This window comes from the organism of the source record quoted next, unplaced genomic scaffold, assembly GCF_019419815.1.
Source record: "Pyrus x bretschneideri cultivar Hongxiangsu unplaced genomic scaffold, Pyrus_bretschneideri_v1 Contig37, whole genome shotgun sequence".
NCBI classification, from domain to species: domain Eukaryota; kingdom Viridiplantae; phylum Streptophyta; class Magnoliopsida; order Rosales; family Rosaceae; genus Pyrus; species Pyrus x bretschneideri.
This window is the reverse complement of record NW_025999690.1, coordinates 1,197,007-1,269,095: the sequence shown is the minus strand read 5'-3', so window position 1 is coordinate 1,269,095 and position 72,089 is coordinate 1,197,007. Positions and strand designations below refer to the sequence as shown.

The window sequence follows — 72,089 nt, the reverse complement described above, 5'->3', positions numbered from 1 at the left end:
ATATTATCCACCGCCATCAGCTCTCGCCACCAGAGCCATTACCACCTCCACCATTGCACCACTACGGCCACCATCATCGCCACCTCTCACTACCATATCCTTCACCATCAGAATCGCATTCTCCATCCCATTTTCTCACCATTGCCACCACTAACTCTACCATCATCCCATTGTCTTCACAAATACCACCACCGCTCCAACCACCATTCTTATTGACACCACTCCAACCACCATTCTTATTGACACCACTCATGTCTCAACTGTCACATCTACCACCACCACCATCATAATTATCAAACACAATTTTTTGTTTTCGACATTTTTGATACTAGAATCTAAGGGTGGGTGCGGCTTGGGTCTGGTTGGTTTTGGACCAAAACTGAAACCAAACCGACATATTCAATTAAGTCAAAATTGTACACCAAAACCGATCAAGTCGGATCTAAAACCGATCATGTCGATTAATTGACAATGGCGGGTTGGTTTGGGTCAGTTTTCGATTTGTGTGAACACTAGTTAAATTCAAAGTTTAACATTCATACATTCTCAAAGTTACAAAAAAGAAATTCATCAAAGCTCCAATTTTTCAAAATTTTACAATCCAAAAGTTCCAAAAGATCAAAAGTTCCAAAGTTCAAAAGATCTACAGGAGAAGGTAGTAAATGTAGATACTTAAATATTACATTCAGACATTTTTAAAGTTCAAAAGTTCTACTGGAGAAAGCATTACATATAGATAATTAAGAATTGAAGACCCAAAAGTTCCAAAAGATCAAAATGTTTCAAAAGTTCCATACTTCCAAGCCTCAAGTGACTTTCCCAACACTTCATACACTCAAACAATCTACCTATGTAATAATTATGTAAACACAGAAGCATAAGCTTTGCACAAGAGTTCGCAAAACTACCACGTTTTGTTTTGTTGTGGTGGGTGATAGGAGCATATTTATGCGCCTTAGTTAGCTAGTTCTTATGCATTTTTGTTATGTTTTATTCGTTAAAGAAGTCTTTTAAGCTACTTTCATGTGTTTTCAGGTTTAAAGGACATATTACATGAAATGATGCAATTGGGAGCTTTTGGAGCAAAACTGAGCTGGAATGTGGTGTATGCAAATGGAGCACGAGGAATGAACGAGGTTGAAGGTCAAAGGAGCTTAAGAAATGAAGAAATGAAAGTGAAGAGCAAGGAAGTCGGAATTGGTAACCAAAGTTTCTAAAGTTGGAAGTTTCTATTCTTGGAGGTTTCCATTGTCGTGAGTTTCTATTCTTGGCTTTGGGCTTTTAGATGACCTAAACCCTAACCTTAGCCCATTTTAGAGCCATTGCCATGGGCTTTAGCCCAAGTCCTTTCCCTTGCCATGCAAGGGGAGGCATTTTAGGCCCAAATCCATGCATTAAGCCCTTCACCCTAATTGGCCCAAATCCATGCATTAAGCCCTTCACCCTAATTCTTCCTCCTAATTAGTGCATCCCACCATTCCATTCCATAATTTCCATTAGTGCATCCCACCATTCCATTCCATAATTTCCATTAGTGCATCCCACCATTCCATTCACACTTAAATGCCCATTATCCCATTTTTTTAGTTTTTAAATTCCACACCATCCCATTATCCTTTACATCCACTAAATCATGCATCCACATTCACCTAAATAAACCCTAAATTACATCCACTAAACCATCCATCCACCATAATTCCCACCATCCACACCTTTTCCCATCCACCAAATACCTTAAACAAACATCCATTAACACCCATTCTCTTCCTATAAATACCCATTCATTCCATTCACCAAATCATCTCATTTTCCATTGTAATACACAAACACTTCCCCTTCTCCATCTTCTCCATTTCCACTCCATTCCACACTTCCCTCCCCCCAACCAACCTATCCTTAAACCTTGTGCTACAACAACGAGGAAGAGAAGAGTGCCTAAACGTTCATACAATTCAAGTTTGAGTTGTTGGAATGTTTAGGTGTTTCTTTGATTTCAAAGTTTCATTTTAATTCTCTTTGTTTTGTACGTATAAGGAATGGAAGAAAAGAGTGCTTAAACGTTCATACAATTCAAGTTTTGAGTTGTTGGAATGTTTAGGTGTTTCTTTGATTTCAAAGGTATGAGGAACTAAACCCCCTTTAGCTAGGGGGTGATTCGAAACTATGTTTATATTTGCAATATGAATTGATTAACTTTCGTTGGAATTTCATAAGTTGTGGATTCAATTTGTTTAACCGTTTGATTGATAACTTATTTATGAATGTTTATTAAGAATGCGCGCTTAATTTTCATGCATAAATATGACGCTAGAATATAAGTGATTTTCACCTAATCGTTATGAACTTATATTCACAAGTAGTGGAGGTTGCTTATAAACAATCGCGTTAAATGAATTCTTGGCACGAGTTTCATGCTCATCATAGTAACGAATGCCTCGTCAACACTTATAGTTTTCATAATACTTAATGATCTTTGATTGTATCTTTATTGTGCTGTTCACGTAAAGGACTTTTGGAGAATGTTGTGAATTGCGTTGCGCAAACCCATCCAATTCATTAACTTAAGGAAAACTTGACGGTTAATTTAAGCGGACCTAATTAATCCGGAGTGTTGAGTTTCATAATTTATCGAAAGACCAACTGAGAATCAATCTTGTATGCAAGTATAACATGTGTGGAGAAGAACCCCTTAGCTAGCATTCATTCCATATTTCATCACATTCATATTTAAATTCTACCTTTAAATTACAATTTGTGCATTTAATTTATTTTCGTCAAAATCTCAATCCCCCTTTACTTTAGTGTCCAATTTAGTTAGAAAGTGTCTTAGTTTGTGTTTATAAGTGTTTTGTATTCTTTGAGTCTTTTGATTTGTTTTAGTGTTTTAATGTTTGTTTTACATTTTTGAGTCAGTTTCCAAGTGATTTAGTAATCCCTCCTAATCCCCGGTTTAGAACGATCCCTACTTATACTTATACTACAATTGACAAAAAGAGGGTTTAATTTGTGTGCGTATAAATCTCGCATCAGTGGGTACATGGTATGTCTATTATGATTAAAACAAATAAAAGCAAACACACGGGTCGGTTTGATTAACCGATGCCTAAGAATTATAAGAACCGCTCGTCAAACCAACCTCAGTTGGTGTAATTCATTCGGTTTACTCATCGAACAAAAAAAAAAAAAAAAAACCAAACCAAACCAAGCCATTTGTGCAATTTGGTCGGTTTAGTCGGTTTTTTTTTTGGTTAATTTTCCACCCTTACTAGAATCAAACGCATATCAATTTTATATTTTTCAAAAATCATTACTGGATTGAACTACCAGACACATTCTCAAATCATAAAATTACAAAATTCTATTTGTCATTTTCGTTTATAAAACAGTCCTTCAAAATTCGTTTTGCAAAACGTTACTACACTAACCCTAAATTTCTTAATACCAAAGTCAATTGTCTATCAAATAGGGTGGTGCTATCCATAACACATCCCAACTCGAATATCCAAGTGGACATCGAAATCGAGGCATATGTTGGTTAACACCTGGAAGGTAACAAAGCATAACATACAAGTGATGTAGTATCCCACATCGCCCGTGAGGGCATGGTCTTTGGGCCTTATATATCCATTGCCAGCATGTACTGTCACATCCCAGCCTTCCCTCGCAGTGATATTGTCCGCTTTGGCATTCCCCCTCTGGACTAAGTCGCAGCAGAGGGCTACCTCACGGTTTTGTTTTTGCAAGCCGCAGCTCCAAAAGGCCTCACTGAAAGGTACATGCTGGCAATGGATATATAAGGCCCAAAGACCACGCCCTCACGGGCGATGTGGGATACTACAATCCACCCCCCTTAGGGAGCCCGACGTCCTCGTCGGCACATCACAACCGTGAGTCTGGCTCTGATACCAAATTGTCACATCCCAGCCTTCCCTCGCAGTGATATTGTCCGCTTTGGCATTCCCCCTCTGGACTAGGTCGCAGCAGAGGGCTACCTCACGGTTTTGTTTTTGCAAGCCGCAGCTCCAAAAGGCCTCACTGAAAGGTACATGCTGGCAATGAATATATAAGGCCCAAAGACCACGCCCTCACGGGCGATGTGGGATACTACATATACCTTTCAATGAGGCCTTTTGGAGCTGCGGCTTGCAAAAACAAAACCGTGAGGTAGCCCTCTACTGCGACCTAGTCCAGAGGGGGAATGCCAAAGCGGACAATATCACTGCGAGGGAAGGCTGGGATGTGACAATTTGGTATCAGAGCCAGACTCACGGTTGTGATGTGCCGACGAGGACGTCGGGCTCCCTAAGGGGGGTGGATTGTAGTATCCCACATCGCCCGTGAGGGCGTGGTCTTTGGGCCTTATATATCCATTGCCAGCATGTACCTTTCAGTGAGGCATTTTGGAGCTGCGGCTTGCAAAAACAAAACCGTGAGGTAGCCCTCTGCTGCGACCTAGTCCAGAGGGGGAATGCCAAAGCGGACAATATCACTGCGAGGGAAGGCTGGGATGTGACAAGTGATGTGTAAAAGTACGGATAAATTAAAACTAAAGTCTAAAATTAAATTACAATAGTGAGAGTGCATTGTATAGGAATGACCCTTATTACAATGCATGAAGCATCAAAGCATAGATAAAATTACAAAAAATGTAAGAATATTCTCATCCAGGGTAGGATGGATATTACATAACTAACAAGAAATAAATTTCCTGCATTAGCTGAAGCGGATGTTAGAACCACCAGTGGTCCCTTGCTTGCCATAGAGCTACTAAGACCTAGAGGGGCGCCAAACAGAAAGTGTGAGTGCAAAATAATGATTTTCTAAACCCTTTGCTTTTCGTAACATAGTAACCTCTCGTAGTAAACTCTTATAGTTTCAAAATCATATCACATATAAGTATGAAAACTAAAGCGAACAATATAGAAGCACTTATGGCAAAGATATAGGTAAATCACATATATCCCAACAATGTAACATAATATGCACATAATAAATCCAGATACACCAGTCTGTGCAGAAAGTAGCTACATGAAAAGGCTACATACATGTAAAACTGGTGCTAAGCTCGTTATATACGAGTCACAGACGCAAAAGCAACTAGTACAGGCTGACACCTACAATCGATCCAATGTGAGTATAATGGTACGATGTGAACATACCTGTGAAGCTAGTCCTAGCCCACAAAAAACCGGTATAAACATGGACGATGAACAGATAAAATATGTATGATCATGTCATCATAATTTCACAAATCTCAACATCATCAAATATGCTTGTATCTATAAGTAAAAGCATATTATGAGGTAAAAAGTTATGTCATCGCAGTAGTTATGGAAACTTTAAATATAATATACACTAGAAAACAAATTTCACTCATTGATAAGTCATTGGGTTGAAGCTGCCATGTCGCTTGGCCTCTAAAATCCTCAGGATAAATCTTTCCTATACAAAAAACAATTATAATAATTATTAAACAACTAAAAACTTGTAAATATCAAGAAAAAGCCCTGAAATTTGCTTGTTTGTTCAAAACAGGGATCGAAAATGCTTAAAACTGAGCTTACGCGCCGTCATGTGCCGGCATGCGCATGCAGGTAACCGTCACACGCCCTCACGAGCTGGTATTGGTGTTGGTCGCCGGCAATGGAATACTATGTCGCCTTTGGCCAGAATCTTCCATTCCAATCACTTGATGAATATTTTGCCCGAATCAAAGAATAGTCAATGAAAGAACATTCAATGAAAGAACATGCCTTTGGAATATTCCTGTTCAATTGCTTAAGCTGGATATGAGCCAGGTTTTAACCGGGCTTAGACCAGTCTGCCGCTGCATGTTTCACCAATTTTTGCAAAATTTGGCCAAGATTCTTCAGTCGTCACCTTGCCCAGTGGCGATGCCAGGAATTGTCGGGAGAGGGGTGAACTTAAAAGAGTGCAAGGTTAAAAAAAAGTGGCATGGTGTGGTCTTTAGGTTGACAAGGATTATTTTGGAGATAGTATCTAATGGAAAAAATATTTGAAGGAGGATCTAAGTCCAGTGTGTGCAGGAAAATTAGTCAATATTTCATCTAACTCAGCGGCCTTACATTGTTGTAAACTATCCGGAATATTCGAAGGAGGACTACTTGGAATATTTGAAGGAGGAGGAGGACTACCCAAAAATATTTGAATGAGGATTTAATCATTATTTCTTATAGTCTCATTCCATTACGTAACTATATAATGAAATAAAAAACTCTTAGACTCTTAGACTACATTAATATTACTAATAACTAATCAAACCAACAATTCAATTATTCAATACTAATAATCATACAAATTATTCCATAAACAAAAATTCAATTCAACTAATCAATATGAATAATCGTATACATTATTCAATAATTTAATTAGTCAATCAATAATCAAGAATTCAATTTTACCCTAAAAAATAATTTCATTCATCAATAATATTCAAATCAATAATCAATAGGGAATTGTTATTAGCATTCAAAAAATCTCATTTTACACTTCTCACAAGTATATTTTTCTTTCTACTTATAGAAATTTGGAGTGCCAAATGAGATTTTTGGAGTACTAATAACAATTCCCTAATCAATAACCATATTAATGTATTAAACTGTGATTCTATACTAATTAAACAAAAATTGTACTAAATAATCAATTAGGATTTGAAATAATATAAATTTAGAAAGAAAAAAAAAATTTACCTAAAATTGAGAAGGATGGCGTGGCGGTTGGGTAGTGACTAAAATGGAAGCTGGTATGGCGGCTGGAATGGAAGGGTGTTCAGGCTTTTGCCGTGGCTTTTGGTGATTGGTGGGAATTAGGGCACTAAGAGCAAGTCCAGCCCTACACATTTGGACCGGCACCAAGTGAAAAAAATAGACTGGCACCCTGTCCATCACCTCCAGCCCGCAAAAGTGACTGGCACCCAGCCCGTGCCAGTCAACAGCCTAGCCCAAAATGGACATACCCAGAGGCCGGTCTGTTTCTTGGCGCGTGCACAACACGCGGGTTTGTAGGCGAGTAGCCGACAGGCTTTGCAGGCGGTGGGGCCCGCGTGGAGGCCAACTTGCAGTCATCCGGCTGAGGGCTACGTGGCCCTCCTCAGAGCCGTTGGATTTCCAACGGCTAGTTTTTGTAGGCCGTTGGATTTCCAACGGTAAAAAAAATTTAAATTTAAATTTTAAATTGGACCGTCCGATCACAGATCAACGGTCCACGTTTATTTCACCAAAAATTAAAAATAAAAAAAAGGCCCAACGGTTAGAAATTTGACCGTTGGCCACGTGGCAGCGTGTTGGCTATTGGATTTGATTATTTTTCAAATCCAACGGTTCAGATTAATTACAACATTAAAATTTATTAAAAATTAATTAAAAAATGTCAAAATTTTTTTAAAAAATACAAAAAAATTTAAAAAAATTAATTTTTTTTTTCTATAAATACCTAACCCTCATCTTCCACCTTACACCACATTTCAATATTTTCTACACTTTCTACACTTTCTACACTTTCTACATTTGAATATTTTGTACACTTTGAGAGAAAAAAATGACTACATGGAAGCTCAGTGAAGATGTTACGTTGTGTGAATGTTGGGTTCGCACTACTCATGACCCGATTACGGGTAATGAGATGGATAAGCGAGAAATGTGGAGTAAAATTACGAAATCGTTCAACGATGTACATGGAAAAGATGCAAGATCTAGTCAAGGTCTTCAAGGTCGTTGGAAAAAACTCAACGCATCCTTTACTTGTTGGAAAAACGCCCTCTCTCATGCTTCTAGTAATTTGCGTAGTGGGACAAGTTTAGCGGATGAGGTAACAATATTTTTATTTATTTATATGCATTCCACCCACATCAATATTTTAATTTATTTAATTTCTTATGTAATTTTTATGTAATATGCATTCCACAATACTTATGTAATTTTTATGTAATTTTTATAGACACTACAAGCACAAGCATTCTACAATGCAAAGAACCATAACAAATCATTCAACAAATGGGAATGTTGGCAAATTGTCAAAGATTGCCCTAGATACAAAATTGTGGCAACCGGTCCAGAAGTTGTCATGCACGGTATGGGTCTACACAGTTCGCCAGAAGCAGACACAGCCGAACAAGAAGTGACACGTGGGTTGTCGGGATTGGTTGAAAATCTTAGCGGAAATCTATTAAAAAAATAGTACGTTCGGATAATGACATGTGGCGTGACGAGATTGGTTAAAAATCCTATCCGAAATTAAAACTATTTTTTTTTATTATTTTATAAAAAAATTATTTAATATTTTAAATGGACTGGGTGCCAGCGCATTTTGTAGGGGTGGAGATCGTTTGTGCCAGCGCATTTTTAGACTAGGTGCCAGCGCATTTTTTTTGGGGTGGAGATGCTTTGACCTATTACTGTTCATTGGGTCTATTACTGTTCAATTAAGTGGATAAATGGGCTGGGTGCTGGCGCAAAGTGGATAGGGGTGGAGTTGCTCTAATGGAAATCGTGTTTAGTAAAGTGGAAGAGATGGGAAACTGGACGAGGTAATGGCTAAATATTTTTTTATTTTCTTTTAGGGAAATGTTATTAATATTCCAAAAATCTCATTCTACATTCCTCAAAAGTGTATTATTTTTTCTAAATATAGAATGTTCGGACTGTAGAATGAAAAATTTGGAGTGCCAATAACAATTTTCTTCTCTTAATGAAGCAATAAAAAATGATTTCGTTTAACTTACATAAATATTTTTTTTATAAAAACAAACATGCAGCATAGCAGCAAAGGCCAAAAAACCACTATACTTTCCAATTTCCGGCCGAACAAAAAGGGCACTCCTGGGCTTGTTTTCCGATGAGCGAAAGGGTGGCGGCCCCCCTCGCCCTTATGTAGCTTTACCATTGACCGTGCCACATTTGTTGGTCTAATGTCTGATTTGAGACCAAATCTAGATTCCTGGGAGTGAGACGAACCTAATGGTTGAGGTCCCAAGGGTTGATTCCTTGCCGTTTGGATGGAATCCCCTCATCAGTATTCAATTTTCTCACCAAGAACTAATAAGGACTTCCTCTTGTTCGATATGCTTCAAAATGTAATCAATCAACACATGAAATATACGAAACCTTCTCTAAACTTCATTATTAAAGCCAAATTCATGCACCGCTGTATCTGCTGGAAGATGCACAAATCCGTTCACTTGTAAAAGAACAAACAACCTTAAGTAGCTAAAAACAGGAGGTGTGTCGGTCAAAGGTTCTCCGGTAGTCAAGTTTGTAAATAATATTATGAAACTCAAGCAGTAGGCAAGAGAACAAGTGTGCGATAATTGTGTTACCAGAGATGAATCTTAAAAATGGGGTATTTATAGAAGTCAACAGAGAAACCTTTTAGAATATGGAATTTGTATTAAACAAAGAGAATCCTAGATGATATCTAAGAGTAGATTTTACATCCTCTTAGGAGTATGATTACTTACAACGCACGCCAATCCTTAGATTGTAAGAACTCCAGGAATATGGAAAACCTGTTGATTCTTTTATTAATTAGGTGCCCGTGTCTTGTAGAACAAGGATAATCAATCTCAGTGAAGTGATCAAACTTCACCTATTGCTTTAGAACATGATGATAATGTAATAAATCATCTTAACATCACTAGTTATTTTTATCTTATAGAAAGTGGTAAACGTTTTTCTCTGTTGTTTGTTATGTTTTATATGTTTGTAGGGTCGTTAGCATTTAGTGGTGATTAGAAATCAACAATTATTAGTTCCTTAGTTTTAAGTAGAAGTACACCTGCTGACTTAAGGCTTCACTCAAGAGACAGCTGTTAACAGTACAGTGAGGAAGGGAACTGTTCACATTTTGTTTGGGAACGGGACATGTGTTGTAAAGGTAAAATGGGTGTCTTTTTGAAAAAAATAAATAACAATAAAGAAGGACAGATGAAAGAATAAAGAAAAACATGGTCTAGCGAAAACTCAAAAGTAACAATGAGAAGGAAAAAAAGAGAGTGATAGGGAAAGGAACAGTGAGATAGAAAAGAAAGTAAGAGAAAGAAGGGGAGTGAGCTACTCTCACTTTTTCGTCATTTTCTTCTTTCATGAAAATACACTCATAAGATAATAACACCTAAGATTAAAGTCAAAAGTCTCACATGTCCACAATGAATGGGAGACTTTGGCTAAAGAATTCTCAATGCTAAGTTAGAATTTTAAAAAGAATGTGTTTAGAAATTTATGAGTAGCAAATGACTTATCATTTTAGTAAGATAATAGGGGTATTTATAGAAGGGTGGCCGACCCTATTGGTGGAGACTGGCCGGTCATATATGGTGTAATTGGGTGAATAATTGCAAGATATTATATGAAATAATATCTTGCAATTAACATGGTAATTATTTCTAAATTAAATAGGAAGTTTTGGGAGTTACCTTTTGAATATAATCAATAAGGGATTGATCAGAAGTGATGAGAGGAATTTGAATACTGTGATTTTCCGTTGCATGCGTGTGGAATCTTGGTGTGCATCGAGGGTAATTTTATCCTTCTAACCCAAAAGTTCACGTGTCACCTCATTAATTTTTTGGATTACTTTTGGCTCCACAAATGTCCCCACACCTGTTGGGCTGCTCGCAGGAAAAGGAAGTAGGTGTAGAGATCTTCCCTTGCTTTAGGAAACATAAAATTGTTTCCTATTTTGATGTAGATTCCCACTTTGATTGGAAATTAGATTATTCAAAGGAAAATAAATTACTTCCAAAGTCTCTTTAAGTCTACCTTAAGTAGATGATTAAATCAACTTCAGAGAGCAATTTATTCAACCCTACAAGAGAGTGAAAGCTAGAGAATATTTGTTTCCCTTCCCCTAGCAATCTTCTTCACTTGCATGTGCAAAGTATTGTCTTTCGTTGCTTTCTTCGTTTTCATGCCGCACCAATGTAAGAAAAAAATTAATTTTCCTTGTCTTCTTAATTTTTTAGAGCCTCAGGGCTTGAAATTTGGCTCGATGAGGGTCAAGGATGTGGCAAAAAATGTCTAAGAAGCCATGGCATTGTTGCAGCTGTGGGGCTGCTACTGTCGGCTTGGTGCGACGGCGGCTGCAGTGGCATGGACCGCGAAGGCGAGCTAGGGCTTGGCTTGGGTCACCAGCGGGATACGCTGGGCTTGGCTGGTTGGTCCTTTGGTTATGGGGCCTGATGCATTCCTTTGAGCTACGTGTTTAGATGATTTTCATCATTGGTAAGTAGACTGCTTGGTCTTTAAGCTGTTTTATGCTTTTGTTGAGTTACTCTCTAATCCTTTTCTATCTATGTAGACTCGGAATTTTGCTTTACTCCTAGGACTTTTCCAGATATGAAGAAAGTGCACCTTGCTTCAGTTATCCTTGCTGAGTACCGTGAATGGCGTTGGTTGCTTAGTCATTTTCACCAGGAGAAAGGTGGGCTACCTTGAGAGAGAAGATAAAGCGGATCAAGGCAGAGGCATTGGCTCGTTTGATCACTTTTGTAGAGCCTGTTGCGAATGAGGGTGGAAAGAAGAGATTTTCCCTATTTGCTCAAAAGATACCGGTTGAGAAAAATCAAAGACTTTCTCTGCTGCTCATGAAGGTTCACCTGCTGCCAAGAGGCTTATGATTGACTTGACTTCTTCTAAGAGGAAGAAAGATGTGGCTGCTAGATCTGAGCATATGATGCTTGCCATGCCTAAGTCTGTACTGAGATGTCTGTTGGGAGCTAAGTATGGTTCACCTTTGGAAAGGTTTGCTACTATAAAGAGCAATAAGGTGGACTCTTTTGCTAAAGTAGTGCTTAAGACTATTCCTTTTGCTGTTGAGACTGGTTCGTTTGCTGAGAAAGAGAAGACTGCTCGCTTGGGTAGTTGTGAGAAATCCACTAAGCTTGTTTCTAGAGAGTCTGTTAAGATTTGTGCGCTTTTGAAGCCCAATCTGCTTAAAGACATAGACGCATGTGCCAAGCTTGTTGATGGCGTTAGAGAGGTTGTTTGCCTAAGTTCCTTTGCAAAGCATATGACCCAATATAGGAAGATTGCTCTGGTTTCTATGATGTAAAAACCTATGATTCTAGCAGCAGAGTCTACGCTATTTAACTAATAGGATATCAAGGCTGCCAAGGAGATAGCAACGACTATGGCAGATGATGCTTATTCTTTTGCTGAGAAGATAAAAAAGTTGGAGTCTGAGCTTGTCACTTTGAAGAGGTCTAATATCTCTGCCTCCACTTCTCTACAGCTTGAAACCACTCGCAAGGATATCGTTGACTTAATGACTAGGCTTGATGTGATCCAAGTTAAGTATGAAAGTGCAGAGAAAGAGATTGGTCATTACATACCTCTGATTCAAGATCTTGGGCATATGCAAAGGATGAAGAATTGATTATTATGTTGAAGATCAACGAAAGTTTGAAGAAGGAAATGGATAAGTTGCAACACGTCCGTGTTAGTTTGCTTGGGGAGAATGAGTAGTTGAAGGGTGAGAAGGTTAGACTCGAGGCTTTGCTCTTTTAGAGTCAGGCCAATTTCTACAAGCTAGGTTATGTAGATCATATCTTTGGTAGGTCGTCTGACTTTGAGTTTGTTAGGAAAGACTTCGAGACCTTCTTTATTTCTTTAGAATACTTGCTTGCCTTTACTTTTAAAGCTTTCATGGGTGAAGTGGTCGTAGAAGTTAGTGCCTAAGCTAGGGCAGCCGGGTGTGAAGCGCTAAATGATGCTGCTGTTGAAGGTGTGGCGATTAAGTAGACATGGGATATCCAAGCTAGAGTAGTCTTCTAGATAGCCTTTAGGATTTTCTTTCTTTTCCTTATTGTTTTTGCTTTGTTTGAACTTCATCAGTCTTTGCTATTTGTTTATCAATTTTGCTAGAAAATTTAATAAACTGACTTGTTCGCTTTTCTTCATCTTCACTTTTTTTGTTTACACCCAACCTTTAACTCTAAACCATCAACAAATGTGCTACTTTTTTATAAACAAACATGCCCACGTAGTCTATATAGCCATAGATTTTGGTGTAGAACTTTTTGCAAAGTTGTAAGCTATAGGGTCGACAGCCGGATGCTTTACAAAAGCATACGAGTCCACGTGACCACTTGGCTGCTAACTTTGGCTTTCTTCAATCTTTTAAGTTGTGTGGCCTGCATCACAACATACTAAAGATTTCTGGGGCATGAAATTCGCTAGCCTTTCATATCAAAAGTACACAGTTGTATGGAATTTTGTGGGCAAAGGTCCGAGAGAACACCTTGCTCTTTATGTAACCAATTTCGTGGGTTGCGTAGCGAGTATCATAACACTTTAGGAATTAGTGTAGATCTAAATGATCATTCCGCGCTTGGCAGAGATGAAACTTATCTACTACGTAGCATGTCGGCAGTGGATATAGCTTCGTATATGCATTCTAACTGTTTAACCTTTCACAAAAATGTGCGGTTGTATAAGTTTAGCGCATCTTATTGCTTGAAAGGAAAGCCATAGACAATCTTCTAAAAATCATAGGCTACCTTAGTGCACTTAGTGCCAACTTTAGGGTTATAAGGCAGCCGTCGATAGGGCATATTGCATAATTTGCCTCATCCGTCTCTAAAGCCTTGTTCCCTGCAGATTTGACCAAACACAAAAAATCCTTCAATTATGCAAGCCTTGAAAAAGACCATTATGACTACTTCTAGGAAAGGTTTTAAAATACGCTAGGCGTTAGTTGGGCAGTCGGTTGGAGCTTACCGCCTAGGTGGCTAGACGGAGCCTAGGCGACTAGGTGTATTTAAGTAAATTTATTATATATTGTATAAATAAGTGCTGATTTATACTTAAAAAAACACACATAAATTGTATTGAGATACATAAATTGCAACATAAAATGAGATATAAATTATAAAGTATTAGAACATATTGAAAACATAGGGAACAAGCATATAATGAGTGTTCAACCAAGTATCCAACAGGTTTCTTACATTTTGTTGAAAAATTAAAATGCAAAATGAAAGTTATCAATTTTCTATCTAAGTGAGAGTCGCAACCTAGGTGGGTGCCTAGGTGGATTTAGGTGGGCTAGGCGTAGCGGGTCTAGGTGTACTTTCTTAATTTTTTAAATGCCTAGGGACTAATTGAGGTGGTGACCCAGTGCCTAGCAAACGGTGCCTAGGTGGCGCTAGGCGGGGAATTTTAGAATAATGGGCCACGCAAGTTATCGTGCTCCTAGTTACACCAGAGCAGCTCGACTTATCCACGTCTAGATATTCGGAGTGTATAGTTTACCTTTTCGCATTGAAAATTAGACCCATATGAGGGTCGGGGAATTAGAAACCGCATTACAACTGGATAGTCCTCGGTTTGTGAGAGGGTGCCCATCAAGTTGCTTGAGTCTTCAAGCTTTAATGTAGCGGAAGGTCATGCATGGTACTTCTTCAGTTGTAAACGTTCCATTGTTTTTTGATCTCTTTGTCATTCATGGTGGTGATGGTGTAGCTACCCTTGCAGCCTACTTTGTTAATCTTGCACGAACCTTTCCAGATAGGATCTATCTTTTTGGAGCATTCTCTGCGGGAAGTGATGAAGGCTATTCTCAGGACTAGATCTCCAGGCTAGAACTGATGGATCTTCGCCTTTTTTTTGTAGCTGAAGAAGAGATGCTGTTGGTAGGCTACGATATGAGTGATGACCTTCTTGTGTTTTTCCTTTGCCAAATCTAAGTTTATGGCCATCCCCTTTCTGTTTTACTTAACGCTTGGTAGTAGACTGTTGATACTTGGCACGATGAAAGTGGGATGAATGATTGCTTCTGAATCGAATGCCAAAGAGAAAGGAGTTTCGCCGGTTACTCATCGTTTGGTGGTGCGATACGTCCATGAAACACCAAGAAGTTCGTCTGGCCACTTTCCCTTCTTATCTAAGAGGGATTTCTTGAGGTAGTCAAGAATCATCTTGTTAAATGCTTCAGCCTGCTCCATTGCCTTGGGGATACCTCGGCGTGGACATGTGTTGCTTTATGCCATATTTCTGGAAGAACTTCGCTAAATCTTTGCTTACAAATTGTGGGTCGTTGTCTATGACGATAGATTAATGAATGCTAAATCGGCAGATGATGTTCCTCCATATGAAGTGCTCTATGTATGTCTGAGTTGTGGTTGTCATAAGCTCTACTTCCATCCATTTGGTGAAGTAGTCAGTTGCCATGATCATCATTCATTTGCCTCTAGTAGTGGGTGGCATAGGCCCTACCAGGTTGATTACCCACTACATGAGTAGCCAAGAACTCGTTTGCAGGTGTGTTTCGCTGGTAGGCAGTGCTAGTACCGACTTGTCATTGGTAGCTATCACACTTTGTTCTAATTCCTTAGCATCTTGATGCAAAGTAGGCCCATAATAGCTTATGTTGAAAGCCTTTTATGCTAAGGATCAACCTCCACAGTGATTTTAACAAATGCCTTCATGGATTGAACTCAGAACCTTTAGGTCATCAGGAGGCGCTAGTCAAAGGAGATGTGGTCCAGTATAGGATCTTTGGACGAGAATTTCATTCCACATGTAGTAGTATGCTGCCTTTGTTTGGAGTTTTCTAGACTCCAATCTTTTTGTGAAGAGTATGCCATTGACCAAGTAGTCTATAATGGAATCTTGCGAGTTCAAAGTTGTATTAACCTATAACACCTTGGTTTCCAGCTCCGCCTCTATGCTTAGTTTTTCCAGATACTCCACCAGAATAGAACGTTTGAGTTGATGGTCGTGGGCGAAGCCTAGGCCGGCTAGCGCGTCTGCATGGGCGTTGTCTACCTAGGAAACTTGAGTGAGGGTGTAAGTTTGAAACACCTCAAGCTGCTTTTGTACCTTATCTAGGTATTGCACCATCTTTGGATACTTTGCTATGTATACCTCGATAGTCTGGCTGGTGATTAGTTGGGAATCGGGATGAATTGTGAGCTGTTTCACTGCCATGTCTTTCATCACATGGAGGTATATAGGTAAAGCCTCGTATTTTGATCCGTCATTCTATGCTTTGAAGTCTAAAGAGTTGTAGACATAATTGGTGCGGTGAGGAGCTGCAGAGCTTAAGTCGATATGGTGAGGAGCCACCAAATATGATTCTCATGGTTGGGAGCCATGATGCAAGATAGGCTCGGCAGGGAGTCACAAAGCTGGGACCATGTTACGCAAAGCAGAAGACGATGCTCAACCAGCGGTATTAGGCCACTCTAGAGGTGAGTTACGAAGCAAAGGTTGATTAGGGCCTTATGACACATAGCAGGAAGTGCTGCTCAACTGTCGGTATAGGTTGCTCATATGTAGAATCTTCTAGGGCGATGCGGACAAAACTTGCTTTTGAGTGCATCCTTCTAGTGTTCGTCTACCCCAGCACCCCATTCAGACCTAGTTGGTGCATTTGTTAGTAAATTTTTTGCCCACCAGTGTCTGCGCCTTTATCGTCGTGCATCTGAATTGGGCGGAATATTGTGTTATGAGGATGATTGCGTGCATCTGAAAGTATAACTTGAGCTCCCGAGTTGCAACAACTATTGCCAATGTTAGCTTTTGAATTTCTGGTAGCTGGTTTCCTCATCAAATAGAGCTTTTGAACTGTGAAATACAAGTAGTCGAGCCCCCAACTCTTTTCGTATGAGGGTAGAGCTTATTACTTCTTCAGATACCGCTAAACATGTAAATAAGTCCTCCCTTGCTTTCATTTTGGATAGTAAGGAGGGGATGTTAGGTATTTCTTCAAGTTCTTGAATGCTTTCTCGCACTCGCGTCATATTCGTCTTGATGCTTCTTTTCCATTGAGTCGAGAAAAGGCTTATGTTGATCGCAAGGGTAAATGGTTGAGTGCGGCTGCATGTCTAGTCAGACCTTGAATCTTTGTCTAAGTAGTAGGGGACATCATATCCGGGATTGCTAAGATCTGTCTTAGATGTGCAGTCGGTGGGGTTGGGTTTCATCTTGTACTTATTTAAGATGTTAAATGCCTCTGCCAAGTTGTTGATATGGTCTGACCACTGGTTAGGGTAAAAAAAATATACATTTGACGTCTTCTTGACCCGTCTTTGGTTGAGGTAGAGTCATCTTTCTGCATTTTAGTAGCCTCTACTGGGGTAAAAAACCTCTTTTACTCCTTTAGTACTTGCATAGTGCATCATCGAGATGTGGCCTGGTTTGACTTGACTCCTCATCCTGGGATGCGAAATTAGATTTTTTGATACTCAACAAAGGTTATTGCACGTAATCTCACTAGCTAGTGTCGACCTAAAATCCCATTATAAGGAGACATATCACCAACTATTGTGAACGTCTACTTTGAGACCACTGAGGGTGTTCTCACATCGAGTGTTATTTTGCCGATGGCAATCGAGGTGTGACTTTTGAATCTGGTGAGTACCTTTGCTCGGCGTATGATCGTGTTTTCCAAGCCCATATGCTGAATGACTGAAAGTTGAAGTATATTGATTGTGCTATGTTGTCCACCATCATTTTGTCGACTACAGCCTGGGCCAGTTGGACAGATACAACTAAAGCATCATCTTGTGGTAAGTGTACACCTTTGGCATTCTGCTCGGTGAAGTTGACAATAGGTGCAAGGTTGATGTTGGTTGCTTAGACGTGTGAGACCAATATGGCCTGCTGGATATTTCTCTTCTTAGATTTGTTTATGGCAGCCAAGTGCTCGAATTTTGCGAAGATGTCGTTGATTTGAAATGCGGCTCTTCGTCTGCATTTGCGTTCCTCTCTAGGCTGTGCAGTTAGTTTGTATAGATATATGTTGCATTTACATGTGTTTTAAAAATTGCCCTAGGGCCGCCTAAATGCTGGGCAACGGAACCCCGCTACGATTCTGGCCAAAACGGTTACAAAAAAAGAGAAGATTAAGTGGCTGCCTAGGCGCTCTAAGAGGTAGTCTGGGCGGGTTCTTCAATCTCACCAATGCAGGCATCTACATCATTGATTCCTCGTCTGCAACTCGAACTTGCAACTTGTATCTACAATTTCCAAAAGCCTTAAACTTATCGTTCATGCTAGTCGTTCATGCAACTTAAACCTACAACTCACATCTGATATTCCCTGTCTATAACCCCACTTTGCTAAGAAGATGAAGGATGAGAGGAATGTGGGTTCTGCAGAGATAAAGAATGAGAGAGAAGGAAGATGGGAGTAAATTGCAGAGAGGGAGAGAGGAGAGAGAAAAAAAAATCATTAAATAAGCTATTAAATAGATAGGGACAAAGGAGTAGGTGGTTGAATCCCAGTCTCCCATACTGGATAAAAGCAAAAGTATTTAAAAAAACATATTATATTAGAGCTGTTTATCTGGCCTAATTACTAATTGAAAGATTTAGCCATTTGAGATAAAAATGGGGTGGATGACAACTATTGTTTAGTATTAGGTTATTATTATTATTATTATTATTATTATTATTATTATTATTATTATTAATTTTAAATTAGATTCAACTTTCAAATTATTAAATAAGCTATTAAATATATATGGATAAGGGAGTAAGTGGTTGAATCCCAATCTCCTATGCCAGATAAAAGAAAAAGTATTTTAAAAAAAAAACATATTAAATTAGAGCTACTTATCTGGCCCAATTACCGATTGAAAGGTTTAGCCGTTTGAGATAAAAGTGGGGTGGGTGACGGCTATTGTTTAGAATTAGGGTTTTTTATTAACTTTAAATTAGATTCAACTTTCTTCTTTTTTTTTTCTTTTTTTTTTCTTAAAAAAAGCCCAATAATGATTTAAAACTTATGGTCTTAAGAAAATTTCTAAAATTATAGAATATTCATATAAATACTTACTTATACTCTATACAAGTGTGTTTTATTGGTAAACATGTACTTATTTATATATTACATAGTAAATTTACTTAAAAAAGTAGACATCCGCTTAGTCCACCTAAGTAGGCCCCAGCTCACCGCTCGATTAGTGCCTAACATTTTTTAGAACCTTGGCATTTACCCGCCTTCACTAGCTTCTCTAGGTAATCCTTCTAGGTATAGCAATTGTCGCTTGTGTGACTAGGACCTCGGTGGAATGAGTAGTATTTTAGGGTTATCCAATTTGGGGATATCTCCCTTTAGTTGCGCAACAACTTGAACCGTGGTTCACTCTTGATGTTGTAGAGGATTTAATGGTTCGGGATTGAGAACTTAGTATAGTTCTTGGGCATCGAGCCTCCTTTAGTCGAGGATCGGTCCCTATGCTTGGCCTTTGGCTTGCTTTTGTTATTGTATCGCTTTTCATCCTCTTTCTTTTAAGTTATTGCTGACTCTTGTCGAGGCTACTTAGGTGCCTTGTCGGCTCACCAAGCCTCGTCCTAAAGTGCATGCTTCTTTGCCATAGTTGAATCTTCGCCCATGAACAATTCTCTGAATAACAGGTGGTCTGCTGGGAGTTCTTTTTAGAAGGTTGCACTAGTTATTGGGTTATTGCATCGAACTATCCTTGTCTTCTCTGCTTTGAACCTCTTCACATAGTCGCGAAAGGACTCCTTTGGGTTCTTCTTAATGTTGAACAAGTGGTCGAACTTCTTCTTGATCGAGCGATATGGTGAATATTCCTTGGTGAAAACCAAAGAAAGCTCATCGAAACTTTACATAGATTGTGGCGGTAGGGTGTGGAACCAATCTTGCACCTCATCTTGTAAAGTGGTAGCGAATATCTTGCACATAAAGGCGTCGTTGTTCCGATAAAAGATCATTACGTTGCAGTAATGTTTTAGGTGCATCTCCGGCTCTCAAACTCCTTTAAAGGATGTGAAATGTGGCATGCTGAACTTGCGTGAAGGCTTTGCCTGCTTAATTTCATCCGTGAAATGTGACCTACTTATACTAGTAATGTCCCATCGTAGCACCTCGTTAATGACTTTGTTGTGCTGGAAATCGTGCAATTATTCGGTCATGAGCCTCTCTACTTCATCCTGAATTTACCTTTGCTTAGGTAGTGGAGCTTTCAACTGCCCCTGGTCGTAACCTGCTGGTCTAAGCTGCTCTCCCATGTGCTTGGCTAGTCTATGCCACGGTTGCGGTGCATGTGGTACATTCCTAGTGGGCGAGTGGATTGCTCGTAGGCTACCGATTGAATTTGAGCCGAATTGAGTGACTGCTTCTCTTCGTTCGTTGTGTTGCCTATTATGATGTGAGGTGGATAATGCTCTTTGCGGGCCTAGTCGAAAATGAACATTTCACCTGGAAGGTTGTCCATTTTGATTATCGAAGTATGGCCTAACCATGAATGTATGCTCGTCTAAAGGCCTAACTGAGAGTGCACACTTATGTGCATACTAAGGCGAGAATATACACTATCTCGAGGGCAAAGTCGAGAGTGTACACTACCAGAATGGTAGATTCGTGGCTGGTCGATGGGCTACTTGTCGGGATGTTGCTAGAGATGTTCGTCTTCTACCCTTGTCCTACTTCGGGACACCTCATTTGGGGCACACTGCATCTTGGTACGCTGCAAGAGCTGATTTATGAAGGTCGTTCGTTGCGCGAGGGTGCTTGCCAATTCTACGACTTGTCGAGACAAGTGTTGTTAGGCATGTGGGATGGAAGAGCTTTGATAGGAGCATATTTAGGCGACTTACTTAGCTTGTTTTCGTGCATCTATGTTGTTAATTCATAGTTGTTTTAGTAGTTTAAGCTATTTTCGTTTGTTTTTAGGTCCTCATGGCAAAGGGAGCAAGAAAGTGCATTTTGAGGCTATTTGGAGCATTTTTGGGCATGGATTGGATAGCTTAATCATGGAGCAAAGAGGATGGACAAAATTGAAGCCTTGTATGCTCTTTGGGACATAAAACAAAGGGCCTAGCCCAATCAAACAAATCCTTTGAGCCATGGAAAACCTCTAGCCCAATCAAACAATCCATCAAAGCCATGCAAAACCACCAACACATGCATTCACATGCATTCACATGCATTCACATGCATTCACATGCATTTCAAGCACCAAACATTCTCTCTTGCCGTGCACCCCTTATGCCATTTTCAGATTTCCACCAACTAACCTAGTTGTCACTCACATGCATTCATCATAATTCACCCTAGCTACCACCATTCACACACACATGCACTCACATACATTCACATGCATTTCCAACACAAAACACACTCAATGCCGTGCCTTTCACTCCCATTTCCAGCATTCACATGCTTTTCCAACTCATCCACACTCAATGCCGTGCCTTTCACTCCGAATTCCAGCATCTTCACATGCATTTCCAGCTTTCACATGCACACACATGCAATTCCAGCACCAACATTCCCCCTTTGCCGTGTACCCCTTGTACATTCCACCTAATCCACATGCATTTCCAACCTAGCAACACCCCTTTAATCATTCTCCTAGCTATCATTCACATGCTCTCCCATCCATTCTCTCCCTATATAAACCACACACACTTCATTCAATTGACATTCAATTCACTCTCCATTCTCATTACCACACACAAACACAAACAGCAACCTTGTTGCCGTGCCTTCCCTTATAATCCAAACACCACTCCTCTTCCATTTCCATCACTCCCTAACCCTCCAAAACACTATCCAACCATCCCTCCATACAAACACCAATCCAAAAATCTATCCTTAGACCTTATGCTACAATAAAGAGGAAGAGAAGAGGGCCTAAACGTTCATACAATTCAAGTTTGAGTTGTTGGAATGTTTAGGTGTTTCTTTGATTTCAATGTTTAATTTCAATTCTCTTTGTTTTGTACGTATGAGGAACTAAACCCCCCCTTGGCTAGGGGGGATTTGAAATACATGTTTATGCTTGCGATATGATTTGATTACTTCTAATTGCGTTTCATAAGTTGTGGATTCAATTTGTTTAACTATTTGTTTGATAACCTATTTATGTATGTTTATTAAGAGTGCACGCTTAATTTTCATGCATGAATATGACGCTAGAATATAAGTGAGTTTCACCTAATAGTTATGAACTTATATTCACAAGTAGTGGAGGTTGCTTATAAACAATCGCGTTAAGTAAATTCTTGGCATAAGTTTTATGCAATTCATAGTAACGAATGCCTCGTCAATGCTTATGGTTTTCATAGAACTTAATGATTCTTGCTTATATCTCTATTATGCAATTCATGTAGGGAACTTGTGGGGAATGCTTTGGGTTGTCGTATGCAATCATCCAATTAATTAACTTAAGGAAAACTTGACGGTTAATTTAAACGGACCTAATTAACCTGGGGTGTTGAGAATTCATGGTTTATTGAAAAGCAATTAGAAATCATTTTGTATGCAAGTATAACATGTGTGGAGATGAACCCCTTAGCTAGCTTCCCATCCATTCAATTCCTTCAATTTCGTATTTACAATTTGTTTTCTTTACAATCTATCCATTTTAGTTTAAATTCGTCCAAATCCAATCCCCCTTTACTTTGTTGAGTCTTAGTCATTAGAAATCAATTTAGTTTGTGTTTTTACGTTTTTGAGTCAAATCCAAGTGATTAACAATCCCTCCTAATCCCCGGTCCAGAACGATCCCTACTTACATACTTACTACAATTGATAAAAAGAGGGTTTAATTTGTGTGCGTATAATTCTCGCATCAAGCTTGGATGGTATGAGACTTCTTAAGTAGTGGAAGTGTAATGGACTCCAGACGAAGATTTTGAGTTGGGATATGTCAAATCTACAGAAAAATGGGGTGAAAATACCCCTAGTTCAATCATTGATCCAGAAATCTAAAGCCGGGACGGTTGAGCTGGTCTTAGACTGTCTTGGGCTGCTAGGTGGGCCATGAGAGTTGGCTCAGCCATGTGTGTGGGTTGTCCCATCTGTGGTGCGCGTAGTTGTTGGGCCTAGGCTCGGCTTGGGAGTGCACTAGGCTCAAGTTGACCTTGGGCCTAATAATGTTGGGTTGCTCCTCCTGCCGTAGCTGCTTAGGCTTGAACGGCTTCGGTTGTGTGCTGAGTGGATGCATGCGAAGCTTTGGCCTGCACTGCTGGGACAGCGACTTAGGTTGCCTCTGGCACCAGGGCATGGGCTTGTAGTTGCCTCGCTGCTCCCTGCTCATTGTGAGCTTGCTACCATAGAGCTGCCCCCCTCTCCACTACCATGGTGGTGGTGTTCCGTGATGGCAAGGTTCTTCATCATGCCATTGCCTAAAGCCTCGTGGATCGTCGTGGTAGGGCTACATCGCGATCTTCACCATTTGATCTGGATCTTTGAACATAGGAAGTTCTGTTCGTTGTGGTTTTCGAATTTCCCGCCATTGTATTTTTCTCCTACATCTATTCAAAGAATTAAAAAATTCTAGGAATAAGAATGTATGAAAAATTTACAAACGAACGAGAAATGAGAAACTTTGAATGCGAGAGTCTTCTTCGAGCATGTAAATCAAACTCTCAATGAAAGCACCAATTTGTGGATGCAAATTTCCGCCATCTTCTCCTTTGACGAAATGCACCTGCAAAATAATAACACCTAAGATTAAGGCCAAAAGCCTCATGCGCCCACGATGAATGGGGGGGCTTTGGCCGAATAATCTTTGATGTCAAAGTTAGAAATCTGAATAGAATGCGTAGGAATTTATGGGTAGCAAATTGCTTAACATTTTAGTGGGATAATATGAGTATTTATAGGAGGGTGGGTGGCCATATTGGTGGAGAGTGGCCGGCCATATATGGTGTAATTGGGTGAATAATTACAAGATATTATGTGTAATAATATCATACAATTAACATGGTAATTGTTCCTAAATTAAATAGGAAATTTTGGGAGTTACCTTTTGAATATAATCAATAAAGGATTGATGAGGAGTGATGAGAGGGATTTGAATAAATACCATGTTGATCACCTTTGACTTTTCCTTGATTGAGCTGTGATCGTGTGTTGCATGTACGTGGGAATCCCGGTGTGACTCGAGACTAATTTTGTCTTTCTTACCCAAAAGTCCACGTGTCATGTCCATAATTTATTGGATTATTTTGGGTTCCACAGTTGTAAATCTTGAAAAGGAAATTGAAGTTAAGGCATTGGGTGTTGAAAGAACAAAGATAAAAATTCTAATGGGGGTGATGGGAGATTAAATTAGTTATATGCTAATTTGTAGGAAATCTTTGGTTTCTGGGAGATTCAATCAATGAATTAGCTTCTAAAACATCTTTTATCTCTTGACAGAGAGGTAGTGATTAAAGGATTTCACTGGTATCTTGAAGGAGAGAGGTAGATAGGGAAGTATAATTTAAAGTTTGGGTAAATTACAAAAAACTACGTCAACTATTAGTCTTACAACATTATCATACCTCATTTTTTAAAATTGACAATGTTATACCTCATCTTTAGAATTTGGTCCAATGTTATACCTTTCGTTACTTGGCCGTGAATTTTTCAGTTAAATGATGACGTGGCTTTATTCGGGGCCCACTTTCTATTAAAAAATTAATAAAAATACTATTAAAAAATATTTAATATTTTTAAATATTAAAATAATAAAGAAAAGGAAAAAAAAAACAACCCTCAGTTCGTCCCTCCCCTTCCCCCTCCCCCCACCCCCCATCCCCCATCCCCATCTTCCATCTTCATCTTCTTCCCCCCACCTGCAACCCAGAAAAAAGAAAAAGAAAAAAAAAACCATCTGACCCCCCTTTCGTGCAACCCACCCCTTTCTTTCCCTCTCCCGTCTTCCCTAAACAATTCGCACCCACCCTCGCACCCACTACCTGCAACCCATTAAAAAAAAAAAAAAACCCATATCCCGTCTACGCCGCCATCACCGGGTTCATGATGGGAAAATGGGTGCGTGGAAGAGGATGTGGAGAATGGATGGTTTTGGTTTGGGTTTTTTTTTTTTTTCCTCTTTTTTCTTCTTCTTCTTACTCCTTCTTCTTTTTTTGGGTTGTAGGGGTTGGGGTGGGGGGGGGGGGGTGGGGAGGAATTGGGTTGGGTTGGGGTTTTTTTTCTTCTTTTATTTATTTTTTATTTTTTTTATTTATTTGTTTTTCCTCTTTTTCTTACTGGGAGCTGGGTTTGTTTTAGGGGGGGGGGGGGGAGAAGGAACTGGGTATTTTTTTTTCCCTCCTTCTTCCCCCGTCGGGGGGGGGGGGGGTGTGGTTAGGGGGTTGATGGGTTTTCAAAATTTTTATTTTTTACTTTGTTGAAGATTAAGCAGGGAAGAAGATGAAGATAGGGAGAGAGAGAAAGAAGGGGGGGGGGGGACAAGGAACGAACCCAGGGTGGTTTTTTTTTTTTTTTTTTTTCAAAAAATTTTCTTTATTATTTTAATATTTAAAAAATATTAAATATTAAATATTTTTTAATAATTTTTTTTAATAGAAAGTGGGCACCGAATCAAGTCACATCAACATTTAACTGAAAAATTCACGGGCAAGTAACGGAAGGTATAACATTGGACCAAATTCTAAAGATGAGGTATGACATTGTCAATTTTAAAAGATGAGGTATGATAGTGTCGTGAGACTAATAGTTGAGGTAGTTTTTTGTCATTTACCCTTAAAGTTTAGAGTAAGCATGATAAAAACTTCCCTGGAGCATTATCTTGTGCGACCTATATGTTCATTGTCTGAGAAATTATTTCAATTTGATTGTTGTCTGGATTGTTAAAACTCTGAAGCAATGTTTCAATTCGAATCCAGGTTCTAATAAGGATTTGATTTTCTTTTCAGAAACTTTTTTTGCAGTTGACAAAAACTGAAAGCTTTCCCTCATGGTTATGTTGTGGAGTTCAAAAGAAGTTGTGAACTTAATGTGATTTGAGAATAAGTTAGGAGGACGGCTCACCCCTACTAGTTGTGAGTAGGGAATATGTGCTTTGTTCCGATAAGTGAATTTGTGATTGAGATTATCTCATTTTGAGTAATATATTGTGGCTAAGGGACCAAATTATGTTGTGTTAGCTTTGAACGAGTGTTGCTATGTTGGAAATTTTATTTTGGTTTTGCTGATTTATGTTTTAAAGTTTTTAATTCTTTTTTTGAATTTTTGCGAAAGAGAAGTTTAACTGTAAATTAAGGGGGTGTATTCAATTAAGATTTTGAGGGATTTTAATTCTTTTAATGAATCTAGTGATATTCAATCAGGATTTTAAGTGACTCTCTGAAATTCAATGTGTATTCAATCAGGATTTTAAGATAATTTATTAAAATCCTTAAAAATTTGGGTGTATTTGTGACATCCCATATCGCCCAGGGGAGTGATCCTTATATGTATATTCTCATCCTACCTAGCTCGAGGCCTTTTGGGAGTTCACTGGCTTCGGGTTTCATCAGAACTCTGAAGTTAAGCTGAGTAGCGCGCGAGAGCAATCCCATGATGGGTGACCCACTGGGAAGTTCTCGTGTGAGTTCCCAGAAACAAAACCGTGAGGGTGTGCTGGGGGCCCAAAGCGGACAATATCGTGCTACGGTGGAGTCGGACCCAGGAAGTGGTCTCGCCCAGGTCGGGATGTGACAGTATTCAATTAGGATTTTAAAGAAGTTTACAACATTCTAGGTGTATTCAATTATAATTTGATTTTAAAGAATTTCAAAAAGTTGAGGAATTGGAGAGAGTTGAAGAGATTTTCTAGTGTATTTTAAGCATCCACAAATCTCACATTTCCCCATGAGATTTCGAGAGAATTGAATCAAAATTTTACATGGAATCTCTACAAATCAATTAAACTCTATAAAAATTCATGGATTTATAAATTCATTAAAATCTCTCAAATTCTCAATTGAATACACCCCCCCTAAAGTTATCTATTGTTTTCAATGCATGTGATGAGTCAATTTCATATTAAATATTTTACCTTATTCTTAGTATGTTTTGGTAATTATTTTGGTAGAATTTTGACAATTTGCTTTATATTTTCAATATAAGACATTCGACTTCCTCTGGAGCAAAACATGATCAAACGGGAGATTTTTGGAGTGATTCAAATTGGAGGATGTTTGTGTGTCTGTTGGTGTGTTCATGTCAAAATTTGAGATTTTTCTACCAAATGGTTATTTTTTGGCGATGGAATAAAGAAGCAATGCGCGATTCTGCAAAGTGACATTTTTGGGTTTAATTGTGATTTTTGGAGCCCAAGATGATCTTTGATGGGTTTGTGGCCTTATGGAGAAATGTTCAAAATATTCTAAGTTTTAAATCTAGCTATTTTTGGCTAGTTTTGGAGCAGATATGAGTCCAAAACGTGGCTGTGCAGATTTTAGGCGAATTTTACTATTTAATTTAGGATTATTTTTTTATTTTAATTTATTTGGTTTCCTAGTCTTGTTGGAAGACATTTTATTATTAGGAGGATTTAATTTAGTAGGATAAATAAGCTTGCCAGCCCTAACTTTATTTGCTCCTTTGCCATGCGATATTCAAAGAGGAAATTGGCCAAGCGTAAAGATTTTCAGACTTTTACATGTTTTCAATCTTTTGGTTTTAATTATGAATATGCGTAACTCATTCCCTTTTTGCTAGAGTGAGACCACAAGCCTTAATAGGAATATGTAGTTTTTTTTTAATTTGCTTATGATAATATGCAAGCAGGTTTTTGAATTATTAATCACCGGTTTAAACTATCCAAGTGTCTTAATGATTCACAACTATTAGAATATTTAGAAAAGTAATTTGATACAATTTTGGTCGGAGGTCGGTACCTAAAATTAACGAAGGATTCTTGTGATTAATATGTGCAAGTTCACTTAGGATGAATACCACGTCTTAAGAGTTGTATGGTTTTTCCAAAGGTTTCACCAAACTTAATGAGTCATGCATGTTTAGATTTGATCTGAATACCACAGACAGATTGCATATTTGATATATGCTCTATATTGGGAGTCCAATAGGCATATATTAGGAAAACCTAACCTTTAAAATATGCATGTCTACGTCAGTAATTGAAAGAACTATATAGTATTGTTAAGGTGACGGCGGAACCTTAGTGTTTTCTCAATTTGATTTCTAAAAACTGTTTATGTTTCCTCATCTTTAATATTGTAGATTTTTCTATTCTCATTTATTACATTCGTTTTTATTTAATTTGGTCATAAAATCAATCATACCAAAGATATCTTTGCTTTACAATAATTAACTGAAATTTGATTTGATACAAATTATTTAATAATCTTTGTGAAGAATGACCTTGCCAGAATCATTTAGGCCTCGTTTGTAGCTTGGACTGTACTGACTATTTTTGTCGGATATGATAAATAGTCACCAAATAGTACTGACTAAATTAATCAGGCGTTTGGTGCAGTATCGGATTAATGACCATATTATTTATACTGTGTTTGGTACTGAACCGGATAAGAAAATGGAATGTCAAATAACAAAGAAAAGCCATTAAACTGAGCTGCTAAAAGGGCCAAATTCTAACAGCTGACTATGTGCAATGTCGGTGGAGAAGTGGAAATCTTGGGAGAAGGTGGAGGAGCGGGAGGAGGTCTTGGCCGGAGAGGGGCAGTAGCACAAAAAGCACAGGCTGAAATTAACTTAAGAAACAGTTGAAAGCTGCAGATAAAGGAAGAACAAAAAGCATAGAGCTTTAGGAGCAAGAGAGAGAAAGGAAACCCGGGCAATCTAAAACCAGTAGTATCTCACAAAAATTAAACCATAAGAATAACGATGAACACCAAATTAGTGAAAAGCTCCGGAGAATTAAGAAAAAAGGGCTCATGTTCGTTGGCGTCTTCAGGAATTTCATCGTTCTCCATGGTTGACAATTTTCCGATGGACTTGGGATTTGCTTTGTTCACGCAAGTGTGGAGGGAGAAGAGAGATATGAAAAAGTTGAACCGGGGATGGGAAACAAAGAAGAATAATAGAGGGAGGGGAAACAAAGAAGAAGAACAGAGGGAAAGGAACCTGAGAAGATGAACTGGGATTGAAAGATAAAGAAGAAGGCATGAAAAGACTAACCTGGAGCAGAGAGAGGCTGCATCTGGAGAAGAAGGAGCGCCCGACTAAATTGTACCATGGTTTTGGAGAGGATAAGCAAGTGGGCGTTTACCGTATAAAATAGATGGGCCGGATTGTTTAATCTGGTGGCTATTTCATAAAAATGGACACCAAACACCGTACTTTGTATTATTAATATTATCCGGTGTCTTATACGGTGTGCCAAACGAGGCCTTATACTACAATAACATTATCATTCTTGCAAGTTTTATAGGTCTTTTTAACCCTTTTGCCTATGTGGTAAAACTCCTATGAGCATGTTTACTTCCTACTTGCTAAGCTTAAAAAGCTCACCTATTTGTTTTGTTTCCATTTGATTTTATAAATTTCAGGGGCAGACTCTAGTACTGATTTGGCTAAAATCCGTAATCAAAAAGGTATAAACTGAAGCTTACTTGGGATTGGCATGACTGCATTTTGCTGGGATGTTTATTGAACCTTTGTCTCACTGCACCTTTAAGTTTATTTCTTTTGAGCTGTAAACTTTCCTCCCTTAGTGGCTGTTGTGTGTATATTTTAGAAGTTTCAGGTTATCCCTTATTAATAAACAACAGGGAAACTTTTGCGGTGAAGTATTACAGCTGAAACTTCTAATCAAGTGGGTTTGTAAGAATATCATAAGTTAAATTGAATTCACTTGTGTGTTTGGAAGGGTTTGGTTATTTTTGGTATGTGAAAGATGGTGGCATCATTGCTTCGTCTACGTAGCTCCGTTCAGAAAGTTGTTGAGTCCATAACTAAAGTTTCAAGATATTCGTATTCCAATCCACCTTACTCAGATCTTAGAAAATCATGGTGTCACATTTACCAGGAGACGGTGAGTGTGAAATCTTCCCAACATGAAGCTCGAGGAACTCACAGTCTAGCTTCATTCTCGAAGAATCTGAGGTCTATGTGAAGCTTGTGATGATGTAAGGAAGATGATGGGGGTAATTTGGTGGTCTTGGTTTGACGGTGAACAGCAAACCATTTTGTTGGAGATTCTACAATTGTTATCTGAATCAAGTGACATGGATTGGAATTATACAGAGATAGAATAGCAATTGCAGTTGGGATTGTACAATCGTTAGAGTGGAAGTGGGTGGGCCGTCAGAAAAATGCATATAATCCATAAAAGCAAACTGATAAAAGAACCAAAAACCAGAAATGCAGAGCCTTCAGTGGTGCTACCAAAGCCAAACTCATCCAAATTAGTCTTTCCCACCACAATCCCACCCAACTCTTTAATCTTCTTGATGGCAGTGGCGTTATACAATGACGTATAGACCTCCAGAACACGAGAAAGCTGTGCAGATATTGTCCTTGATAGCGACAAGAACCCAGCCAGGAGACCAAACTCCTCGTTCCTCTGAATCATCTCATCCAGCTTGCAGGCTTAGGCGGGGGCCGTGTCGAAGGAATAACCTCTTCTGCATAAAAAAATTCTTTGGTCTTCAAATGATATCTTAGGTGTGAAGATTGGATTGTTCAAGGCCTTTAGTATAAATACCATCAAATGATATCTTAGGTGTGAAGATTGGATTGTTCAAGGCCTTTAGTATAAATACCATCAAATGATATCTTAGGTGTGAAGATTGGATTGTTCAAGGCCTTTAGTATAAATACCACCCACACGAACATCCATTAAAATCTCTCCTCCATTGAGATCCTAGTAAATCTACGTCATTCTCATTACACCTAAATTTGCATGTACTTTTTCACATATTCTTAAAATCTTAATTTGACTACACATAGATTTGCATGTGCTCTTTTTAAATCCAGTGAAATCTTAATTTGACTATCCCAATACTTTAACTTTATTAAAATTCTCTCAAATCATAACTTGACTACATCTTATTTAATCGACTACTCTGGATTTGGATGTATTCTTTGAGTCCTCTCTATCCTAATTTGACTAGACCATGATTTTAAAGTCTTTAAAATCCTAATTAACTACCCCTCATTTTAAATCTACTAAAATCCTATCAATTCTTAGTTTGACAATTCCCGCCTAAGTTCAGAGCCAAATCTGTAGTTTACTCTAGCACTAAAGTGTCTTTGGGTAAAACAAATTTCGATGGTCATTTGGGCTTTTGTTTCAAATATTCTCTTAAGCTTGCTGGTCCAAAGTTTTGGCCCATCTCCATATTTTGGGCTCCCCCAAACAAAATGCAATACATGTGACATTGTTTCAACCTTGAACGTATTCAGCTAACTTGGGAAAAAAGCTTTCCTGTGTTTCCTCTTCTAATTAAAATCCCTCCGACTAGGGGTGGCCATTACAGTCTGATACACCAAGTCGAAGGAACCCTAAAAACCAGAGAAGAAAAAGAAGCTCAGAAATCGAAGCAATCAAATCATGAGTCGAGGAAGCGGAGGCGGATACGATCGTCACATCACGATTTTCTCACCCGAAGGTCGTCTCTTCCAAGTCGGTATGTGATAATCTCCAATACATACTGTGTGATTTTTCCGATTTGAATCTCGGATGGTCCCTCAGAGAGGGCAGATTTGTGGGTCTTTGGTTTTTTAGGGTTTTACGGGTCACCGAGATCAAAACCCATTTAATTGTTTTTATCATTTTGTTTTAATGCTGAAATCTGGGGAGAAATTCAAGATTATAGTAGCGAATGTGTACTTTTTTTGTATTGGGTTCTGGTTGGTGTGTCAATTTGCTAGCTCAATTATACATCAGTCAAATTAAGTAGCTTAATTTGTATGGGTTTTCGGTTTCTTGTCGGCACGAAAAGACAGTCGACTTAAATTTCGGTTTATTGGATGCTGAACTTGATCCCTGTAAGGGATGTTGTTTTCTGAGTTGGTTTTTCTTCGTCTTATGATTGGATAGAGTATGCTTTTAAGGCTGTTAAAGCTGCTGGGATCACCTCCATTGGTGTCCGGGGAAAGGATTCAGTATGTGTTGTGACCCAGAAAAAAGTCCCGGTGAGTATTGTTGGTGGTATAACTGAGTCTTTATTATCATACCATGCTGTGAATTAGTGCGGGTTGTAAATACATCATGATATTAATGCAGGACAAGCTTTTGGATCAGACAAGTGTCACACATCTTTTCCCCATCACTAAGTTCCTAGGGTTGCTGGCTACTGGAATGACAGGTTTCTTTTTCTTCTTCGTTGACTTTTGTTGGAAGCTTTAACTCGAACATTTGTGCTTTCGGCAATGTTTAGTTCTTTTGTAGTTCAAAAGCTCACATTGGTTCATCCTTTTGACATGTAATTTTGTAGCTGATGCGAGGACCCTAGTTTCGCAAGCAAGGAATGAAGCAGCTGAGTTTCGTTTTAAATATGGATACGAGATGCCTGTGGATGTGTTGGCTAAATGGTAATCACTTTAAGTGTTTATACAATACTATGTTATGCTATATTACAACTGAACTTTTAGCATGCAGTTTTTCAGTATTCCATCTTGAGTTATATTTTAAGTTAGAGTTGTTTAATTGTATCCATTGTATGTTTTTCACTTGTTGTGGCTGTTTTTGTTTGGGCCAGTCTTGTTGAATTTAACAGTTCAAGTAAGATTTGTTCACCCCTTCCTCTTAATTGGATATGTAGAATGGACACCATAATGGGATGCCATGGTTCTATAGTTATGGGGTTTATTGTCGGGGTTATTGGTTCACTTCATTATTGGGTAGCTCTCTCATGCCCTCTTCCCCCCCTGAAATTATGTACAGCCTCTCTCTCTCTCTCTCTCTCCCTATCCCTCTTTCTTCCCCTCTCTCTCCCTCCCTGACTAGGTTTATGTAAAAGAAATAATTTAATTTTTTCCTTTGGATAAAGTAAATATTGTAATGCCAAGTGTGCATAGACTTTTCTGCTTAACCTTAGAATTCAAGGGATTTGGATCTTCCAGTCAAAAGATCAGGGGATCATTTCTCTAGGTTAGAGGTTTTGGTTGCATTGTCTAGATGATCCCTCTTATGGTTATGTATCTTCTCATTTGTTATTTCAAGGAAAGGATGTTTAGATGAAATGCCCCAAGCGAAGGTTTTTTTTCCCTGGATGGGGAAAGGATCGGCAAACTTCAGCCATTAGTTTCTGTAATGGTTGTTCCAGAGCGAGCATAAAGCATATGAAATTACCCAACTTCAAATGCACGGTATTGGGATTCAGTAACCTCTATTTCCTAGAGAGCCACTGGATAATTGACTATACTTTAAATACTGCCTCTTATTTTCCATCCATACCAATTCCAAGTTTCTAGTATTACAGTCAGAACAGTACAGACTACTGTATATAATTGCAAAGTCATCTCATTATCTTTTATTGATATGATTTTGTATGACAGGATTGCAGACAAATCACAAATCTATACTCAACATGCTTACATGAGGCCACTTGGAGTAGGTTTGTTTCTAATCCGTTCTACAGCAGTGGATAATCTTTTCTACTAGCAAAGAACTACATCGTGCAATGATGCATACTGATTGTTTCTCTTCCTCCCTCCCCCCTATATAACCTGGTTTGTCTTTTGCATTTTCACTGATATCATTATCTACAAATTATGTTTGCTTTCAAAGTGGCTATGGTTTTGGGCATTGATGAAGAGCTTGGACCTCAACTCTACAAGTGTGACCCAGCTGGCCATTACTTTGGTCACAAGGTAAGTGCCAAGAATATTTCTTTTCATGTAACTTAATGTAAAGAACTCAAAGTATGTATGCAACATAATGGAATTTGCTGTGAGAACCACCCACACTTCTATCAAGTTTCAATTTTGCATCAATCCTATTTTGGTTTACTCATTAAACAGATACTCTTCTTGTAGGGTTCTCTCCTCCCTCTTTAGTACATGCTTTTACATTTATAGAAAGCACTTAAGATTAACTTGCATCCCTACAATATGTAGATCGTTTCGACAAAGATCAAAGAGAAAAATATAATCATCTTGAGACATCACTATTAGCTCTACTCTGCCATAGTTATATCTTTGTTTTAGAGCATCGATCTGTGGTTCTAGTTCTCAACTGATCTCTAATTACACATCTTAGGCTACAAGTGCTGGATTGAAGGAGCAAGAGGCCATCAATTTCTTGGAGAAGAAAATGAAGAATGAGCCTTCATTCTCTTACGACGAGACTGTGCAGGTAGACGTTGTTGTCATAGTATATTGAACAGGGTGCATAAGATATTTTACCTATTAGATAAAATCTATTTCCGGAGATTTTGATGGTTCTTAGCTATTGAACTATGATTATGTTAACTATAACAAAAGTAGGAATGAGAATAATGATAATAATAAATAATAAGAATACTATTTTGGGTTCCTTCTCTAACTTCCCATATTTGTTCATTTGTAGACTTGTATTTCTGCCCTGCAATCAGTTCTGCAAGAGGATTTCAAGGCCACTGAAATTGAGGTATTTGAAACCCCCATTTTAGTGTTTGAAATTTTTTACTGCTTTCTGATGAGAACCTTAAATGCACTCTTGTTGGCATATGGGTAATAAACTTTTCATTGCTTGTATGGTGTGACGGTATAATTTTCACGTAGGTTTTAACTTGTCTCGTCATGGCACTCTGTTGAGAGCTAACAGTAGATCAAATAACATTTACGGAGGCAATTTAGTTTGTTGCATTGGGATCATAAGTGTCACTCCAAGGGTCTCTGAAGGGCCAAGTCAATTGTTTCCCTTCACTCTTCCATTTTCCCTAGGAGCCTAACAGGGTCTGAAAATAATCTTGTTTTGCATCGTCTGTAGCGACCTGCTTCCAGTTCGCTATCATATACCTTTTTAAGTGTACTATCTACTACTCAGGAGTCTGTTCTGTCTGTCTCACAATCTGTTAATTACATTGATGGGGTAATACTGGGGTTTTGTATGAGATCTCTCCTGATCGCTGCTTTGCAAAGTTACTTTCCATATCCTATGTTTCATGTTTACGTATATCTAATTTCCGTCAATTTCTTGGCCGTACATGACATGCATTAAATTTTAGCCATATGTTGACGGTGTGACAATGCATTGCAGCAGCAGTAAGTTTATCGAATAAAATGTATGTTAATTTTCCATTGACAATATTCAGGTTGGAGTGGTGGTAAAGGAGAACCCTGTCTTCAGAGTGTTGTCTACCGAAGAGATTGATGAGCACTTGACTGCTATAAGTGAGCGAGACTAAGTCCTAGGCTAAAGCCAAAATTGCCTGGAGATGCTCAAATTCGAAAGTTCGCTGGACATTTTCGCATCCCATTTAAAATATAATGTTCACTTAAAACTATGAGCGATTTGGACAGGATATTTACTCGTGTAACTTTTCGTTAGTTGAATTACTGTTGTAAGATTTTCAAAATTCACTGTCTTCCATGATTTGTAGTCTTTTTCCAGAATTACTAGTTGAGTTGAACTTAACCTCTGTCCAAGATCTTTCTAAACTATCCAATGACTTGGAAATGGAAAAGAAGAAAATTACAACTATATAATTAGCCATATAGTAATGTTGTAACTTTCAGTATGGAAGTATTGTAACATTGGGGGATGAACGCCCACCCAACAACAACCCCCAACCCAACCCACCCCCCCCCCCCCCCCCCCCCCTCTCCTCCTCCTCCTCCTCCAACAAACACCCACCCAAGACGATGCGAATCTTGTTAGAGGAAGACGACGGTGAATCTTAGTGGAGGAAGGTGATGGCGACAATGATGGGCAAAGAAGGTCAGTGAGGTTGGTAGCGGCGGTGGGGCTAGCAAATGGGTGGATGTTAGTCTTCGTTGCCGGGGTTGGGTGATGGGGTGGTGGTGGCTGTTGGGTCGAAGGCCGGGGTTGGGTGATGGGATGGGTGGTGGCTGTTAAGTCGAAGGGAGAGGAAGGGGAGGAATGTATTTCTCAAATCTTAGGGTTTTAGGGTTGGTTAGGATGTTTTAACTTATTTTCTTAAATTTTAAAAAGTTACCTAATATTAAAGTTGGCTCTAGTTGGTTAGTGGGACACACGGCAAACTATTGAGAGGATATGTGCATCCACTCGAGTTAATGGTGGTGAGCAAAAATGCTCCCTTTCTTCTTAAGCTACACTGGAACTGATTAATGGCTGATTTGGGTATTCCATGTTGTTGTCAAAACACTTTTATAGTGCTAACATTAAATTATTTTCGCGTAAAATTGGATTCAATTGGATATATTCCTTTTTGTTCCTAAAGACAAATATTCGGCTACTTAAGTTGAAAGAGTATTCATTAACACTAGGGGTGGGTTTAGTTTCATTCGGTTTGTTTTTTTGCCAAAATTGAAATAGAATCAAAATTTCGGTTCGGTTTGATTTTTTTCGGCTTTTTTTTTTGTTTTTTGTTTTTTTTTTTATCCGGTTTGGTTTTATTCGATTCCTTTTTTTTGTACATATCAAGATCAGATAAACCTATATTATTCTATTAACAACCTCGAAAGCAAACAAATAAAGAAGCTCTTCTAAGTTCCAACACATCATTTGCATACTCAATATAATTAGGCCCTAGACTTTGTTCATACTTGGCAACAAAGTTTCACAAAAGAAACATAATAGCATACATTCATAAAGTGTAAAGAGATTTGGTTATGTTCGGTTCAGTTTTTGTTTGGTTTTCGATTTTTCGATTTCGGTTAGGTGTTCGGTCCCTTTTTTTTTTCGGTTTTTTATTTTTTGAACCCACCCCTAATTTGTACACCAAAAAACTTTATTGTTGTATTTTATTATGTTTTTATACTTAATGAATTCTGGTTTTTATGTAAAAAATAATATCTTACGCATAAAGTCATAAAAATTGTCTTCAACAGCAAGCATATTGCGCCAAAATTCTTTTGTCTCATCAACAACAATAACATCAGAAAATTGAAGTCAAGCAAATCCGCCCCTAAGACAACCTGGCCTATCTCTTCATAAGTCACTACTGAAGTCTACTTTTCAAAAGCTTGTTCGGGGAATTGATATGCATAAACTTTCTGAGTTATAACATTGTCAGTCCTCTTTGGAATTATGTCAAACTCAAAGGGATTATCCCGAAGTATACTCACTTGACCTTAAAATACTATTTTCCTTATGATTAGAAGCATTTTTTCCTTTGGGTTTTTGTTGCATGACTAGGTTTTAACAAGGAACCTATTCTGGGATGGTCATACCCTTGTGTATGTCCAATAGACGTTTAAACTGACTTTGCATTCAACTCACCATTTACCTTGGACTATATACTTTTGTACCATATTGGATTTTACCATAACTGAGTTTTGCAAGACTTATTTCCACATGCAAGTTCTTTTGTTTAAGACTAGTGTGTTCCTTAATCAGTGTTGACAAGACGACTTCATCAAACTTTGCTACATCTGATGTGATATTTACTAAGTATTGACATACTCAAGGGAGTGTTGTGAACATTATTAGCATATGTTTGATTGTGTAAATCCTAGTTAGATTGAGTTTAAGACTACTCAATATTCTAGTGATTATTTCCTTTTAGACTTTGTATTTACTTGGATGACAAGTTACTGTTCCCTCTTGGTTCATCATAAATAAGGCCACAAATATAAGGAGATGTTGTAAAATTGATGGTATGTGCAGTGGAATAAAGTAAATAAGTCATAATATTTACGAGGTTCAGCAAGTGTGCATAAGTCCTTGGTGTAGCGGTAGCAATCTCTCTTATTATCAAATGGGAACTACAAATGAAAACAAGAGATTGTATGTTTTCTTTTGTCGCAACATTTGTGAGCTAATAGGCCTTTATATAGAAAAACATATCGTTCCCTGCTAAGGCCAAGAAATGTGAAAGTCGGCAGCACACCTTCAACATTTGTAGGCTGACAAGATCTTCAACTTTGGTTGGCTGAAAAGAAACAGTGGGCGATGTTTATTTCCTCATGTGGTCATCCATCTTTATAACATTCCCCCTTGGATGACTACAAGTCATTTATTGACTATCTTTAAAATTTCTCTAATGATAACCAACAGGAGATGAATGGATGGTCTAAAGGAGACAAAAACACTTTGCTCATGTAGCATACTCTTAGATGCTCCCCCTGATGATATCTCCTCCTGATTAGAATAAGCAGATCAACTAACTTGTTATCACGCCAATGTGTGTTAGTGTAGTTCTTGAGCTTCTGAAGTGAAAACTTTTGGCATATAGTTCGTGAGGTTGTGTGCCATATTAGGTTTGAATGTGTTTCTGCAGTTTCCATTACTTAATTCTGTCTGTGAGCCATCTTTATGCAAACGAGAGAGATACTCATATTTTGCTTGCCTAGTAAGGCCATGGCTATTAGTGAGTTCATTAGAATTAAACAAGCACATGTCTATAATTTCCAGGAGTTATCAATAGATAAACATTATTTCATTGTAATACCCATACAGTAAATGTTTCATCTGATTCAATTATTGTGGTAAATACAATAAGGCATATACTTCACTAAGATGTGGTACTTCTGGACCAAATATCAATTCATCTTTTCCCTTATAAGGAATAATCTTTCTTAGTGTCTAAATATCGATTAATCATTTGAGTGTTCAACTCATGATCTTCAATCCATATGATTCTTTAATGCCATAAAAATTTTGATGGATAAGATTCACGTTGACATATTGTTCGATCTGCAGTTCAAGACAATACTCCTTTCAATACTTTATAATCTTTCTACACTCTTTAAGAGTCCCAATCTAATATCAACTCTTGCAAGAGATTTAATAGGTTGCAACAATATCATAATGATAGTATTCACCAAGGCAATTTATACCATCCATTAATATTGAGTAAATAATTTATGCTTTACCCTTCCAGGGCTTTCTTCAAGCAATTTGAATTCTTCAGTGATTTTCTACACTTCATGACACATTCTTCTTTGGAATTTATACAGAGCAACTTGCTTCCATGTATACTTGAGAGATTTACTTATGGAAATATGCTTCGGGCATTTCATAAGCCTTCGTATAATACGTATAATTCTCCACTGAAATGAACAAGTTTCATAATAGGAAATCAAGTTTATAGGAGCGTATTAAAATTTTAGGTTTCAAACAGGAACCTTGTGTCATACCATGTGAGTGTAGTTCATTGTATTACTGTTAACCTTAAAAACTACCAAGCCTACATGGCATGCAACCTAAGTAACTAATGAGCTAACCACGTCCTTTAGTTATGTGCAGGACGTGCCAACTAGTCGGCCGAGCTCGTCCGGGGAGTAAAATATGTTGATGTGGTGTTGGGCTCGCTGATGACTTCTTGATCTTTCTACTGCGGTCGAAGAAGGAACACGCCTCGGTCTTCGGGTTCTAAAGCTTGGAGATAAGGCTGCTAGTTTTGCGAAGTTCAAATATCAAATTCGGCTTTCAATATGCCGAATGTAGTAACCTGTAACACTTCACTTCGCCAAGAAGGCTGATGAGATGACTTCTACCAACAAGGACTCGAAAATCCTTGTTGATCGAGACTTAGATAAATAATTAGTCGGTCTCGAAGCAGTGCTGTTTATCCAAACTGAAGATGCTGCTCGGTAGGCTAATTCTACGGCTCCAGTGCTGTTTATCCAAACTGAAGATGTCACCGGTTGCCTTCACAGTGCTGTTTATCCAAACTGAAGATGTGTTGGCCGAAAAATAAAATAAAAAATCTCAAGATGTTTGAGAGGTTTGCGCAGGGCAATTTGTATGTTGAATTGGATGGGGCTTGAATGATGCACTTCCTTCTTTATTTATAGTAGTGAACCTACTCTTGGCTGAACCAGTGATGTACTCATATTAGAACTCTTTATCCCAATTTGATTATGATTCAGCCAATCCTAGTTCCCATAGGTTCCTGAACTAGGTTCTATAATGAACCAGGTTCATTCCCTAATTCTCAGTGCCTTCAGCTTTGAGACCCTTTGTTGTATCAGGATTCGCCCTCTTTGCTTATCCAAATCAATCATTCTCACAATAGGATTCAGCCAACCTGATTGGGCGGCCTTATGGCAGCAGGACGACCCATAATACTTTTGGAAGAGTATTGGGCTGGAAACAAACCTAGGCTCGGCCCAATAAAATTATTTTGGGCTCAAACATTGCCCCCTCACTTTTGAGGTCGTCGGCCTGCAATTCTTGGCCAAGCTTTGACCTTGAAGAAGTGAAATCGTCCTTTAGCATTTTACTAAAAGGTACTGAGAAACCTTGAATATCGCAACCATTTGACGCATTTATAAGGCACTATTACAGATCTTACCCCTATCAAACTCCCTACCACGTATCATCTTCTTAGTATGTTTGTCCTTTAATGATGACATTTAACACCGAAACGTCCCTTCAGTTTTAAACTCGCCGTCACGCGCCATCATGTAGCCTTAACCCATGATTTTTTTGATCTTTTCGAGATATTTGAACACTAAAATGTCATTTCCCCCCTTAAATTCGCCATTACACGCAAATGTGCATCCTTGATCCATGAGTTTTTCAGTCCTTTCACCTGGATTCTTTGAATATCCATCATGATCATCAAATCCTCTAGTTGATTTTATCCCCCTTTTTAAAACTAAATTATTGATCTTCCTCCCAAAATGCCTATAAATGCTCATCTCTCCTCCACTCAAATTTTACGCTTTCAAAATTCTTGAATCTCTTGCCAGTTGCTTTTAAACTCGTAAAAGAAACCATACTCTTAATTCCTAAAAAAACCTTCATCTTCAATAGCTGCCAATACATTTATTACTAAGTTCTCTGAGGAATGCAACAAGTGCCTAAGCAGCACTGATGGAAACACCATCATGACCATTCGATTCGAGGATAAACCAAATGTTCTCCATTAAACTCTAGGCCCACTCTTCAAGGATGACGTCCTAAAAACCATCATCGAAATGCTGAAAGCACACTACCCGAAACCTTTATTCCAAGGGTACGATTGGTCGAAATAGGAATCGACCAAACCCTAAGGTGTCTGGCCCTCAACTATTTTGGCTTGGGCTGCTTAGGTCACTCGGATGGAGCCACACTTTGGTGATGAATGGAGGTCTCTTGGCATTTTTGATGCCATCAAACTCTCGACCATCGAGATGAATTTGGACTGAGAACTTGTGATGGCTACTTTAAGCTTTTGGTGTTCGGCCACCAACACAATGATTTTTCCCCTCGGCTCCCTTGGTTCGATGGTGTTGGATATCTCAGCCATACTTGGCACTTCTCCAACCGGCCTCCCAATCGATATTGCTCTCTCCGAGTATAAATTCGACTTGGACTTGAAGACCATTTTCAAAGATCGATCTATCAAAGCCTTGATGCAAGGAGACCAAAGCTCGTTGAAAGAAGACGAGCAAAAGCTGCACAAAAACTTCTTTAACTACAACACCCTGGTTACCCACTTTGCCGGCTCGGAAGGGGGAGTTCTTAAGATGGGGGAACACGAGGCGTTCTTATTTTATTAGTACAATAAATATATTTTCTCTGCCAAATTGAATAAGTGCTTGGCTGAGAACATGTTAGTTGCCGAAGCCTTGGCTAGTGGTCATGTCTTAGCCCTTAGCCTTACCAATCTCAATTGATGTTTAGTAGACACTTCTGCGGGGAAGATCGACCCCCACCAAAACGGCCCGCTCTAGGTCTTCTAGCTCTGGCTGCAGGTCTATTTCTCGACGCTGAGGCTAGAAGTCCCAAACTTCAACCCTTCTGAGGCAATGGGCCTGAAACTGGCCTCACACCCTTTTCCTGCTTATTCGGCCGAAGGAATCTTTAAATATTTCTTCAGCTTAGAGGGCTTGTCAGACGACAAATTCCAAGTTTGTCGTCGTCGGACATATCCATCATCTATTATCCTCCCACAATCCGCATGGGAAAAAGCTGAAAAAGCTGATCTCTAAATGTCATGGGGATCCTTTATTATCAATCGCGACTTACCTTATGGTTGTGAAGCCCGATGAGGAAGTTAGGAAATATATCATCCCAACTTCCTGGCTCATCAATTGGGCTATCTCCAAGGGTACCTCATACCGTTCCTTGATTCTCGCTCGCTTCTTAACTAAGAGAACCTCTCTGGCTTTTCAGAGAGAGAATATGAAATAGCCGAGTGGGGGTTCGATGTTCCAAGTTTCGCCTTCGATTGAACACTCTAGAAACCCAATGTGCCAGCACTTTCGTCGATTGGTGAGGTGCTTACACAAAGGACTTTTTTAGTGTTTCAGTTGAGAAAGTCTCTAAGAAGCTTTTTGGCGATCAACCCAAAAAGTCTCTCGTCCCAAAATCCAAAGAAACGGCCTAATGTGTATACCTTCTTACTCATCTTGTTCATCTATTTATTTCGAATTTCATTCCAACCTAAACTTAGTCTTTTTAGGTCGTTGTACTATAAAAGGGGCTAAAGTGGTTGCGATGGCCGCAACTAAGAAAAAACTTGCCCTTCATGTGAAAAAGGCGGCTGCTACTGTGCGGACTCCGCCGAGTAAACGACCTTGCCTGGAAGCCAACATGGCAGGGAACGCTCCCCATCCTAAAAACCGTGTCAAGAAATTGGCAAAGAAAGAGGAACGGGAGATTCGTGTCATCTCCAACCAAACCATAAGAGTAACTACTCCTAGTGTTTCTCCCCCCACTCCTGCCGTCCATGTCTCAACGAGAGTGCAGTAAAAGCTTCCAACATATCAAGCACTTGAAGTTCATCATGTCCCTCAAGTTATGGTCGAACCGGTTGTTGCTTCGTTAGTCGAGGAACCTGCAACTCCGGGGTTGACCATTGCTCCCCAAGCTGACCTATCAGCTGCTGTCTTAGAGAAAGTGACCACCTTGGCTGAGAGAAAGTGTCTCCCAAATCCAAAAGGAAAATCGGTGATCATTCTGGAAGAAGTACGATTATTCTTGCTAATAATTTCTTTATCTCTTAATTGAATTTCCAAATAAAAAAAACTTTTGTTCAGGAGGATGAGGCATCTGGCCAGAACGATACTCTTGCAGCCGAAAAAAGTGCGGGACATGGAACGGAACTTTTCACTAAGCCCGAAGCGACGACAGAGACGCCGATTCATCCACAGGACCAAGATATCGGCATTCCTCCTCAAGAAGCCACTTTGGCCTTTGTAAGACATTTATTATTTTCATGAATTTTCCTTTTTTAGAGTTCTAAACCAAGAAAAATATCAAATGCCAGGTGCCCAGCCGTTCATTTCACCGAAAATTTTATGCGCCAAAGGGCATTATTTATATTTCTTGGCCGCCCCAATAGCCATTAGACATAGATAACCTTCATCATCCGCATGAACTAAAAGGTTGTTTTAAGCACTGGGCTTGGCCATTAAGCTCTCTAGGTTCGAGCAATGAACCAGCAGACATAGCTAAAGTTTCCTCTCTGCAGGTTTAACGCATCCCATTTTTTGTTGCTTTGTAACTTAGAACTTTTCTAACAATTTCCTTCTTATGTAGCCTTCATAGGAAGTCAAGCTTGATGCACTATTCTTTAGTACTTCTGGAGTAGCCGGGTCTTATGTAACCACAACCGAGTCTGACGTCTTTGTCAAGTTGCAGGAGCTTTTATCCCTTTCGGCTTCACAAATCCTTTTGGCCTCGACTCCGTAGGAGAGTGTCTAAACGATCTTGTAGCTGGTGGCTTGGTGAGCACCGAAAGTGTTGTTCATTTATCTAATATCCTGGAGCGAACCCGACAATACTTCACTACTTTTGAAAGGGCTATTTGGGCCAAGGATGACCTAAAGGCCACAAAGATTGCTCATGAAACTAGTCTATTGGAGGTTGAGGCCATAAAAGCAAAGAAAATGCAACTGGCCAACCTTGATCAGCAAATTGTCTAACTTCAACATCAAATTGCCGAACTTTAACGACAAAGGTCGGCCGTTGCTTTAGAGCTTGAAAAGGATTTTGAAGTGTATAAGTCTCAACTGACAGACTACGTGGCTGGTGCAAAGCAGATACAACAACTTCAGCTTGATAAAAGAACAAGACAGGCCGAAGTCATAGTAAAGTAAGGTGGTTGGAATTGAAGGCCGCTCTTGAAGCCTTCCTTCCTTCGACCCCTTAGGATTTTGGCTTTACTAATCAGCTGTTGGATTTTTTTATTGTAACTTCACTTTTACGCCTTTTGCAAAATTAATGAAATTAGTTATTCCTGCATCTCCCAATTGACTGGATAATACTTCTTTAAAAATTTCCCATTGATTGGTAGTTTATGTGTTAGACTAGTTCAATCTCTGAGGTGGTATGCCTACTTGCCAAGAACTTTGCGTACGACCTTGCTTCAACCCATTTGGTGAAATAATCGATTGCTACAAGTATCCATGCATGCTTTGCTGATCTGGAAGACGACGTGATCTTGCCGATTACATCTATGGCCCATCCTTTGAACGACCATGGTTTGGTGACCCAATGAAGCAATTTGGCCGGGACCCTTTGTACAGGTCCATGAATTTGACATTGTACAAACCCTCGTGCGTACTCAATACAATCTTTTAACATATTTAGCCAAAAATAACCGTGTCGTCAGAGCAACCGTGTTTTACGTCCGGATTGATGAGCTTCACATGTTCCTTCATGTACCTCTATGATAGCCTGGGCGGCTTCTTTTGGGTCGATGCATAGTAACAACAATTCGTCTTCACTTTTTCGATACAATTCATTTTGATACCTCACGTAATTTATGGCATGTACCCTAGTCTTGTGGTTGTACTTACCACTAGGATTATCAAGGTACTGCATGATTAATCTTCTTCAATCGTCAGATCTTCTTGTTCCAACAATGAAGGTAGAGACATAACTTGTGTACGGATCACATGGTCGTGTTGAAAAGCTTGTAGATTAACTAAGGCCGGGTGTCGTTGTCGTATTACTGGTATAACCCGGCCTAGTTCGCCCCCCCAAGAATTATGCTCCGGAGGTTATTTAAGCCAGTTCGTCGGCGTCAGTGTTTCAAGTTCCTGATATGTGCTTAAACATGATGCCCTAAAAAAAATCAGCCTAATAAGTGGCAACCATGTGATAGGGCACCAGAGTGTAACTCATGCAACTAAAAGTCCCATTGAGTTGGTTAATCACAAGTTTTGAATCGCTAAGTACTAGGATGCGGGCTGCTTTCAAGTCGTGAAGAACATGAAGCCGATGATGAGGTCTTCATATTCTGCTTGATTGTTCGTATAATCAAAATTTAGTTTGAGGGAGAAATACCATCGGTAATGATCAGGGGATTGGATAACAACCCCTACCCCGACTGAGATTGAGGTACTAGAGCTGTTAAAATACATTGTCCAGTAATTGTCACGTGTTTCTATCATGCCAATATCAACGTCATTGCCCTCAACATAGTATGGGGAAGGGTGTTGAGCTAAGAAATCGGCTAGTGTCTGCCCTTTGATGGCTTTTTGAGGGACATATTGCAAGCTAAATTCGAATAGTGCCATCGTTCATTTTCCAATTCTTGATCGAGTGAGCATATACCGAATAACATTGGTCTGGGCAATGCCTTGAGTGACGGAAGAGAACATATAATGCTTGAGTTTCGATGCGGCAAAAAACAAAGCTAGGCAAAGTTTTTCGACAGCTGAATAATTGATCTCTGGTGAGTTAAGATTCTTGCTTAGGTAAAAGATGGCATGCTCATGCCCCATATCGTTGTCTTGTGTAAGGAGGCAACCGATGGATTCTTCGACTGTCGCTTAATGCTTGATTTATCGCGCTGAGGCGGTATAAGGACACGTAGGGTCATGAGAGAAACCTTGATTTGTGTGAAGGCCGCTTAATGCTCCTCACACCATTCAAACTTGTCAAAGCCCTTGAGTTCCAAAAGCATGGAGAAAGCCTTCATTTTTCCCGCCGAATTAGTAGTGAAACAGCGAAGGAAATTGATTTTACCGAGCAAAGACTGTAATTGCTTTTTGTTTGTCGGGGGTGGATCGTTGATGATTGCGCAAGCCTTATTTTCGTTTACCTCAATGCCACAATGATGTACAATGAAACCCAGAAAGTTACTGGATGGTACACCGAAGACGCACTTAGTTGGGTTCATTTTGAGATTATGTTGGCCCATACGAAGGAAAGCTTGTCGAAGATCATCGAGATACGTTCGGCGACATTTCAATTTGACTACAACATCGTCGATGTAGACCTTGACGATGGTACCAATCAAGTCATGAAAAATTGTATTCATAGTACATTGATATGTGGCATCGGCATTTTTAAGGCCGAACGGCATGACTACCCATTCGTAGGTCCCGAGTGCCCTAGGGTAACAAAAAGCTGTTTTGTGGACATCGACCTCGGCAATGAAGATCTGTTTGTAGCCAGCATGGTCATCCATAAAGGATAACATCTTATGGTTTACCACGGTGTCAATTAGCAAGTCTGAAATCGACATCAGATATTTGTCTTTAGGGGTTGCCAAATTCAAATTACGAAAATCGATGCAAATATGTAGAACACCATTTTTCTTTAAAATTGGTATAATATTTGCTAGCCATTCGATGTATGGGGCTGTTCGAATAAACTTGCCTTTTAAAAGTCGAACAAGTTTTGTCTTTTATGCCAAGCTGAACTTCTGTCGAGAATTGTCAGGGAAGTTGGTGAAAAGGTTTACAACCAGCTTTCATGTGTAATTCGTGCTTTACGAGCATTCGATCTAGGCCAGGCATCTTTGAGTAATTTACAGAGTTTTGTTTCCATGGGTTGGGGTAACAAAGTGCTAATGAATAAAGGTTGAGGGTTATTGGCCTTGCCAACATTTATTTTCTCTAATGGATCCTTGACCTGGGGCCGTTTGTCTGACCGAGGCAGCTTGGACGTTCTCCAGTGATAGAACTGGACCATTGTCTATTTCAATGAGGAACTCGACTAAGTTTACGCCAAAATTTAGTTGTTTGAAAATGACATACCAATGGGCCAGCAATCGTTCCATGGTGGATAAAACTGCGGCCTGGCGTCTATTCTATTTGATATCAGACATCAGGACTGGCAATTAGGTCAGCCAGTCCGAGTCTCGTCGAATCTTGGTGAACATTCTGGACGCCAACCTCAATAACCTTCTGAACTGAGATTCGGATCGACCATCCTTCCTCGTTAGACCCTTGTAGAGTGATATAGCCAACTTGATCATCGAAATAACAAGCTTGAATCATATTAGCTTTAAATTGCTGATTGCTGACCAGATGGATCACGACCAATTTGCCATCCCAGAAGATAATGACTTGATACAGTGATGACATGATATAGTTTGTTTGGTGGATCCAATCACGACCAAGCAAGGCATTTACTCGATTTTTGAATCGACTATGAAAAATGCAGTCATATGGTTGCGACCTACGATATTTACCTCTAAGGGAAGCATTTCCTTGGTCTGGGACTTGTCCCCGACCAAGCTATTCATGGTTACCTTTGATGGGATAAGCTTATCGTTAGATCGTCATAATGCCTTCATGATGGAAATGGGCATGATGTTAATTGTTGCCCTACAATCGACAAAATTTTTGGAAATTGGGTATCCTTCAATATGAGCCGTAATATACAACGGCTTTAAATGTTGAAGATTAATGGAAGAAGAATGGGAAAACACTTTGGCAAGAGCCGCCTTAAGTTTATCTTATTTGCTTACTGGTTCGGCCTCTTCGATGGTGACGAAGTTGACTTATGTTGCTTCCTTGATAACCACATTCCCATCTAGGAAATTCGGCAGGGACGTGATTGGTTGGAACTCAGCAGGTAAGACGTGGACCATGCTAATTTCTATATTTTCAAGGACCGAAGGGCCTATCGGGTTGTGATCTTCGTCTTCTAGATTTTCGGGCGAGGTATCCTACTCCTGATCATCTTCGTCTTGATCATCCTCTACTTCAACGAGTAATTATTTATGTGGTACATCCACTGGAGCTGTTTCATTCTGGTTGTTATCCTTGAGCTCGGTTGACGTTGGGACTTAGTTCTGCCCTTGTGAAGCCTCACAGGTTCGCTTTTGATAGGCGATGCGGGCATCCTTTGTGGCCAAATAAGTATCCAAATCGCCATATGTTCTTTTTTGTCGGGCGTAAGGCCGAAGAAGGCCACGGCTGAGAAGACTTCAAAATGGTATCGCAGATATTGAAGGTCCTCTAGCGAGAAAGGAAGATCGGTGGTATCTATATCAGTAAATGGTTCAACTTCGAAGACGAGAACTTGAGCCTTACGTATATGCTGGAACCTGGCCTTCATCCCCAGATTTATTGTTTTCTGAATGATCTGTTTAGCATCAGGGCAAGTTAGTGCCAGGTCAAGAGCCTCTGGGCAAGCTTACGGTAGACCATACAGGCCATTAGGAGAATGTTTTTTGTGAAACTCCTGCATGTATTCCAAAGCTTTGTAGAGAAATGGTGGCTGAAGATTTCATCAAATTTTAATTAATGGCTCTTGTAGGGGTAATGGAGGAATTTTTCTTTCCGCTTCCTTCTTGAAGTGCTCGAAACGGGCTTTCATTTCTTCAGGTCGAAGGAGGAGTTTGATGCGCTTCTCAGATTCTTCGATTGTGGTTTCAAACTCTTGATCGATCACCATTTTCCCATGAAGTAACTCGGCCATGATTGCCCGGGGTTGTCGGTCATCTTCGCTACCCATTGTTTATTTCGACTGCTATTTAGTGGTTGTGGTAACCTGGGCTGCTTTTCAGCGAGCCATATAGTTTATTCGTTGGTGTCAATGTTTTTGCGATTTGGATAATGTGGTATATACACAAATATGTTGATGTAGTGTTAGGCGCACTGCTGACTTCTTGATTTGGCAACTGCGGCTGAGGAAGGAACATGTCTCGGCCTTCGGGTTCTACAGCCTGAAGACAAGGTTGCTAGTTTTGCGAAGTTCAAATATCAAATTCGGCTTTCAATATGTCGAATGTAGTAACCTGTAACACTTCACTTCGTCGAGAATGCTGATGAGATGACCTCTACCAACAAGGACTAAAAAATCCTTGTCGATCGAGACTTAGATAAATAACTAGTCGGCCTTAAATTAGTGTTGTTTATCCAAACTGAAGGTGCTCATCGGTTGGTTGATTCTACTGCTCCAGTGTTGCTTATCCAAACTGAAGATGTTGTCGGTTGCCTTCACAGTGCTGTTTATCCAAATTGAAGATGTGTTGCCGGAAAAAGAAAATAAAAAATCTCAAGGTGTTTAAAAGGTTTGCGCAGGGCAATTTGTATGTTGAATTGGAAAGGGCTTGAATAATGCATTTCCTCCTTTATTTATAGTAGTGAACCTACTCCTGGTCGAACCAGAGAAGTACTTAGACTAGAACTCCTTATCCCAATTTGATTATGATTTGGCCAATCCTAGTTCCAATAGGTTCCTGAACTAGGCTCTATAATGAGCAAGATTCATTCCCTAATTCTCAGCGCCTTCAGCTTTAAGACCCCTTGTTGTATTAAGATTTGCCCTCTTTGCTTATCCAAATCAATCCTTCTCACAATAGGACTTAGCCAACTTGATTGGGCGGCCTTATGGCGGTAAGACAACCCATAATACTTTTGGAAGAGTATTGGGTTGAAAACAAACCTAGGCTCAGCCCAATAATATTATTTTGGGCTCAAACAATTACAAATGTCTATATATAACCTTCTGGATTCAACATCATTTGGCGATTTGTAGTATAGGTTTATTTCTCCACGTTCTTACTAAATTTTAATAGAATTGCCCTTTTCCAGTTTGGCCAATAACTTTTCTTTTCATCGATGAACAAAAGAACATGGTTCAACACAGCTCATTCATGAATTTGTAGCTACTGTAAAACCAAAATTAACATTAGTAATCATCAAGTCACGATCCCATAATTCTCATGTGCATGCACATGCATATTTATGAGCATTCATTACTTTGGATATCCTTGCCTCTTCATGGGCCTTATATTGTCTCTTCTAGGACAGTCATGTCTTATTAGGTGAATTATTTAGAGAATTTGGATCATGACCTCTTCTATAACATTATAGAGCTTGAATTTTTAATCTTTACTGGGGAGTTGAATCATTGGAACCTATACATCCATCATGCTTCAGGCATGAGATATATTAAAATTTCCATCTTTATGGATTATCTTTTGGAACTTGAATCCATGTGGTGACTATCATGTTGTGGGCATGCAATAGTTCAATCGGCATCTCTGTAACTTGTAATTAATTAGTAATTTTCAAAATTTGGATTACCTTTCTGTACATCATGTGAATGATATAAATGGTAGAGTTTGTTGAGGCTGTGAATAGGATTCCCGTCATCGAACTTTGGTATTCCGTTCACTTAGTCAACCACTCATTTTCACTCTTGGTGACTCGTCCATACTTGGCAGCTTCAATGTAAAGAGCCAACAGCGTACCAACTGTTCTGCGATGTTGGTGACTTGAAACCCGGCTCCAACAATAGTTGAAGGTGACTACTTGAGACCAATGCAAGGCAAGAGATCAGGCAAAGGTTATGGGCAAGCAGTTCTAAACTAGAAGTTTGATTTCAGGTTTCGACTAGTTGTTTTTTTCCTTGTCTTGTAGGCAAGCAAGGGTAAAGGAAAAGACAGGGGAAAAAATATGATATGAGATACTCTTGCTCTCGACCGTGATGATATGAGATACTTTTGCTCTTTAAGAAAACAGTAGAAGACTTTGATGCTGATGTAAAACTTCACGATGAAAAATGTTTTCTTGCTGAGAAAATGAGTTAGGCATTTTGAGAGACTTGGTTAAAGATGCATTCCCGACAAGGAAGAATTTTTTGGAGCTCTGCCTTACCATGGAGGACGGGAGTCGACATATATAGGGATTTCCCTACAGTAGGTGGTGATGTTGTTGGGACCATCTTCTTTACGCTTGTCGGCAATAGTGGTGTAGTTGAAACGGTAAAATTCACACATCCAAACTTTGTCAGAGATATTTTGACAGAGTTGTCCTTGATATCTAGAAAGTTGAGAATGCGTCTGAGAAGTGCCAACGAACTTAATTTAGTAAAATTTGACTTTTGAAATTCGGAGAATGATGTCTCTTTGATTTTTGAAGTGGTCGTGTTGCCTCTCATTCTATAGAGGCATCGATTGTATAAAAAACAAACACGTTCGAAAAGTTGCCCGCTTGTGGAAATTGCTTATCTTGTATTTTAGAGATTTCACTTTATATGATTTCCTTTTCTTTCATCTTTTTTGAAAATGGCTTGCCCATCTGACCATCATTTCAATTTGAATGTTATGGAAGATGCAAACGTGCCTCTTCAGGACAACATATTGCACTCATCCTTCTTATCCTCTAATGGTCTTCTTACGATTGTGGACTTTGTGATGAGGAATAATATAACTATTACAATAGTAGCCTGAAATCTTCTCACTCCCAAGGATAAAAGAATACTTTTGAAAAGGTTTGATGAATTGGTTGTTTAAGACTCTTTGGCTTTTAGTGTTCAATGTGCGAGCTCTGTATCCAATATGGGCCAACGTCTACTTGCTTGATCCTGCCAAGTTGAATCACTAATGGCTGAGGTGGCAAGCCTTAGACAAGAAATTAAAGGGCTCAAGCATGAGAATAAAGAGTTGCACATACATGCAAATAATTACTCAATGAGCATGAATAGGAAGCTCGACCAGTTGCAGGAATCTGAAAGTTGGATTCAAAGTGACCATCAGAGGTTCATGGCTCTATTCCAAAGGCATCCATTGCCTCCACCACCTGGAGTTCTACCAACTACTCTGGCTTCAAATGATCAACCTCTGGTGCCTTCTTCTTCTGGAAATTTGCCACGTATTGAGGCTTCACATGATCCATCCCCAATGCCTGTCTCTTTTCGGGTACTGACAAGTATTGAGGCTTCATATGAGCAACTTTTGTGAAGGCTTCCTATGTTCGTTTTTTTTTTTTTTAGTTGTAACTCATGTGTATGCACATGTATATATATATAGAAAAGTTCCCTCTATTCTAGTTTTATACATGCATGAAACTTTTGGTTTAGCTTGTTAGATATAGGAAACTATGAAAACTTCTAGTTCCATTAATATGTCGATGATAATCAAATTGAGTTTTACTACGTCCATCATTTTCTTGTTCCAAAAGGAAGAAACTCAGGTATGACGAAAGTTGCGATAATTAATTCATACCATATAAACACATGCCTACACAAAATGTTATCAAGTTCTTAACATTAGTCATAATGTCCTCGAAATTTATTCTCGATATCGGCATCATTGGAACCTTTGGGTTCATAGTTTTGGAATTCATGCCATACTTAATTTGTGCACGAATTAAGGAACTTATGGTCCTTATTTATATGGCTGTCAGATTTTCTACCAATAATTATAATAATAATAGTTATATAACCAAATGTATATTTACTTTAAGAAAATTAGTCATACGAAGATATGAAGATGAAATTAAAGGATTTTCTTGTATGTGAGGTTCCAGCATAGATAGGTAGTTCTTTACCAGATTTATAGTGTTGTGTTTTCTACCAACACGAGAGCTTCTCGTACTAATAACGTGTTGTGAAATAGACGGTATCTATGTAGCAGAATAAAATAAATAAGATACAATATTTCCGAGGTTCGGTAAGTGTGCCTACGCCCTTAGGGCAGTAGTAGTAATCTCTCTTATTATCAAATGGAAATTACAAATGAAAACAAGAGATTGTGTGTTTTCTTTTGTCGTAACATATATCGTTCCTTGTTAAGGCAAAAAAATGTGAACGTAGGTAGCACACATTCAATATTTGTAACTTGATAAAGATCTTTAATTTTGATTGGCTAAAAAGAAAAGGTGAACCATGCTTATATTCTCATGTGAATCATCCATCTTTATAACATGAGAATCACAATCTCTATACATTTTACAATTTCTCGAGAAAAAGAAGAAGCTAGCGTGTGCGAATTTTCTCTGCCCATATCCCAGTTAAGGTCGGTTTCTAATTGCCACATCCTTCCCCACTCACCATCTTCCCACGCCCGCCACGTGTCCATAAACAAAACTACGCCCCCGCCTGCCGTTTTGCTTCAAAACTGCGCGGAAGCTCTCAAGCTCTCCGTGCCCGAAAAAACGAAGAAACGCAGAATTTAGAGGCTCTCTCGTTCTCGTCGAAGAATCAAATCCTTTCTATTTTTAATGCCTTACGCTCGAAGATAATCTCAATCAATTCCATTTAATTCACGCCACAATCGATCTCTTCAGGTGCGCTTTCTCTTTGCCTTTGGATATTTTGTATCAAATTCCCCCAAATGTCTCTCGGATTTTGGATTTTTAGGGTTTTAATGTTCAAACAATTTCTGATTTCAATAAGCTTTGGTCGAATTTTTCTCCTGACCTTATGGGGTTTTCGATTTTATTCACTTTTTTCTGCCGAAAAAAACCCCAAAAAAGATTGCTTTTTGATTGGTTTGGTTTTAATTTTATTTACTTCTCGCGGTGATTATGCAGGAAAATTTGATTAATTTTTATTTTATTTGGGGATTTTAGATTGAGGGGTTTAGTTGAAGTTGAATTTTGATCATATTCTTGTTAAATTTGTATTTTTGTAGGGATAGTAAGCTAATGGCAACTGCAACTATGGCCACCGCAGCCGGTGCAGCTGCTCTTGTGTATTATACATTGAATCGTAAGCTACAGTCCCCCCTGTCGGGTGGCGACGATGATGAAAATGGGCGTGGTGGTGTGCCCAAACATGCTCCTTTGGGAATTGAACGCGTTTCGCATAGGTTAATTCAAGCCCCGGCTACATGGCTGGAGACCATTTCAACTTTGTCGGAGACTCTTAGGTTCACTTACTCCGAGACTTTGGGGAAGTGGCCTATAGGGGATTTGGCATTTGGGATTAGCTTTCTCCTAAAGAGGCAGGTAAAATGTTTTCATGGACATAGTTTCTTTACCGTGCCAATTTCAGTGTTTATATCGATTTCGTTATTATTGCATGGGTTTTGCGTTATGTGCTGAAAATAATGGTTACATACGTAGATTTTATAATTGGCGCATGCGGGGTTTGTGTCGCTTAGATGGTTGCTTACAATATGGCGAGATTTTAGTTTTAAGATTCATGATAGACGGATGTTGATTTTACACAAATCACTAGTATTTTTTTTATCTGAATATAATACTCAATCTAGAGATGGAAAAAAGGGTGATTGAATTATGGAAAGCATTCTTCTAACTGAGTGTTAAAAACAGAATTGGTGAAAAATGTGACACTATACTCTGCAGCTTTCGCAAAATTTTTTGGAAGTTTACCTATTATTAGCACTTCTTTACGATACTAACAGAACCAAGAAAGGAATTATTCAGAACTGTTTGTCATTCTGGAGATAAATAGATTCACAAGAAAAGAAAAAAATGTTACATGACATGCTATCCTTCTTGTATTTATTGTTTGCATATACCATGTAGTCATTTTTCTTCTATTGTCTGTTTGGAAGAGTGATATTGGATAATAACTCGTCTTTATGGTGCAGGGAAACTTACATGTTCATGGTGTATTTGGTGGAATAGACAGTCAACAGCTAAAAGGATCTCAAACAATTGCTGAACTCAAATACCTCTTAAACTTATTGACATTGTGTTGGCATTTTTCGAAGAAACCTTTTCCATTGTTTTTAGAGGAGACAGGCTATTCAGAAGAAAATGTTCTTCTCCAGGAACCCAAAGCAGGAGTAGGTTGCGTTACTTAGATATTGTTACTGTTGTACTGATCGTTGGTCAGTGTCTTTATGCACTATTTTACTCTCAATGGCATAAAAAATTAATTTAGCACTATCTGTTAATATCAAATTCTGTATTTACTGTGTTCTGCAGATCTTGAAACCTGCTTTTACAATTCTTGTTGATCATAATAAGAAGTGTTTTCTCTTGCTGATTCGCGGAACACATAGTATTAAGGACACTCTGACGGCTGCAACGGGAGCTGTTGTACCATTCCATCACAGTGTTGTACATGAGGGAGGAGTCAGTAATTTAGTTTTGGGTTATGCACATTGTGGAATGGTTGCGGCTGCTCGATGGATTGCCAAGCTTGCAAAACCTTGCGTACTAAAAGCACTTGAAGAATATCCTGACTATGAACTTAAGGTAATGGCATAAGTGTGGATGTTCTCTATTTTACTACTCATCTTAATTAGTTAATCAGTAGATATTGTTATGTTGTTAAATTAAACGACTCTGATGTTTTAGTTCCTAGAAAGTAAACTTTTTCACGAGACATCTTGGCTCTGATACCTTTCAGTATCATTTTTGTTGATATATATATATATATATATATATATTTTATTTTTTTTTTTGCATCTGTAAAACTATGTCCCTGAAGCAGCTTTGCTACTGCAGGTGATGGGTGGGGATTTATTGATTAGCTGATTAGTTATTTCAGCAGTCTTGTGTTATGAATTATACAGACCATATGGCTAGCAGAAGTTTCTTCTTGGAACTTGATCAAACTTACAATATTTTGAGTAGATTCATGTAAACATATTGTTCAAATGTTTCTTCTTAACCCATTTGATAGCTTCGAACAATATTATGGTCCACAAGATCAAAATATGTATAACAAATAATTGTTTCTGACAGATTGTAGGGCATTCTTTGGGTGGAGGCACTGCAGCACTTCTAACATATGTATTGCGGGAGCAGAAAGAACTTTCAACAACCACCTGTGTGACGTTTGCTCCAGGTTTGTGTTTGTTAGATGTCATGGCCTAATATTAATTTCAGTGCTGCGCATCAAATTGGGTTCCTTTATTTTTTGTATTCTGAACACCAAAATTTTCTTAGTTGTATTATTTTGTTCTGAATTTGGATGTTTGTTTAGTTTAGCATGATGTAACCAATTTTTGTTTAGTTGAGTATTTCTATTAGCACTAAATAGTAACCATTTATAACAATGCAGCTGCCTGCATGACGTGGGAATTGGCAGAATCAGGAGCTGGTTTTATTACTTCTGTTATCAATGGAGCTGACCTAGTGCCCACGTTCTCTGCCGCGTCAGTGGATGATTTGCGTGCTGAGGTTATGTTCTTTAACTCTGTGATTGAGTGCTTGATTGACTACCTTGTTGGATTAGAGGTCCTTGGGAGATTGCTATCTTTGTTGTGGGGTGAATGATGCTTATCTGGTTGACTAAATATGCTGATTTTGATGAGGGACGGCACTTCTTGAATAGGGTCAAAACTACTATATACTCCCTATAAATTTACTTGGACAAAGTTTGTAGTACTCAAGACTTTTATTTGTTGCTGCTGACAAAGCTTTTTCACTGTACATTTTTGGTTCTTCTAAATGGTTTGTGTTCTTACCGATAATTTTAGTCCAATTACGGAAATGCTCTTTACTCTAGTACCATCTCTGCATGCTCTTTTCTCATTTCTGTCTGAGTTATTGTGATATTTACTTCCAGTAAATAGATATGAGGGAAAACTAACGAAAAGTCCAAAAAACACTTCCCTTTTAATGAAAAGTCCTTTTTAAAGGTATAGTGAATAGTACTAGGGAAAGGTATAAATGTGGTTTTTCATTAAAAGTGAACAGTACCGGGAGTTTTTTGTTAAACCTCCCTAGATATAAATGGGCTTTCGGCAAGAATTAATGATATTAGCTGAGTATGCCCAATATTTTTTTTCATGATACCTTGTTAGGTCCGAAATTTTTTCTCTATGCATCCATTCAGTGCTGGTTCTCTGGCTTGTTGGTACTTGAAAAACTTGCATGCCTTCTGTAGTTTTTTGAAGCATTCCAAATGCTTATGATATTCCTTTTATTGATCCACTGTATGTTTCTTTCTAAGTTCTAACATATTGTTTTATAAAATTGTGTTATCTTTTTACAGGTTACGGCATCTGCTTGGATAAATGACTTGAGAAATCAGGTTGAGCAGACAAGAATTCTTAGCACTGTCTATCGATCTGCCTCAGCTTTGGGTTCACGGCTTCCCTCCATTGCCAGTGCTAAAGCAAAAGTTGCCGGGGCAGGTGCAATTCTACGCCCTGTTTCCAATGGTACACAGGTAATCTATTTTCTTTTAATGTAGTTTTGTCGCACACCATATCTTTTCCTTTCACAACCTTCTTGTAATCAACTAAATGCGACTTTTGATGTGTTATGTCTTGTGACATATGTCTGGTGACATTCTTGTTATAGAAGCTTTCAACCTTGTAATTCGGTGGTTGTAACTTTGAATCTGTGCTCCTCTTCTACTAAATCATTTGATTGGCTTGTGAATCTTTCTGATTTCACAGGTTGCTGTGAGAAGAGCCCAGAGCATGGCTCAGGCAGCATGGACTCGTCCTTCCCTTGGCTTGTCATCATGGTCTTGCATGGCTCCTCGTCACCGAGCCTCGGTTGCTCTTTCAAACTCAAATGATGAAGGAAGTTATGCCGGATCCTCTGGTGGCAGCACAGAGACTTCTGACCCTCTTCTTACACCCCCCAAGAGAATCACAAGCTCAGCTGCCATTGAAACCATCGACCTACCTGTATCTTCATCTGTAGGAATGGAATGGACTTCAGAGATTGATTGTTCTTATTCTGACAGAATGCGTCAAGACACTGATGGTGAAGTCGGTGATGAGCGTGAGGGGCTCACAGACCATGATAGACATGAAGACCGCATGACTGAAGTTGAATTGTGGCAACAACTTGAGCATGAGCTTTATGATAGAACAGAAGGTGAGGATGCAGATGTGGCAAATGAAATAAGGAATGCAGAAAATGAAATAAGGGAAGAAGAAGAAGAAGAAGCTGCAATTGCGGAGGCAAGTGATGGTCAGCCTGAGAGCTCTGCTCCTGACATGAAGGAAGCGCATAGATTTTTTCCTGCAGGGAAAATTATGCATATTGTTACCGTTTACCATGGTGGTGCTGATAGTGAATCGAGCCACTCGGGCAATGAGCAGCCAGAAGAGACTAGGGTTGGTATTTTCCTCACTCCAAGATCCTTGTACAGTAAGCTGAGGTTATCACAAACCATGATTAGTGATCACTTCATGCCGGTATATAGAAGACAGATTGAAAAGTTAATTAAAGAACTCGAGGAGGAAATGGCTTCCATCGGAGAAGTGGTATTATAGGAAACGAACATTGGAGTAACAATTCGTCTATAACCCTCTGCACTGGACGTGAATTTTTGCCCCTATAAATTTTGAATCTGAGCTGCATAGAGACAGAAATCCTCCTCCATTTGCGTTGCTGCAATGTAGGAAGAACGGTGATAGCTTGATGCTGCAACTTTCAAATCAAAGAACCACGGATAAAGCAGTATGCAGTTCCGAAAATCTTCGTCATCTGTAAATTAGATGAGGTGCTACTGTTGATTTATTTGTTTTCTTTTCCTCTTCAAATTTAGGTGGTAGGCTACTTTTAGTAATTTTTATGTTGAACTTGTGGGTTGTACTGTGCTCTGTGCGCCCTGATCGACATTAGTTTCTTCAGTCGTAGGAGAAAGGCTTCCGTGGCACGAAAGGCTATGTGTAAGTTTTTCTTCACATGAATTTATGGGATTAGCATGGGACGCTACGGGGGTATACGTGCCATGGAAATCGCTCTCCAGCTATAAGGGATGCAGTAGGAGTTTGCCATATTAATTTTGTTACAGAAACTTTAAACATCTTCCTTGAGATATCATAAGCAGGCAAATATGACAATGTAAATATTAATTGTTTTACTACATTTTGCAGATTTTCTATTAGCACTTCATGTATTGCTGAATAAATTCACAACTTTTTTATAAATTGATTTATATACCCTACAATATTAAATGACTATTTAGGCCTTTAAGGAGATGAAATGGTTTTTTTTTTTTTTTTAAATATTTTTTAATGCACCCCAAATAATAACACGAGGCAAGTTGTCATTTACCATAGTGGTAGAAATGTGTTAAGCTTTTGCATAATCGCATGGATTCAAATCTTATTGGTGGTTAATCTAACAAAATATATTGTTTGACAAATAAAAAAAAATAAAAAATAAAAAATAAAACGAGGCGGTTTACCAATTTGAACGTTTCACTCCCAACCTATTGCAAAAGCTGTAAGGCCATCTCCAATAGAGGGCTCGTTTTAGCCCTTTGACGCTCCAAGATATTAATATTTTAATGAACAATATAGAGCCATATTTGTCTTCATCTCCAACCGAGGACCAAAGGGCCATAGGGCTGTTTTAGCTCTCTGGCACTCCAAGATATTAATATTTTAATGAACAGTATAGGGTCATATTTGCCTCAATCTCCAACCGAGGGCCAAAAGTCCATAGGGTTGTTTTAGCCCTGTCACAAAAAACCGTCTCCAACCGAGGGTCAAACATAATTTATTAATTAAATTTAAAAACAACTTAAATTTAAAAACAACAACTTAAATTTAAAAATGACAAATTAAATTTAAAAACTACAAATTAAATTTAAAACTACAAAATATGAGAATTGAAATGGTATAGGAATGGTGAAAATTTTGTGAGGAATGGTGAATGAATGGTTTAGGTATTTATAGGAAATAAAAATAGAATTTTTAAAGAAAAAAAAAGCCCCAAAAAACCAAAAAAAAAAAAAAAAAAAAAAAAGAAGGAATCCAACGGTAACTGGTGTCAACTAGCCGTTGAATTCAATTTTTTGTTTAAGCATTCATGTCGGATATAACCGATATGAATATATTTATATTAAATATAATCCTGTCCGTTATATTCGATAGGATTGCTGGAATTTCTGGCCAACCCCTAGCTGGCCGGTTGCATGCAGCCAGCCTTTTGGCCATTTGGCCCTTTTAGATTCTGTGGGGCCCACGAGCCCTTTGGCTTAGCCCTCGGTTGGAGACGATTTTTGGGCTATTTTCAGCCTTCTAGCACTCTGGGCCCTTTGGTTGCAGATGGCCTAACAAGCATAATGTTCGAAAAAAATGACTGATATTCACACTTGACAGTGAGGCACTTTCGATGAAAAAATTTCAAAAGATAAAGATGACAATGAGTCATTTAAAAGTATCTTCAAGTTATTGGTAAACAATTAAATAGCTAATTACTCTAAAATTAGAGTTTCCTTCCATGATTGGTTTAATGTGTTGTTAGCAATTACCCCGAATTCATCTAATGATATGCAAATGGTAGATTTCGGGGCTTCCTTTAAATTGAAAACTGGAGATCTCGAGTTCGAACCCCACTGCTAGTGTGGAAGCTAGACTTGTGGCCAGGTAGATGCTGAAATGCTTCTGTGAGTCATTCTGGCCCTTGAAATGAGTAGATAATCGTGGCTTGCCACCATTTATCCTTACAAAAAAAAAAAATATCTAAGATATGCAAAAACTCCAATCCATCATAAATGAGTGAATGACTTATTACCTGTTCAAATAGAAATGTAGAATAGATGTGTTCACTCTTTGTTATAAAAATTGGGGTGAAGCACCGATTTAGTCCCTGAATTATCACCTTAGTGAAAATTAGATCCTTAAATTAATTTTTTTCGGAAAAATAAGTCCCTAAATTAATTAAAATTTGCTATTTTCATCCCTACTATAATCTTCAAAGCTATTTTATCCAATTTTTTGTCAACTTTAGTCATTTGACACACTTTAAAGTGTAATACCGTTCTTTTCTCACCTATAAGCCCTTAACATTTCATATAGATTGCAAATCTAACATCTAATTTACCCTTTAAAGTTTTTTTTTGTTTTCTTATTATCGAATTACTCTCTAAAGTTAACTCCATACACTATTTCTTTATGTAAAATTACCTATCTACCCTCCAATGTGTATCACATACAAGTAACGTGACTTAGATTGACGGAAAATTGAATATAATAGCTTCGAATATAATATTAGGGATGTAATTGGCAGATTTTTTCTGAAAAAATAGTTTAGGGACCTAATTTTCACTCAGGTGATAATTAAAAGACTAAATTGGCAGTTTACCCTAAAAATTGAGTTCGTATCTGTTTTAGGTTTTTATACTGCGAATTTTGTTTGTGGTCAAGAAAACGAACACACAAGTTATTATTATTTTTAAACAAACGAAGAGTCTGATGTGAGGTTTAAGTGAGTGTGAGATGTACGTACATAAAGAGTGTAGGTGTGAGGGTAGTAACGTGAGGTGTGTTAAAATAAATTGTAATTTAAAAGGTAGATGGCAGTGTATTAAGTATGTTAGGACAAGTCAACAAAATGTGAAGTGCCAATAAAACCACCCTTTTATTAAATGTTCCCTTTAAACATTTACCGTTGCTATTTATTTAAACACATGAAACTCGAATGATTATAGATTAGTTACTTTTTGCAGTAATCGAACAATAGTTATTTTTGTTTGTTTGATTAAATTCGAAGCTTAAATTAATCATAGAGACCAGAATCCTGCAAAGGAATTCCACTTGTAAAGGAAAATTATCGAGATATGCGGAATTGGAGTTCCACATCAAATGCAACTCTTTGTGGTACAAAATCATGCCAACTTGCATCAGAAATTTAATTAATTAATGGGTGATTATAAAGATACTATCTAATTGAATCATATTTTGTAAACCATGAAAAATTCTTTGATTAAAACATTAAAGAAGAGATTGAATCATCAACTTTACACATTACATGCCTTATAAAATATGATCAAAAAACACGGTCTCTCTAGTATTTTTCTTAATTAATTTACTAGCTTTGTTGATATCTACAGGTTCATATATTAATATACACTAGGCCAACCTTGGTGATGTATACCGCAACTAGATTACTAGTTGTCCAAGTAACTTATAACACTACCATGATTCTGAACTTGTACTCTAACTCCTAGCAGTAAACTAATTTAAATGTACATGGATGATCTTCATCTCTCTTTTCTTTATATGCTTTCTATCTTAATCACAACAAATGAAATTTAAACAAAAAGGTTGTCGGAGGAGCCGTAGATATTGATCAACAAATAAAATGAATGGATATGACAACTACACATCATTCTTGTTCTCTTTTGTATACAATCACGTTTAATCTTATAATTTGTTTTCGTTTAATTTCTTTAATTTAATTGCTAAAAATAAAGAAGCGTGCGTATAAAGAGACAAATAATGTGTGATTATTATCTCACAAACTGAATGCAGACTCATGCATTCTCAATCGAAACTTGGTTTGATTTTTAATTTTAATATTTGACGAGTCACTGTCCAAGCTCACATCATTAAATCGTCTCTAAAGACTGGCAGAAAGATTCTTCTTTAATTATTAATGCATAAGAGTTAAAACACTGAACAGATTGTCAACTGAACTTAATTATTATTTTATACTTTTATATTAAGGGATGTAAATTATACACGACCATGCTTTTGATTTCATTGTCGAGATCGATTAAGTTAAAAGCACTTTGCAAAAGCAAGAAAGAAAGGGTCTTCTAGCCCATGAAATGAAACAAAATAAGCCATCATGAAAGCCAATGATTTTGTGGTATGATGCATGCAATCACATTGTGGGAGTTTTATCGTTTTGATGAGATATGCATCCTACAAAACTAATTTCAACGATTCAACCTTCAAACTTGTTTATATATGCTTCAAGATCGCATACATCTAAAATCGCAAAAAACAAACATTTATAGATCAAGTAACAGGACAAAACTTTTCGACGGTTATAAATGAAAAATCACGATCTAACGGTTATTTTAACTCCGATTTTAATGATTTTTTACAGCTACACTCCTTGACTTATATGAATACAATGAATGAATTCGATCTTCAATTTAAAATATTTACACTAGTGGATACCTTAAAATCTTATGTTATACTTAATGAAAGTATAAATAAACTCTAAGTGCTAGTGAATCTATCGCTTTGATGGGATACGCATTCTACGAAACTAATTTCAACGATACAACCATCAAATTTGTTTGTATATGCTTCAAGATCGTATATGCCAAAAATCGCAAAAAACAAACATTCAAAGATCAAGTAACGAGACAAAACTTTTCTAAGGTTATAAAAGAAAAATCACAATATAATGGTAATTTTAACTCCGATTTTGATGATTTTTTTACAGCTACACTCCTTGATCCTGTATGAATACAATGAACTAATTTGATCGTCAATTTAAAATTTTTACACAAGTGGATACCACAAAATCTTATGTCATGATGATCGATGAAAATTGAGGATTTTGTAAAAGAATAACATGCAAGCTTTGAGTTCAATTGGTAAGGTTTAAACTTTTGAGAAAGGCTTCACAACCTTAAAAACAAAAACTCTTTCATTTTGCATATCCTTGCACATTTAATATTTTGTAATACACTAGTAGTGTATGAATGTTTGTTTATTAGGCTCTTATCTTCGAGTGTAGATGTAGTACTTAAACGACAAATGTGTTTTAATGTTTTGAAGTAATATTTATGTGGCAATGTGTGGTATGTGCAAATTTAAGGAAAAAAAAATATTTTTCTTAACAGGTGAGACACGACACGATTCGTTAAGATAATAGATGTTACATGAAAATAACACGAACACGACAGACACGACCTGTTTGTCAAGCCTACTTGTAGTAAACAATTTTAAATTTAAACATAAAAGTGATCAGATGAGCAGTAGATATTGATCAACAAATAAAATGAATGGATATGGTAAACACACATCATTCTTCTTTCTTTGAGCACACACTCATGTTTAATCTTACAATTTATTTTCGTTTGATTTCTTCAATTCAATGACTAAAAATAAAGAAGAGTGTGTGTGATCATCATTTCACAAAATGAATGCAGACTTATATGTATTCTCAATCGAGATTTTGTTTGATTTTTAATTTTAATATTTGATGATCATCTACTTGGTGACTAAATATGAAAAATGGAAAGTAATTGAATCCTGAAATCCATAAAATCTCCAAAATTCACTAAAAAATTAACGAAAAAAAAACCAAGAATATAATGTCTAATTGAAACACAATTTGTTCAAAGTTCAACCACTTCATATCATATATTAATAAACATGATTAAGGAAATTGTAAGGGAGAGAGGGATGGGTCGAAAGTGGGCATTTACCCTCAATTCAACCGTATAGCACAAATTAAGGAAATTTCAAGGGGAAACCAACATTTCTTACAATTTCTTCTATGTAAATATATAAGTTAACCTCGATAAAGTATTCAAATGAAGCCCAAACAAGTCTTCAACAATATATCTACAATCTCACTCCTTTTAATAGGTAAAATTAATAAAGATTACATCAAAATTCAATCTCACAAAACTCCACCATTACCAAAAAAGGGCATAGCAAGTAACCAAAGGTACATATACAAAAATCCCATATGCAATATGAAAAAAATACCTTCAAATTCGTTCTTCAATGATAATTGTATACAAAAATCCTGTACAAAATCAAATTAGTAGTTTTAGTTTGAATTCTCAATTCAAAGTTGCATATACAAAATCAAATTGCTTACCGGATACAAATAGATTAAGGAACGGAGAGAATTGGAGAACGTTTAGAACAAAGATGGGGGAGGGATGTAGCTGCTGCAACTAGTTTGCAGTTTCTACCACCCAAACTGATTAAGTAAAGGAAAGAAAAGTCGTTGACTTTGCGTGACGTATGTGGCGTCGCGCAAAACAGATTTGCGCGACGTATGTGCACATACGTCGCGCAAAGCTGTTTTGCGCGACGCCACATACGTCACGCAAAGATGTTTTGCGCGACGTAAGTTCACGTGCGTCGCGCAAAGCTGTTTTGCGCGACTCACGCAACCCTGCGTCACGCAAAGTCAACAGAAAAAGCGGTAAAACTTACTTTCTTTAGCGCCAAAATCTTGCGGGACGCACAAAACGTCGCGCAAATGGCCTTTGCGTGACTGCACTTTGTGCGACGAAGATTAGCGTCGCGCAAAGTGCAGTCACGCAAAGGCCATTTGCGCGACGTTTTGTGTTTAACGTCACGCAAACATACTTTGCACGACGCAGTTAGCTGCGTCGCGCAAGTTTTCGTCGCGCAAACATGTTTTTGTACTAGTGTGAGTCATTGTCCAAGCTCACATTATTCGATTGTCTCTGAAGACTTGCGTAAAGATTTTTCTTCATTTATTAATGCATAAGAGTTAAACATCGAACAGACAGCTGAACTTAATTAGCACAAGTAATCTTTGGATTTTTATTATTACTCTATATTAAGGGATGTGGATTATACACGATCATGCTTTTGATTTCTTTGTCAAGATCGATCAGTTAAAAGCACTTTGCAAAAGCAAGAAAGAAAGGGTCTTCTAGCCCCTGATAAAATAAGCCGAAATCATGAAAGCCAATGGTTTTGTGGTATGATGCATGCAACTGTTGAAAATCATTGGTGGGTTAATGAATGCCCATAGTGATATTGAAAACGTTGGTGGGTTTTTCAATATCCACATAGTAATGTGGACGTTAGAAACGAAGGAGGTCGTATTTTTCAAAAGTTGTGTGCTGGAGTTGCTCTATAAATAGAGCACTCCATGTACTATCAAAATACAGAGTAAGAAAGGAAAGATCAATAACATCATTATCTATTCCTACCTCCTTTATTTGTCATCCTCTTGTGTTATAGTTACAGTGTAATATTTTACACCTGCTCGCTCATGTCACTAGTAAAGGTTATCTCTCTAACTTTGAACTATTTATAACACATTATCAGCACGATTCTCTAAATATAACCATTTCTCATTTCTCTTCGCCGAAAGAAATCATTCCTTTTCACCGAACGAAAAAAAATGTTTCCTCTAAGGATTTTACTGTTCATCTTCTTCCTCTGCCTCAATTGCTGGATATACCCTCGTGAAGAACTGTTTGTACCATACCTGCTTTTAGTTCTTAACCTTACAGTTATATATATATATATAGATATATCTTTGATTTCTTGTTTGTTGTAGATCTTGATTACTAACCCAGTGCTTATTTATGTTAATTTTACTGCAATCCAAGATGGTGTGGTACAATCGCCCATCTTGAACTGCAAATTTAATCTTACTGCAATCCAAGATGGTGCTGTATCATCGCCTATCTTGGATTGCAGATCTAATTTTACTACAAATTTTAGGTGGAGCGGTATAATCGCCCACCCTACCTTGCGTATTTAAATTTGCCTGCTGTTTAATTTCATTGCAATTTTAGGTAGTGCGGTATAATTGCCCACCCTGCTCTGCGTATTTCAATTTTCCTGCTACGGAATAATCGCCCATCCTATGTTAAGAGAATGGTGTGGTACAATCGCCCTCCTCATTCATCATGTAAATCTCGAGCCAGAAGTTTCAAGTGCTTATCATTTTGGCCTGAAGATCAAAATGAAGAATTTGTAAGAACCAGAAGTTCTAACACTACATCCCCCAAATTACATATTATTGCAAGCTCTTACACATCTCAGTTTTCTTTCAGAAGAGAAAATGGCGAACTTGGCAAAGCTTGATTTTGTTGCCCTGGATATTACTGGGAAAAGCTACCTTACCTAGGTAGTGGATGTCAAGATCCATCTAGAGGCAAGGAATCTTGTAGAAACAATCAAGGAGGAGAATAGTGCATTTTCTCAAGATCGGGCGAATGCCATAATCTTTATCCGTCGCCACCTTGATGAAGGATTAAAAAGTGAGTACCTAATGGTTGAAGATCTGTTAGCTCTTTGGAAGGCATTAAGAAACAGATACAATCACCAGAAAAAGGTGATTCTTCCAAGAGCTCATTATGAGTGGACTAACCTAAGGATCTAGGATTTCAAGTCAGTGGCTGAATACAATTCTGCGATGTTCAGAATTAGTTCCTAGATGAAACTCTATGGGGAAACTATCACTGAGGAAGATATGCTGGAAAAGATTTTCACTAAATATAACCAGCTAATCTCTGTGCTCTTGGTTGTTGTACAAAACAATGAGCTCCTACTGAAAAATCATTATTCGCGACCTATTGGATCTGCACCATTCCTAGAAGTGAATGCTGCTTCCCTCGAAATGAACGCCACATCCTCTGGTGGCAATAATCATAAGCGAGAACGTGGCCACAAGCGAGGAAAGTGGAACGGGAAAGGCAAGAATCATATTGTCCAATTTCACAACTAGGTTCCAAGGCATAATTCAGGCCTAAGCTTTAAAAATGAAAATCGCCACAAAGGTAGAGCTCATATGAACAATACTCCTAGAAACTCTGAATGAGCCTGCCATAGGTATGGTGGCAATGGGCACTGCGTCCGTACTTGTTGTACCCCAAAACATCTGGTGGATTTGTATCAAGCCTTCCTCAAGGAGAATGGTGTCGAGACCAATTTTCTCGACCAGGCTAAACCAATGGATACTTGAACCAGTGTGTGACTTATCAAGGTAGTTGAACACAACCCACCTAGATGTCTCGGACTTCATTGTGGAAATGGGGATTAAAGTATATTGGTCCAACTAAATCGTTTATGTTTGATGTACTGAACTTGTAGTTCAAAACTAGCATTTCAAATTCAATAAAAGTGACATTTAATTGTCCTATTATAACTTGCTTTTAACTGTGATTCTCTTACTCAGAGAGCATGGATAAAAACTATGGTAATTCTCAAAACATGAGAAATAGCGAAGATATTTGTCTTGCAAACAGCACAACCACGCATACAATACTTCAAGATCGAAAGTACTTCTAAAGATTGATGCTTACAAAAGTAAGGGTAAAAACAATATCAGGGCAATTAGATGTGATTGAAGACTCAGGGAGAGCCCAGATTATGTTACCAAATGGAACAATATTGTCCATACAGAATGCGTTGTATGCTACTTGATCTACTCGAAATTTATTGAGTTTTAAAGATATACGTTTAAATGGATACCACATTGAAACAAAAAGTGCAGAAAATGTGGAGTATCTATGCATTACCTCTAATGATACCCAGAAGCATATATTGGAGACGTTGCGTGGTTTGACGAGTGGCTTGTATTATACATACATAAAGACAATTAAATCACATATTGTCATGAACCAGAAGTTCAGTGATTCAAAAGTTTACATGCTTTGACATGACCGTCTGGGTCACCCAGGATCTACCATGATGCGTAGAATCATTACCAACTCTAATGGACATCCATTATTGAGCAGACACATTGCTATCTTAAATGATAATCCTTGCAAGGCTTGTTCTCAAGGGAAGTTGGTAATTAGACCATCACAACTAATGGTTGATGCTGAATCCCCCATCATTTATGCAAAGAATTCAAGGGGATATTTGTGGGCCTATTCAACCATCTTGTGGACCATTTCGATATTTTATGGTTTTGATTGATGCATCTATCCGATGGTCACATGTTTGTCTTTTGTCTACTTGGAATATAGCTTTTATGAGACTTCTTGCTCAGATAATTAAGTTGCGAGAACAATTCCCAAATTACCCCATTAAGTCAATTCGACTTGATAATGCTGGTGAATTTACGTCTCAAACTTTTGATGATTACTGCATGATATCAGGCATTGATGTTGAACACCCCATTCCTCATGTCTATGCTTAAAATGGTTTAGCCGAAGTAGTGATCAATCGGCTTCAGCTAATAGCTCGCACTCTGCTCATGAAAACAAAATTGCCAGTTTCTAGGACATGTCATCTTACATGCTGCATCATTGGTTCGATTAAGACCTATAGCCAACCACCAATACTCATCAGTACAACTCGTGTTTGGGTATCAACCAAACATTTCACATTTATGAGTTTTTGGTTGTGTTATTTATGTACCTATTGCACCACCACAATGAACTAAAATAGGACCTCAGCGCAGACTGGGAATTTAAGTGGGTTTTGATTCACCATCTGTCATTAGATATTTGGAACCCTTGACATGTGATATGTTTACAGCTCTTTTTGCTGATTGTCACTTTGATGAGACAGTCTTCCCATTGTTAGGGGGAGAAAAGACCATTCCAAAAGAACTGAAAGAGCTGACATGGGTTGTTCCTACCTTATCTCATTTTGATCTATGTAGCACTCAATGTGAAAATGAAGTGAAAATGATCGTTCATCTTTAAAGTATTGGCAATCAAATGCCAGATGCATTTAATCATGCTATGAAAGTGACAAAATCACATATACCAGCTGCAAATGCACCTACAAGAATTGATGTCCCTGTTGGACAAAATAAAGTGGCAGCGAATGATTCATCTGGTGCACGCTTGAAGCGTGGTAGACCTCCAGGTCCAAAAGATTCAGCCTCTCAAAAGAGAAAGTCGAGGGCACAACTGAATCCAAATGAAATCATTCAAGAAGAAAAAATGAATGACATATCCACAATTCATGATTCTGTGCTTTTAGAAAAAAAAAATGTCCTTGATGAGACACATGTACCTAAAGAAACAGAGGTACATGAAAGCAAAGAAATCTTCATAAATTATGCTTGTACTAATGAATTGTGGGATCATAATGAAATAATCATTGACAACAAGTTCACATTCGCAGTAGCCATTGAAATCATATTAAGTGATGATCTTGAGCCTCGCTCTGTTGATGAATGCAAATAGAGACAAGATTGGTCTAAGTGGAAAGATGCAATCCAGGCATAATTAAATTCCTTGGAAAGGCGAAATGTTTTTAGACCAGTAGTCCAAACCTTGCCTGGTGTAAACCTCATGGGTTACAAATGGGTATTCATAAGGAAACGCAATGAGAACAACGAGATTGCAAGATATAAAGCACGACTCGTTGCACAAGGTTTTTCGCAAAGACTTGGAATTGATTATGAGGAGGCATACTCTCCTGTAATGGACGCAATTACGTTCCGTTACTTAATAAGTTTAGTGGTTTAAGAAAAACTTGAATACGACTTATGGATGTCATCACCGCGTATCTATATGGAGAATTAGATGTTGACATATATATGAAAGTCCCAAAAGGACTTAAGTTGCCTAAAACAACTAACAAACCACGAGGTATGCTCTCAATCAAATTAAGGCGATCATTGTATGGGCTGAAACAATCTGGACGAATGTGGTATAATCGTCTCAGTGAGTCTTTGATTAAAGAAGGATATATCAACAATGTCATTTGCCCTTGTGTGTTCATTAAGAAATCGAACTCTGGATTTGCTATAGTGGCAGTATATGTCGATGATATGAACCTAGTTGGAATCCCTGAATAAAACTACTGAACATCTGAAAGCGAATTTGAAATGAAAGACCTTGGAAAAACAAAATTTTGTCTTGGCCTGCAGATCAAGCATTGTGCTAGTGGCATTTTTGTCCACCAATCATCTTACATTGAAAAAATCCTGAAGCGATTTAGCATGGACAAGGCTTATCCACTCAGCACACCAATGCCGTTTGTTCTCTGGACATTAAGAAAGATCCATTCCGTCCAAAAAAAGATGATGAAATGGTCCTTGGTCCAGAAGTACCATATCTGAGCGCAATAGGTGCTTTATTGTATTTAGCACAATGTACTAGACCAGAGAACTTTTTCAGCCAACCTGTTAATAAGGTATAGCTCTACTCCAACAATTCGTCATTGGAAGGGAGTCAAAGATGTATTGCGATACCTACGTGGGACAACAAACATGGGTCTTTTATACTCAAAGAAATCTACAAATGACCAGGTCCTTGTAAGATATGCAGATGCTGGTTTTCTCTCTGATTTGCAAAAAGCTTGCTCACAAACTAGATATGTGTTCAATAATAGAGATAAGACAATCTCTTGGTGCTCATCAAAGCAAACATTAGTTGCTACATCTTCAAATCACTTAGAAATACTTGCTTTACATGAAGCAAGTTCTGAATGTTCTTGGTTAAGATCAATGATCCATCATATTCGAAATTCATGTGGCCTAACTTCAAAGACAGACACTCCAACTGTTATTCATGAAGATAATGCAGCCTGTGTTGCCCAAATGAAGGAAAGATTCATCAAGGGCGATAAGACCAAACACATATCTCCAAAGTTTTTCAATGCACATGAGCTTCAGAAGGCTAAAGTTATTGAAGTCAGACAAATCCGTTCCAATGAAAATCTGGCAGACCTGTTCACCAAATCTCTACCAAAATGCACGTTTTAGAAGATAATGCAGAGTATCGGATTATGTCAACTTACCAAACAGTTAAATTTGGAAAATGCGGAATCAAGGGGAGATATATATCAGGGGAAACATCCATGATACATGCATGTTGTACTCTTTTTCCTTCGATTAGGATTTTTCCCACTGGGTTTTTCCTATCAAGGTTTTAACGAGGCAACATAAGTATAACAAGCCAAGTAAAGTTGTACTATTTTTCCTTCGCTATGGTTTTTTCCTGCTGGGTTTTTCCAAGCAAGGTTTTAACGAGGCAACTGATGTTGATATGTGGGCATCCAAGGGGGAGTGTTGAAAATCACTGCTGGGTTAATGAATGCCCACAGTGATATTGAAAACATTGGTTGGTTTTTCAATACCCACATAGTAATGTGGACTTTGGAAATGAAGGAGGTCGTATTTTTCAAAAGTTGTGTGCAGGAGTTGCTCTATAAATAGAGCACTCCGTGTACTATCAAAATAAAGAGTAAGAAAGGAAAGATCAATAACATCATTATCTATTCCTATCTCCTTTATTTGTCATCCTCTTGTGCTATAGTTACAGTGTAATATTTTACACCTGCTTCACGCTTGTCACTAGTAAAGGTTATCCCTCTAACTTTGACCTATTTATAACAGCAACCACATTGTGGGAGTTTTATCTGTTTTACGATCTAAGACATTACTTATAAGTAAGTTGGGCTACTTTTCATATTACCAATTAGTTTTATGGTGGAATCTCAACTTTCTTTATGGTATTAGAGTAGGTTTGTCATGCTCTAGCCCCAAGCTACGTCCATGATTGACATATGACATTTGAAGATACCTGTTCAACTATCATGCCTCGCTTCCGAGGCATGACCAAAAGAACCCATCAATTCACAAGCGTAAAAACTTTTCCTTTTATTTTATGGCTGCATCTAACCTTTGTGTTAGACTGCCTACGTACCCTAAGATAGGATCAAGCCATTTATAGTTCACACTTTAATTAAACTCTTACATTTCCCATGGCATTCCTAGCCTGAAAATATAAGGTTCTAGACAACTCTGACGTAAGTGATGCACCAATATGTCATTCAATCTTTTATATACCTCACAATGATTTTTAATAACAAAACCACAATCAATGACATTTCAGTGGATCAACAATCCACAAAATTTAACGTTTAACCACATTAATCCAAAAATAAGATCAAACATCACTTCACGAATCGTAACAAAGCCATCCTTTATAAGGCTTGCTATAACTCTCTACCAGAATTCCAAAGTAACAACATTGTAAACCTAAGTTACAAACACAAGCGTAACCTTGAGCAACTTCTAATAATAAGAATCTAGAGTTTTAGACCAACTCAACAAAACCAGACAGGAGATGGG

The 72,089-nt window shown here is 38.2% G+C and overlaps 2 protein-coding genes across 2 annotated transcripts; both read left to right on the top strand.

The window, feature by feature from the left end:
- The first annotated feature begins 31,093 nt into the window (after positions 1 to 31,093).
- On the top strand, positions 31,094 to 35,259 carry LOC103936360 (proteasome subunit alpha type-6). The gene is made up of 9 exons (XM_009346198.3): positions 31,094 to 31,324; positions 31,738 to 31,832; positions 31,924 to 32,005; positions 32,135 to 32,231; positions 33,198 to 33,256; positions 33,430 to 33,512; positions 33,901 to 33,996; positions 34,210 to 34,269; positions 34,937 to 35,259. The coding sequence occupies exons 1-9, from the start codon at positions 31,249 to 31,251 to the stop codon at positions 35,027 to 35,029; spliced, it is 741 nt and encodes a 246-aa protein (XP_009344473.1). The 5' UTR covers positions 31,094 to 31,248; the 3' UTR covers positions 35,030 to 35,259.
- Positions 35,260 to 52,669: 17,410 nt separating this feature from the next.
- LOC125468334 lies at positions 52,670 to 58,455 on the top strand. The gene is made up of 8 exons (XM_048563980.1): positions 52,670 to 52,964; positions 53,312 to 53,627; positions 54,236 to 54,433; positions 54,576 to 54,848; positions 55,341 to 55,443; positions 55,660 to 55,778; positions 56,596 to 56,772; positions 57,005 to 58,455. The coding sequence occupies exons 2-8, from the start codon at positions 53,325 to 53,327 to the stop codon at positions 57,833 to 57,835; spliced, it is 2,004 nt and encodes a 667-aa protein (XP_048419937.1). The 5' UTR covers positions 52,670 to 52,964; positions 53,312 to 53,324; the 3' UTR covers positions 57,836 to 58,455.
- Positions 58,456 to 72,089: the final 13,634 nt, after the last annotated feature.

Excerpts from the sequence above, each read along its gene's own strand:
- LOC103936360 (XM_009346198.3), top strand. The coding sequence starts at position 31,249 with ATGAGTCGAGGAAGCGGAGGCGGATACGATCGTCACATCACGATTTTC. Across the intron at positions 31,325-31,737 it reads AGGTCGTCTCTTCCAAGTCG|AGTATGCTTTTAAGGCTGTT; the intron begins GTATGTGATAAT and ends ATGATTGGATAG. Across the intron at positions 34,270-34,936 it reads TCAAGGCCACTGAAATTGAG|GTTGGAGTGGTGGTAAAGGA; the intron begins GTATTTGAAACC and ends GACAATATTCAG.
- LOC125468334 (XM_048563980.1), top strand. The coding sequence starts at position 53,325 with ATGGCAACTGCAACTATGGCCACCGCAGCCGGTGCAGCTGCTCTTGTG. Across the intron at positions 54,849-55,340 it reads ATCCTGACTATGAACTTAAG|ATTGTAGGGCATTCTTTGGG; the intron begins GTAATGGCATAA and ends TGTTTCTGACAG. Across the intron at positions 56,773-57,004 it reads CTGTTTCCAATGGTACACAG|GTTGCTGTGAGAAGAGCCCA; the intron begins GTAATCTATTTT and ends CTGATTTCACAG.